The following is a 60,948-nucleotide window of genomic DNA, read 5'->3' on the forward strand; positions in this document are numbered from 1 at the left end:
AAATTTTGATTTTTAAAATGTTTTTTTATTTACAGACAAAAATACTGTTTGTGTTGGTGATGGACAATGGATGGCACTGATGATAGTTGTGTGTAGTGGGAGAATTAATTAGTAGACGGAGATGATACGATATTTGAAGCGAAGTTGGAGTAGAGTTCCCTCCGGCGATGAGTTCTTGGACTCCTTGGAGGTATCACGTAATGATGTTTGAATCTACAAATCACCTAGAAAAGCATTATGATTTTGATTCTTTTTAAAGAGTTTAGGTTCTCACATATTTTCAGTATGATACGTATTTTTTATCCTGTTCAGAATAAAATGGTAATCAATGATTGTTTTAAATTTTCTGTATGCTCACCAATTAGATGAGGCAGTACGAAGAAAAACACAATCGAGAAGACTTTTCTTGGTTTATGTATTCTCTCCATGTGAATTTATGCACATTTTTACGTTTTAACAATGTGTTCGTAATAACGACTATACAATGTTCTGAACAAAATTCTAGTAGGCACCCACCGGTTTTATTAGGTTTTTCCCCAAAATGTTCCCAAAACATTTTTATATGTCCAGTAATTATTACCCTTTTTTGCTTGTTAGATTTCCCTTTAAGAACAAGCTCCACCTTTTTCCTTATGTACTCTTTCCCTCATGATTTGAACAACTTCTCATTCTCCCTAATGGAACTTTGTAAGTTCACAGGCACAAATACGTTTTATTGTTAAATTTCCCAATTTGAAAAATTTCACATCCTTATACTGGAAACTTTATTCCATTCCAAAAAAATATCTAGTTTTGAATAGAGTTTCCTTTCTCTGCTGAATATTGCGTGGATAAAGTACTAGCTATCACTTATTAGTATCTCTTGTTTCTGTCTTCGATAACAATTAAGTCGAAATGGTATTTTTGCAGTTGCTCTGACAATTTTATTTCTTTTCCATTGATGCTTCTTACTATGATGCTTATCTTGACTTCCGTTGAGTTGAACATTATTCCAGCAGCTGACTTCTCCTTAACCAAATAAAACTGGAAAGGAGGGAAGGAAATTTGTTTTACGACTACGTCCCAACAGGAATGAAGCATCATCATCATCATGTGGTACAATCCTATTTGTCCGCGGTTTAAACCAGCATAGCATACAGTTTGTTATTTCTCAGCTGTTGTGGGTGTAATGACCAAAACATCAACGACTACGAGGCCCCTGGATTAAGTCTTTAAGCTGCATGTTTTCTAGCCTGTTGTTGCACGCTGTGCATCAGGAAGAACCTTACCACCTCAACTGGCTAACTCTTCTTTATTTAAGAAGCAGTTATGAATTTTCTTCTCTTTGTGTGAAGTAAACTGAACCCAGATCTTCAGACAAGATGGCGTTATCACTGCAGCAAAATGAAGCATTTTGCTGGGGATATTTTCTTCGGATTTTGAAATATTTTTGAACGTTTTAAAAATCGTATTTTTACGTGAAAATATTGTTTCCCCAATTTCTCACATTTCTCAGTGTCATTTTATAACTTGGAAATTCCAAGAGACAAGAGACAAGTGCAGTTCATCAAATTAGCTTAATTTATTCATAGATTAACGAAGCATTTGTTTCGTTCTCAATCTTTTCGATAGAATACGTTTCATTATTCAAAAATTTTGAAAAAATGCACAAATATTGAAACGGCCTTCAAATTTTACTGATCTATAAACAGACGACCGCCCCCCCCAAAAAAAAATAGATTAAATCACCATAATGAAACCATTATGGTGCCTTAATCCGTATGATGGAACCAGCTGAGACGTTTGTGATGATGATTTCATTCACAGAATTCAGGTAAAATAAACACTTAAATTGGTGTCCTGCATAAATTGTGTTTGTACTTTGTATCTATCTCTTGACTTGAGAACTTCTCCTCTCGCTTAGGAGCTACAAAAAGAAAATAGAGAAGCGAAGTCACAAATGGAAGAAGCTGTAAAAAATCTCCAGTTGGACGAAGTGGCAGTTTTTCTTTGGGTGAGTTACTTGATAACATTATAGTTCTTTCACTTAATCGAAAACAACTTTCATAGAAGCTATTTGAATTTCAAACCGCAAAACTTGCGAATTCAGATAGTTTCAGCAAGTCGTTAAGTTGCAGGAACTCCGTGAGACCTTGACCTAATTGGTCCAGTTAACGTGCACCGAGCCTTGATGTTTGAGACAATCCTGAAACAATTTGGGTTATCAAACATGAACTTGGATGAAATAACCGAAATATTTGGGTTTTGGTCGCCTTACTAACTTCCAAAGCCTTCACAAACAACATTACTCCTACCTCAAACGGTACTGCGATATATGTGCAGTGCCACTTTCAAAATAAGATGATATTTGTTGACGTGTGGCCTGTGCTTCACGCGGCAACAACAGTTGACGAGTTATACTTGTGAAATTCAAGGAGGAAAGAGGCGTAAACAAAAACAGAACAGAAAGAAAGAGGTTATATATTAAGGAATTAAATTAGAATTTTTAGTAGTTGTTTATTATTAATGGTGTAATTAATGCAAGCTTCGCTGGTCGAGTGGATAACGCTTTCTCTCTCTCTAGTCAATGAGTCATGGATTCGAATCCTGCTGTGGGCGCGCTTGTGAATATTTTTAAGTGAGAGATGAATTTGTGCCTGTAATAAGCAGAAACTACCGCTCTGCTTATTACAGGCATAAAGTGGATTGAAAAAGTCCGATGTTTGATCTGTAGAGCAGAGTTTCCGGATTGTCAACTTTTATCCCACAGATGATACTAATGTGTGACAGATCTACAACCTTTCGTAAATGGAATTCACATTAAAAAGATAGAAAGAAAGAAAGGATTAGTGCTAACATTGATGTAATGTGACTAATGTTACAGGTTTTAAACATTCTATCGTTGTAAAAATGTAACTAACTATCGTAAAATTTCAATCAAAAGTGGTTTGAGATGTTTTATAACACATACACACACACACACACACGCACGCACCACGACAGTTTGCCAAAATCTATGCATTAGTACAGTATGGCAGTGTACGGTATGCACTCTCTATTGCAGTGGCGCACTCAGGATTTAATCTTGGAGGGGGGGGGGCGAGCGCTCAGGATTTAACCTTGGGGGGATCCGAGTTCAGTAGACGATTGGCAAATACACACTACGCATCGCAGACGACCTATGACTGAGCATCTGCAGTGACCGTTAATTCATAAGTAGTATAGAAATAGAAGACACGACACAACATAAATTTAAAAAAAAAAAGAATTTAAAAATTTTCAAGTGTTTTTTCCTTTTCTTTGAGGGGTGCCCGGACCCCTTTGCCCCCCCCCCGCCTCTGGGTGCGGCACTTCTCTATAGTGTATATTACATGTGCTGTACAAGCAAATTCTGTACATTAGGTATTGCATTGGAGGTTTCACTTCTTGTTGATCATAAATAAAAATCCATCATAAAGTAAGAAAAAACTGGTTTGTGTATACGAAGTCCTCTCACAAACCAACCATGAATATTTGGTTCAATTCTTTATCCAAGTGTAAGCAAACACAGTTTGCGCCGGAAGTATTTTCAGGACTGGGGCAACTCGTGGTAAAGGTGGAGTAAGTTCTGATCACTTGCCTTAGTATCTCCCATAATGCAAAGCAACTTGGATAAAGGATTTCACTTAGATAAAGGATTAAACCAAATATATAATATGTAGCATAGCCAAGTGAAAAAACTTCCATCAACTATCTCTAATCCAGAGAATTTTAATAATAAGGTGTTGACACCTTTTGGCAACTGGTATATGGTGATATGACTTCTGCATTACTTCCACCTTAGTATCACCACCTCAGGGCCTGAGCCCACTGATGTACGCTTACGCAGAAGTGGTTGTTTTCCTGGTGGGATATGCGCTTTGCTCTCTTAGGTTTCTTCCGAAACCAGTTCCCGGTGAGGGGAGCTTGCATTTCTGCTGGTTTTCCCTGAGAGAGCATTTTGAGTCTCCGGGTAAGGTGTTTTCCGGCGTGGCCCGTGAGGGACCTTGTCGGTGGATGCTTTCCCTGGAATATGAGCGCTTCTGCTCGGTGGTGGGGTGAGCCTGTCACTGGGTGGAGCCAACGCTGAGTTGGATGATCTCTCAGTCACTTGTAGGGGGTTCGCCGTGATCACTCCCTACAGACCGCTTTACTTATGCATTGCGCAAAAGTGGTCACTTTCCTTGAGGATAAGTTCTCTGAGTGAGGCCACTGCTGAGATTATGGTTGCTCTGTCTGGTGGTGGTGGAGTGAGCCTGCCACTGGGTAGAGCCAACGCTGAAAAGTTCTTCTCAGTGACAGGGTGAGCCTATTACTGAGGGGAACAACGCTGAGTTTTTGATCCTGCGGGTTGCTCATTATTGGGTGTTCTGGGGGATCTCATGAGTTTTTGGAGATGCAACCCCGCACTTAAACAGGGAAACCGGTCTGGGTAGTGGCCCTTCCCTTAATTCATAGCATCATACATGTCCACAAGAAGATGTGCTTTGCATTATGGAAGATACTAAGGCAAGTGATCAGAACTTACTCCACCTTTATCACGAGTTGCCCCAGTCCTGAAAATACTTCAGGCACAAACGTTATTTCCTTATAAAGGATTGAACTAAATATATTATTGGTATAATAGCCAAGTGAAAAATCTTCCATCAACCATGAATATATTCGTTTATAGGCTGTCTCTAGATTTCCGAAGTTATTCTACTTCAAGGTAGATAGACTCGAATCCTTATCGAAATCCGAATAGATTTGCTTCTGATCGGATTTCAAGATTTCTTATATATCTCTCAATGAGATTTCGATAAAAAAAATTTCCGTAAGTGTGTCTCTCGAATTCGTTTAATGCAGTGACTCCTTAAATCTATCGCTTTTTGTTATTTTTATCCTTGGGAAAATGAAGATAAAAGTCTCATGTAGCCAGATATGGCGATATGATGGCGGCTGTACTTTTATGTTCCTTTTTAGTACAAAAACAAATACTGTTTCTCTATTAGTGTACGCGGCATGACTAAAATCACTTCATGCTGAGATCTTCACCTAAAACCAAGTCCTATTAGCATATCAAAATTCCAACCTCTTCTGGTATATCGCATGCAGTAAGTGGAATTTTTGAATTATTATTTCTTGACCAGTTAACAGAGTTCACGGTCAAAAGTAAAAAATCATCTAACAAGACAGACTGTTCCAAATTTTAAAATCCCATATCTTGGACTTTATTTTTAATAACTTTTTCCAAGTGTTTGTTCCAAAGGAGTGGTGTAAGTTCGAAATTCATATTTCCTACACAAGTTCCTGTAGACAGTGTGGCAACCCAATCATGCCTTTGTTTATAGGCGCCTCTTTGAATAATCTTGTTGCAAAAACTGATCGCAAAGTCCTCTGTTTTTTTCTTATCTTTACACAGTAGACATTTGCTCTCATTGCTATCTTTTTAATTATCACCTTTATTGCAGTTCGTGTGCTCTTATTCTTGAAAAGGTATGATTCAGATCTTCTGTCTCTTTCTTAATAATGTCCTACAAGATAAGCCATTTTCAACTTCCCCTTCCATGTACTTCGAAGAATGATAAAAGGAAAAAAAAAAAAGAGCATGTTTTCTTTGCTTACATAACCATTCAACGCTCTATTTTTGCTTCTAGTATTATACGTATCTTAAAAAATGCATTGCACACATTTTTAACATACGTATAATAAATTTACATCACTGCGTAGAAGCAAACCATGGTACATTGTCATTAATTTTGTATTTACGATAAATAAATAAATAAAGGAATGCACACAGCAGCCATTTTTCTTGATATATCTAATGCGTTCGCATGTTCATCATGACCTACTACTACTTAAAATGTTTAGGTACATCAGAGGAGTTAATGTCTGGTTCTGATCCTATCCGAATAATGGAAAACAATATACCAGCAACGGCACATTCAATAGCGCAACAAAAATAATAAAATACGGAGTCCCTCAAGGTTCGTTGCTAGGACCCATCCTATTTTTGATATATGTTAATGATCTGGGTAAATACAAACTTTTTGGAAAAATGATGTCGTTCGCTGACGATACGGCATTAATACATATCGAAACGACCCTTGAGGATCTAGAAAATCGGATTAACCGTGATATGCTGAAACTAAATATGTAGTTTACCAATAATGGACTTAAAATTAATACCGATAAAACGAGATATATGTACTTCACGTTACCAGATAATCTAGATCACAATATAATCATAAAATGGCATGAAACGAAAGCTAGTGATATCCAAACTAGTAACTGTAGCTTAGTCAAAAAACAAAATCAATCGAGTATTTGGGCCTCCACATCGATAACAATCTGAAATGGAATTCCCACATCACATTTTTAACAAATAAGTTGAGGTTCGTAATTAATAGAATGTAAATGCAGCATTCTTAAGGGGCTTATTGGTTGAATGTGCATAATCAGAACGTTGTAAGTTTTTCGGTATATAATGTAGACTATGGTTTACACTGTGGCCGAAACTTACTGGTAGTACCCAAGAAAAACAAAGAAATTTTTCATAAATCCTTCGAATACCTAGCAACAAGCAGCTACAATAAAATCAAAATGAAATCAAATCAGTAACCTCAGAATGTGCTTTCAGAAAAACATTGAGAGACTACCTAATGGGACTAAATAATGTTGACATTTATTTTAAACGTACGACAAGTATATGCAATGTTATATGCGCCTTCACAGATACGGTCACTGGATTTTGCATGACTCTATCGAACTAACTTAATTTTATAGTAACCAGCATGGCTATTTCAGAGCTTGTGTAGCTCAATGGATAGTTTGTTTGCATACCACGGCGCTTAACTGTACGAAGGAAGACTTGGTTTCGAATCTAGTCGTCGACTAGAAGAAATTTTTCTAAGCTTTTTTTTAGACCGGTTCCCGAGTTAGTCGATCTCTGGCACGGGCAAGCGGGTTTTTTCTCCCGGAAACTCGGCTTTTTCGTCCCGTAAGCTCAAGAAAATCGACCGTAGAACCCACATTATTTCAGACATTAAATATATTGTGTTAGGCTTAGGAACCACGAGATGGTGGCACTTGTTAAGCCATCTCTCATCACCGTGTGCCACTTAATTAGTGATAGCTATCTCTGATTGGCTGCCAGTGGAGATTGAACTGCCCACTTAGTCCCCAAAAGTTAGATAAAGCTAAACGGCCACGCCTACTCCCTATACAGAATAAAAAGGCGTTAACTGATTTTTTTTATTTACTTATTTTATTTATTTTATTATTATTATTATTTTTTTTTTTGTCGTACGTTTAAAATAAATGTCAACATTATTTAGTCCCATTAGGTAGACTCTCAATCTTGGTTACGGATATTAAAATTTTTTTTAAAAATCACTAACTTATTTTAAACATTTTGTAGATTATGAAAACTATCTGATAATGTATTTTACTCTATTTGTATATACAGTACAAGGAAAATATTTTTATTTCTCGATAACAAAATAATCAGTCCAAAATCAACGTTAAAACGAACAGAAAATATAATAGTAATACTTGAAATGTATATTTATAAATTTTCTGTATATATATGATGAGAAGAATTAACTTTGTCATTGTCAATACCTAGTTCAAAACGATCCCCAGGTAAGAATTAGCGGTCAAGATGTGCTCATTAGGGATGAGATGACCCATGAGAACATAATGCTACCAGAACAGCCCCTTCCTCCTATACCAAGATGCGGCAACCACTGTCCTGTTTTCAGTCAATCGTGTAATCTAGGTGCATCTCTTCATAAGGCTCGGCGACTCTCTTCTATTCATTAGCATCCAGCCACAGTGCCAATTGTAGGATGAGATGTTGATGACAATCTGTCAGTATAGGCACATGTAGGTTTCCTACTTTTGAAATCCATCCGCAACGGCCTTCGTCCTACAGTGTGCTCGGACATGCTTCTTTCTTCGTCCTGATTGTAGTCTGTTGTTAACTAAACTATCATCAGCCGTGGGTAGGCTCAAGCGCGTGCTTAGCGACATTGATCTCGACTGCCAGTGATGGTCTCTCTCTTTTCTAGCACGTTAAGTGGACGTCTGGCCGTTTTCGGATCATTCTCGCCACACTTTCACTTCGACGACCAACAGTGCTGGAAGTTGCTAAGATGCTGGCGAGTACCTTTCTCACGCTGACAAACAATTCTCTGTTCAAACGCCAATAAGTCCTTCCCTTTTCTCAGTTTATTGGCTTAGTACTTGCGAACTGATACACGTGTCCGTGCAGTCTGTACACATGCCTGTATCATTGTGTTACATAATCTTTTGTGATTTGGGATGCATTTATTCGCGGCGACAGGGGTGGCTTTGATTTTATATTTTGTTTTTTACCCGCATCGAAACCGCAGGCTGCGGATTCGATATATATATATATATATATATATATATATATATATATATATATATTTTTTTTTTTTTTCTTTCCAGTATACACCCTCTGTCCAAAAAGAAACCGAACTTTTCGAAAATATAAGAACTAGTGGCGCCAGCTGTTGTATCTTTTTGTTGTCGAAAGCAGCATCTTTCATTAGTGTTGTGTCAACTGTTTATGACATTAGGTTTTCGTTAGAAGCCGAGTTATAGTGCCAAGAGTGACAGAGTGTTTTGACGAACAATCGGAAAATGAGTTTCAAACAGAGAGCTGCGATTGGCTTTTGGGTAAACGTTTTACCGAAACGCATCAAAGGCTTCAAAAAGCATACCGTGATGAATGCTTATCCCGTACTCACGTTTACGAGTGGTTTAAATGATTTCAAAGTGGTCATGAGATGCTTGAGGACGACGAAAAGCCCAGCCGCCCAAAAACTGGACTGAGCGAAGTTAACATCCAAAGAGTGCGTGATTTCATCTAAGAAAACCCGAGATGGTCCTTGAGATTGATTGAAGATGAATTGGGGATTCCAAAATCAACTGTGCACAACATTTTGACCGAGAGTTTGTGCCATCGTAAATTGAATTCGCGATTTGTTCCTCATAAGTTGACCGATGACCAAAAAATGTTTCGAATTGAACACTGCAAGGACTTCATTAAAACCGCTCGTAAGGACTCAAACTTCCTTGAAATGATCGTTACTGGTGACGAAACCTGGTTTCGTCACCAGTAACGAAACAGAGTGCTGAGTGGAGACCACCAGAATAGGGGCATCTGAAAAAAAGCCGCTTGGAGAGAAGTCAAAATTAAAGACAATATTGATTTATTTCTACAGTTCCAGGGGCATTATCCACAAAGAATTCGTTCCGCCTGGCCAAACGGTCAATGGTGAGTTTTATCTCGAAGTTTTGAAGCGATTGATAGCGAGAATTCGTTACGTACGGCATGGATATCGTGACTGCCGACAGTGCGTCAAAACTCACTGTCACTTTTGGCACTATAACTCGGCTTCTAATGAAACAAATGTCATAAACAGTTGACACACAAGACTAATGAAGGTTGCCACATTCGACAACAACAAAAAAAAAAGATACAATAGGTGGCGGCACTAGGGTCTTGAATTTTCGGTTTCTTTTTGGACAGAGGGTTGTGTGTATATATATATATATATATACAGTATATATATATATATATATATATATATATATATATATATATATATATATATATATATATATATATATATATATATATATATTTAAAAGGGTATTTAATGACTAACAAACCGAGAATAAGTGAGAAAACTTTAATGATACAATTAGTTTCGGCTCATTATGGCCTTCATCAGGTATCTTTGTAGGTAGAAGAAACAATAATAAAAGACTGAAGATATTAAGAAAACTGAGAAGCACAGGTTAATTGTATTAGATAATTAAAAATAAAAAAACTTTGTATTAAAATTCCAGTTGTTCTATTTACGTGCCATTGTTTATTGCGTGGTAGTAGACTCTCAAGAACGCCAGTATTGAACAACAGCAGTATGGCTCTCAGGGATGTTATAGCTCAAATTACTGTTCAAATATTCAGGATTAAGGACGATCTCCCTGGATTCCACTATCTTTCTTTCAAATTCATCCTTGCAACTGAAAATGTTTCCAGATCTCTCACAGGAAACTGAGTGACCTTGAAAATTATCACGAGGATTGTTAGAGAAGAGAACATGGCTGGATAAGACACTAGCATTTGATCTTTTATAGGAGATGTCTCTTTTATGCCCCTCCATGCGAAGTTCAACCGATTTATTAGTTTGACCGTAATAAGGAACATTACAGTCACCATAGTTTATATACGCCAGGATATTTTAGATTATGATGCTTAGGTTTAGGATGGCTTATAAGAGATATGATTTTTGGAAAAGTGGTGAATAACTTCTTGATGTTTTACTTTTGAAGGACTTTTGCCAATTTTTGGGAGACCCAACTGATGTATGGGATTGAGATGTTACCTTTAAAATTGGTAGTTTCTGTATTGTGGTGCCTAGGAGGATCTATAAGAAATTTCTTAATTGTTCTTTTATGATATCCATTTTGTTCAAAAATATGTGAGAGGGGATTAATTTCTTTTTTGAAGCTCATCTGGATCGTTTAAAATAGAGCGAGCTCTGTGTCCTAAAGTGGAAATAGTACCGAGTTTCTGTGGTGGAAAATGATGAGAAAGACTGAAGTTATCTATTAGTATGAGATGATATGAATATATATATATATATATATATATATATATATATATATATAAACGAAATTAAATGACTCTATACCGAGAATAACAAGTTTAATGTTAAGATACAACTAGTTTCGTTGAATACATCAACTTCTTCAGGTATCACAGGCAAAGAATTAAATAAAAAAATAACAGAGACATGATAAAATACATTAACAGATCTAGTATAAAACACACAAGTACATTTACAAGAGAGGAAAAGAGTTGATAGAGAAGAGAAGGTGGCTAGAGAGGGCGCTGGCTCTGGTTCTGTTGTAAGAAATGTCTCTTTGTTGTTCCATGCGTAAAAGGATGGATACTACGGCCAGACAGCTAAATCCATCCTTTTACGCCTGGAAGAACACCAAAGAGACATTTGCTACAACAGAACCAGAGCCAGCGCTCTCTCTAGCCGTTGATAGAGAAGCGTTCTCTTCTCTATCAACTCGGATGAGGGCCGCCAACCCCTCGTAGACTGGCCACTAACTTCTAATATCCATGTGTGCTATGATGAACTTGAAAGAAAAATAATTGAATCTAGAGAAATATCGCTTGATTCATCTCATATTAACAATAGCCTTAGCTACGATATCTCTGACGCACACGTTGCCACTATCCAATACTGGCGCACTCACGCCAGCTCTCGCTCGCAGTCAACTTCAGTTGGAACTGAAGCACGCATTCCTCTCTTTTAAATGTAAATGTACTTGTGTGTTTTATACTAGATCTGTTAATGTACTTTATCATGTCTCTGTTATTTTTTATTTAATTCTTTGCCTGTGATACCTGAAGAAGTTGATGTATTCAACGAAACTAGTTGTATCTTAACATTAAACTTGTCATTCTCGGTATAGTAGAGTCATTTAATTTCCTTTTTTATATACAGTTCTACCGAACTTCGCAATATAACTTCGCAAATAAATATTTTGAATGAAATTTAGAAAGAAAAATATGTTTAAAATGACATTAGACAGTCATTATTATTATAAAATATTAAGAAATCAAATATTTCCTGCGTAACCGAGAACTGTACAAGTACGACATCTTCTTAGAACTCAATAAATAAATAAACGGAAAAAAAAGTTTCACATATGTGAGTGATTTTTGCACATCCGGTGTTCTGGTGGTGCACGGAACAGATAGACAGATAGTGGGATTTGTTTGGTAGCCGCTTCTTATCAGAAACACACACACACACACACACTGGAATTGGCACAATCAAAATAAAGTAATTAAAACTGGCTCCGCAGTCCTAGTTAATGTTTAATTGCTTTCTAAAAAACGTAAACGTGAAGCTAGTTAGAAAAGGAAACTAATATTTTTGTGTTTGGATTATTATAACAATCAAGTAAAAACTTTAAGAAGTGATAAATGCGATTTGTGAATAATAATAGCTTGTGATTTAGCTGATGGAGAAAGTATGATAAAAGGATGGAAGTAAAATCTCGGAAAAACAGATTTTTGACGTTAAATTAAAAAATAATTCGAAATGCCGCAGGCATTTCGAATTATTTTTTATCCATACAAAATGTAACTCTGGATTAACCGACCTGACCTATCCCTTCCCCATTGTCCTGTTTACACACATTTGACGAAACCCCCAAAGGATTTTATATCGCTAAATAGATTTTTCTCCTAAGCTTTCTGTCTTTTCAGGAACAAAGAAAGGAAAATGAAGAACTTAAGAGCGAGTTGAAAGCAACTACCGAAAGACTTAATGGGCTGTTGCGTGACCTTTCAGGATATGTAGAGGTAAGTTGAATGAAAATCTTTAAGCGAACATTCTTTTATTTTTATTTTAGTCTGTGGTGTTAGTAGAACTTTATTATTATGTATTTGTTTATTTTTTAATAGAATGGTTGTCTCTCATTACGATCTGTCATTAATTCCATTGGAGAGAGCATAAGCTATACTTTGTACTATTATTCTACTATAGCAAAATTACCTTCATTATATCTGGATTCATGGATACGCTGGTTGTTAAAAGATTTTAATATTTTTCATTAAAAAAAATAAATATCATATCATCAGCAGAACTAAGATAATGCAATCTAAACGGTAGCTGTACGAGATAGGAAGTATTCCTCTCTACTCCCCCACCATTCTCATCATCATCACACGACTTCAACCTCCATGTTACCGTCTTCTGATCGTGTTCAAGTGTCATTAAAAACTTAAGAAATATTCATAAAATTTTCCACTGGATAGTTAGATGACGTGTGGAAACAAAATTTTGCGTATGAGGGATTCTTGCCTGCCTCTTTATAGAGAGTAGTTGACGTCGCATGAGATTTCTATTTGTATTCCATAATGCTCTGCACATCCTCTACACAGGGTGAGCGTAATACTCCGCATTATGGCGACAGTCAACTCTAAGAACAATTTTGACTCCGCAGGCAAATAATTTATTCAAAGCACTTCCAAACTTATTAGAGTTCAGTAGAACACTCTCGGTGTTCCAACAACCTCATATGTAAGACGAAAAATTTATCATTGTTTTATCTGGATTACTCCTGGTTACTGAGTTGCTAAAACGTCATTGTGGACACTTTGTGACATCCTCTCATAATGATTTTCGATTTACTGACTGAAAATTAGTCATTAATGTTTCCTTTCATTAGTTACTCTGCATCTTCCAGTTAATTAATTTGCATCAAATTGTTTGTTTTGTTTTCTTTTATCTATTTATAGACAGAGAAACTCAATCATGGAAATGGCAGCTCAACACCACCATCTCCATCCATTAGCGATGCAAGATCGCAAAAACAGCTCAACCTTCAGACTGCTCAGCTTCGTATTTTACTGCATGCACACAAATGTCAGTTGGAAAATCCAACAGATTCGAAGGGACGTTGCTGTTCTGTACCTCTGTGTCGAAGAATGAGAAATGTAATCAAGCACATGAGTTCTTGCAATGCTAGAAAGTCTTGTCCAGTTCCCCACTGCGTTTCTTCTAAAGAAGTTATTGACCACTGGAAAAGATGCATAGTTGCTGACTGCCCAGTGTGTGTCATCAGAGACGATTCAACGCACCAATTAGAAGTCAGGTAGTTGGAAATAATTGAATGCTAAGACAAAATAGACCAATAATTTTAATGTAAAATACAAATGTAAATGGAAAAGTAAACGTCAAATAAAATAATTAAAAATAAAGGAATATTTTAGTTAAAATAATGTGTAATATTCCATCGGGTATGTGTGGTTCATTTCTTTACATGTACGTTTTGAAATGCATGTTTAGCTCCCTCAATGCAGTCAAGTCAGTTTAATAGCACTGAGGACAAACTCCGTTTATTGTACAAGGATTGAAGACACTGTTCAGCTTCTCTCTCTCTCTCTCTCTCTCTCTCTCTCTCTCTCTCCAATATCTGAAATAGTGGATTGGTCTGCAGCAGTCACATGCAAGAACTAAATGTGATGGATGGGTTATTTTAATTGAAGTTACAGTAGGAAACAGACTTTTTGAAAATGTAGTCATCAGATTCATTTGAATCCAGATTGCTCTTCTTCACTATTATTTTATATATACTGTGCGACCACAGATGTGAGATCCCACTACACTTCTGCTCATGGCAGAAGGCGAATCCATTCCGAATAGGGTAATGAATGCATTTCGTGGAATGAGTGTTTATTATTATACGTCAGAAAATTAGCTTTTCTTTCAGGAAAATTCTAGTTTTTGAAGTGGTAACTTTTTGCTTGTACAACAGTTGGAAATTTTTACGTATAAAGCACGTGACGTGATTTCGTGTGTTGGTAACGAATTTGTACATCCGCTTATTCCCTTTCCCCCTTCAACATGAATTGACTCTTCTTGGCACATTGCCAGCCGAAGGTCTCGTATCTGTGGTCGAACAGATATCTGCCATTACTCTGGTTGCGCGTGCATGCGCATGTTCAGCAAATACTGTTATATGCATAACTATTCTTTTTAGACGAGTTTTGAATTAGGAAAAACGACTTCGCCTACTCCCTATATATCGGAATAAAAAAGGCGTTAGCTGATTTTTTTATTTATTTTTTTTTATTTTAGTAAATTTACTTTAATAAAATTAAGAAATCCAGTGAAATTTCTTGGAACATCATAATTTTGCCTGAAATCGTAATATCAATCATATTAAAAATAATTGATATTAATAAAGCACTAGATTAATAAATACCAAGAGTATTGTTGGTAAATATGTCAATTCTCAATAGTCATTTTAAGTGACGAAAATAGTTGAAATTGTAAGAAATAAGGAATGCTCTGTTTAAGTTATTACAACATCTGAGGGGAAAAAATAGTTGTTCCAAAATTCACTATCAGGGACGTTGTAAGCACCAAATGCATGGAATTTACATATCACTCATCTCGGCAGGTGCCAGGAGGGTTTAAAAACATGGACACGGGATTTTCCCCTCATTCTGATTGTTAATACCGTCCACAGTAATGGCATTAACCTTGTCCCAAAGTGCTTTGATCGTGAAGATCTACCTAAACAATTGCAATGCTGTTGCTGCACTCCGCAAATTTCTTAGCCTGAACAAATGTCGAAGAGGTCCACTATCGCCATAGGCTCTACGACGAATGATTAGTCGCTTTGAAGAAACGGGAACATTCCTTGCTCGAGTGAAATTGGATGCTGTGTGACCTTGGGATGGCGAGACAAGGCTCACTTTCAGCTGAACAGGGCTGTGAATACCCACAATTGCGGTATAGGCTACTCGAAAACCGATTGAAATCTTACAAATTTGTTTGCATTCACCTAAAGTTACTGTCTGTGCGAGTTTACAGCTTCGGTTATCATTGGACCATTCTTCTTTGAGAACAAAGGAGAATAGTCCAATTCACCAGTCGGGTTCTGTAACCTGCTCAGTTAATGCTGAGGGGTATTGTTTTGCCACAACTTCAGGAGAGCCCGTGCACGGATTCGATAATTTTCATGCAGAACTGAGATTCCTCCACACATCAGTCGATCCGTACAGGAGGTTGTTCGAGAACATTTCACGGAAGCCAAAGTGCAAAGTGAAAAATCCCACTGCATGGCCAACTCGTTCACCTGATCTGACCCCCTGTAACTTCTGGCTCTGGGGATTTCTCAAAGACTGGATTTATCGGGATCATCCTGATAACTTGACAGTGCTGAAAGACACCACAACGTAGCATCAGTCTCAACCAAGCTGCGTTCTGCCGTTGAACAAACTGTGCAAAGGATGCAGTTTGTGGCATACCGGGAAGCACATTGAACAGTACAGCCCTTGAATGCAAAATGAAAGTGAATAAAAATGTTATTTATGCTTGCATCGCTTTTCTCCTTCTTACAGCCACAGAAAAATTAGTATATCTACATTTGGTACATCATATCTCTTGCATTTTGGAACTACTTTATTTTTCAGATATCACCTTCACATGACTCACAAGGTATTCCTGCAAAGTTTCGTAGGTAGCTCTCCACAAAGCCTTAAACAGGAATATTTTCATTTAACCTACACCTGATTAGCCTATGTTTTGCAGAAAATTTTCCTTGAACACAAAATATTTTGCATATTACAAAATAAGCTTGTTCTCTGTGTTAAGATGAATACCTGAAATATTATAGAGAGGATGTAATATAGATATTAATTCTGAAGGAGAAGTTTTGACCATAATTGGAGTAATATCACCCAGATCAGAGAAGGTAAGTGTCGATAGTTTCCAGGACCCAGAATTCGAGGGATTCTAATATCTGTCTGACGAAAGATCAAAGGAGCCATGTAGCAAGCTTTTATTTCTATAATACTAGCTAATGTGCCTTGGTCATATTAGCAGGAACTTGAGGAGAAGAAAAATGCCAGGAGCTTTGGGTGAGGTTTCGGATATATGCGAGCTGGGAAGCATGGTAAAGCAAGTTACTCCTAAATGCATTGGAGAGACCAGAAAGAGCTATTGCCTTAACAGGAGGTAAGGCTTCTGCACTTTGTCCTTTGAAAGTCGGATTGATGCTATGATTAATATTTGTATAACTTGCGTGAGCTTCAATGTAAACGAGTGCTACTTGAAGCTTTTGTTTCCAGTCAGTTGTGATGTTCTCAGTTCCTTTCTTGGACTGCATTGACCTACTTGAAGTAAAACCAAAGCTCTGGGCAGTGGCCTTCATTTCCCTAACAGTGATTTCCGATATTCGGTTAGATCAAGTGCTGACAATAGAAGAATGGTAACACTAACTAGACTATGGAGAGGAGTAAAACGCACGAAGGACATCCAGTGTGTTGAAAGAATTAGGTATTGGCGATTATTTTGTAATGATTTTGATTATAAATCAAATTATTATTTAACAGCAAATATTTCCAAAGATTTCGAACAGTATCTTTTGTGCATAAAAGTACTTGTCCCTGTAAAATTTCAATAGTGCAATATTAAATGTGTAATTTATCAACGTTTACTACGAACCTCAGAATTTTTTTCGTAAAGCCAGAGGGGAAGACCTACACTTTATGAACCTCTAGCAAGGTTTCCAGATTATCTAACCTTTAGTCCATCCAAAGTACTAATATTAATGTATTATAAGTTCAACATATTTCACAATATTTTGGAAATTCAAATCGTAACAGAAAAATAACTTATCCTCTTAAAGGCGACGCCTAGAGTGGAATAAGAAAGCCTATTGACAGCTGATAAGATATTAGAGATGGCTTTAAAATGCATGCTCCTCAAATTTTCAAAATGATTCAATGTGTCGGATGCAGAAATTGTGGGCGATATGGTATTTTGACTGTTATATAAAGGTTGTGGCCATTGGCTAAAAAGTGTAACGAAGATTCAGTTCTGTGGCAAGAGCTGTATCATCAAACAAATAGTCCCGGTTCCATTGTTAGAAGGATGATGCACTATTGGGCTGGATATTGGTGTGTGGGGAGAGTGTCTATAAACCTGAAAAGATAATGAGCACTTTGAAACATAATTAATGTATGGAATGTTACATATTTTTATATCGTGAAATTTATTTGGGGATGTTAAACTGATAAAATGTCCTAAAAGCATCCAGTGTGTTTGAGCCTTGGAGCCTAATCGCCAACATATAATCTAAATGGCGCTGTCAGATTAGTGGTTTCGGGAATAGTATTATACTGTACAATTCTATATTTCGTATCAGTCACTGAGAGATCGTCAGGGAAACAATATTGAAATTACACAATGTGTTAAATATTAGACTGAAAGCCTGAAGTCCTACGAGGGGCGTTCTCTATTTTTGTTGTTGGCTTGCCATAGCTGTTAGGTCGCCTGAGTTAAAAGGCTAAAGGTGGCATAAGATTTAAAGTTTACCTAATGTTGAGAAGTTTAACACGACCATATTTATTAAGATTATGTTGGATTTTTAAAACATTTTCTGCTAATTCTAAAAAAAGTCTTTGAAGTTTGTGTTAGTTTGTGCAGTGCACAGTTTGTACGGAATTATAGCTATTTTTTCTGAGGATCCCAGATGTAAGATCCATGAAGCATGGTAGTTTTTTCTATACTGTAGTGAGCTAGACCTGACTAACCATACTTATGGCGGCAGATGTATTTTTTATGTTCTTCTAGTCGAGGGATGGGCAAACCTTTTACATCATTGATCTCTTCATGGATTCCTCGATCTCTCATCGACCCCTATCATGTTAAATAAATTAATAAATGTATCAATAATAAATTTCTCAATTTAAAAATAATAATTCCTTCACCCTTTTATTTCATTACTGCTTCTCGATAAGAAAAATTTAAAGAAAATCATTTTATTGATTTACTTGGAATGGCTAATTAGAAGGATGCGTTTGATGAACAGTTGCATGTTTAATAGGTGTTACTCAAAATCGCTTTAGGTGTTTATTGATCCCTAGACTTTTATCGTCCTGTTGGATAGCCACATGGACCCCCCAGGAGTCGATATCGACCACTTTGCCGACCCCTATTCTAGGCGGATGTTTGCAGGTATCCCAGTTTGACCATGGTATGATAAGCTGCAAGAACAAGGAACCCTATAAACACCTGGAACAGAGCGAGAGGAGGCAGAGAATCCTTTGGAGAGGATGAGGGCAGTCCGCTTCTAATGAGGTTTGAATGAAGTGCTTTTATTGTACTTTTTTATAGTTCTGACAATTTTTTTCTGAGGTTAACAAGTGATTTTTTATTTTTGGCATTGTAATCATTAGACCAAAGGTCTGATGAATAAAGGAGATTTCAGTAGTAATTTAAGCTTGGGCAGAACTAAGCTGGAGGCGCTGCTGCCAAAAGTTTGATAACACCATATCGCCGAGGGAAAAACAGATGATGGGAAAGTGTGTTTGTATATACACCTGTGTGGATGGGTTTCTGTAAACTGAGAAAGAAAGTTATGGGGAAGACTTGTGAGTAGAGTATCTAGAAAAGGCATGCTATTATTATTTTCTTTTTCTACAGTGAAATAGATTCTGGCTGTTGAGATGGAAGAGGACAGAGTCTAACATGTCTGAGTCATGTGACCAAATAGAGAATATTTCATCAATGTACCTTAGAATAGAAGTTTGAGAACAGCAGTATTATATGGATCATTTCTCAAAATGATACATATAATAATTGGCTAGAGGGGAGAGAGCTTATTGCTCTATCCTCACTCCGTATGTAAATAGTATCTTCCTCAGTGAATTAGCCAGAATGGTTGGATGGTAAAATTGAAAAGATCAACAATGTCATGGAAGTGACATCAGATAGACACATAGCAACGGACTTATCACGAGAAGCTATGGATTGCGTCAGAAATCCAAATGGTCCTTGGTCTATGATTTAAGCTTTGCGAAGTTCTTCTGCAAACTGTCAAGCTTTAAACAACCTCAGTGAAGCTAATTTCCGAAATTCTGGTTATACGAGTATCAATAAAAAGCAATAAGAAGCTTTTTCTATTTATTTAAATAATTTATAATTAAATAAATCAAAATATTAATAATATCTGATTTATTGGGACCGACATCGAAATTGTAGACTTTATATTCACAATATTCGTTTACATTTTTATCAGAATTATGAAATTGCCATCAACCACAATGAATGTATTGTGTTTTTTCCCCATAATTATTAAAGAACAGTATGACAACGGCCATTTTAGATTTTTTTTTTTTTTTTTTTTTTTTTTTTTTTTTTTTTTTTTTTGCTGTTAAAGAATGGAATTTTTTTTTTCTCAAGTAAAATTGAGCCTTCTGGCTCAATAGAGATATTTCATTTCATCTGAATCTGAATGAAAATAGAATATAACAAGAAGTTTTATCCTAATGGTAAATGCAAATAATAAAATAAATATTTCTGGAGAATATTTATGCATTACGATCCGAAAGAAGAGAGATAAAATAGATTACAAAATCTGAAATTTCCCGTCTTATATCGCTCATAAGATAAGGGAGAGAAAGTACAGGCTAATATTGACATTTGGAGCTGATAAATTAGTTTATTGTGTTGTTGTAAATAGTGCACATGACAATAGAATGGGACTAAATGAGATATTATTTATAATTATTTATAATTTTAAGTCAAATAATAGAAAGACCAAATCCACGTAAGTAATGCTCATAAAATAAAATAAAACTTCATTATTTCGTTTTACTCCATTCCATAAAATAAAACTTCATTATAAAGGCAAATAGGTACAATTACACAAGTTTATAGACAAAAAGAAAAACCCACCTTTGCAACGAGTCGTCGGGTATTGTACTACGTACTAGGGTCACTTGCATTGGCTAACGCTAATGTCGCCGATACTTTATAGTTTTACTATATTCGGCAAGGAACTCTCTGATTCCAATCTTTGAGTTTCTTATTCGGTTTTAAAACTATGTGGGATTTAATATCCCCTTAATTTAAGTAATGTTTTCATTGCCGAAATGAAGCTTATTAGCTCTTTATACTTAAGTAAAAAAAAAAGAAGAAAAAAAATACTTTTAGTGGCGGTAGATGACGCTGTGCGTATATGATGGATTATGGTTGTGTGTGAATCCTTATGGAAGTGTCACGTAGCAATAATAATACGAACCAATTGAAGCATAAAATTTGACAATATGCGTATAAACATATTGGAAGAGGAACCATATCTGATATGTGCGTAATACATTATTTATTTTTAAATATTAATATTTCTAGAAAGAGGTTCAAATAAAGGCATCGGTCTAGACAGAGAATTGATTTCTATTAAGATAAGTTATAAGAATAAATAACTATTCATAACTATAAATAACTATAAATAAATAAATATAAATAACCAGAAATAGATATAAAAGCAAGGATTGAAGTTGCACGGCAGTCCTTCATGAAAATGAGAACACTATTCTGCAATAAAGACCTAAACATGGAAGTCAGATGCCGAATGCTGAAATGCTACGTGTGGTCTATTCTGCTCTATGGAGTTGAAACATGGACATTGAAGGCGACAACCAACAAGAAAATCGAAGCCTTTGAGATGTGACTATACAGAAGAATGCTAAAGATATCATGGACAGAAAAAATTACCAATGAAGATGTCTTAAAATCCATTGGCAAAGCTAAACATCTTGTACAAATAATCAAGAAACGAAAAACATCATATCTTAGCCACATCATGAGAAACAGCAAATACCAACTTCTACAAACTATTTTGGTAGGAAGAATTGATGGCAAAGGAACTAGAGGAAGAAAAAGAATATCGTGGTTTGACAACATCAAGACGTGGACAGGAAAGAGCAGTGCACAGCTGCCCAGATTAGCACAAGAGCGCAGTATGTTCGCCAAGATGGTCGCTGACCTTCGATAGAAGATAGCACAATAAGAAGAAGATAAGAATAAACAGTTTCTTAAATCGTTTACTCTTTACAGATATATATATATAAAAAAAAAAGAAAACTTTTGCAGGGGAAGTTATTCCCCACCCCCCCAAATATCCGATTGGAATTTCTGAGAGGATCATAAACCATAAGGATAAAAAAAATTCAACTTTGGTAGAAATCGGTTAAAATGAAAAGAAAAAACTCTCTTCTGGGGAGCAATTTTTGCTCTCCCCCCCCCCCCCCCATACACAATTCTCCGCGACAATTACTGCCCTTATTATTCCAGGTCTTTATCTCGCTGTCTTATTATGTTGTGATTCTTCAACTGAATGAGAAAAAGTTGTACCAAATTACACACATCCCTTAGCTTAATACAATTAAATATTCTGACATGTCATCTCTCTCTTTTTTTTTTTCTTTTATATTTTTAGCCCTCTAAATCGAATCTAAATTCCCTTATCCTATTTCCTGCATAATTTTATTTTATTACATCCGTTACCATGCTCAGTTTACAATTGATTAGCACAGCAAGCTAACTGCTTGTAACATAACTTACGAAAATGCTTTCCGTTTCAGTCGAGTTGCGTGTTTTTGAAAATTTAATTTATTAAACAAAAGGCGAAAAAGCTAAATGGCAAAAATATTTGGTATTCTATTCAGAATCTTGTATTAAGATCGCTATTTCAAAAAAGTAAAGAACACACATTATAGTGCACATAAAAATCAAGGGGGCGCCCGGGATTGAACCGGGGACCTCTCGATCTGCAGTCGAATGCTCTACCACTGAGCTACACCCCCCATGTAGTTTAAAGTTTCGTTATCTCTCTATAAAAATTTATGAAAATTTTATTATCATGAAAGTTTTATTATGAATGATTTTACACTAATGTAACCAAATTATAATATATTAAAAAAATTACGATATTGCTTTCGATAAATACATCACGACCTAATTCGAATCTTGTGAAGACACACATTTATGATAAGGAGTTTTAACCCAAAATAAGACTAATACAGAAGTGAACATACACTTAGTTGATAAATACATAAATCACTTCCTCATTATCCTCCTTTCGTCTGCGTACCACACGTCAATCATTTTTATGTGCAATACCAGATCGAGTCTTCGTACTGGTAGAAATATCAGCACACAACTTTTCATATGTAATATTATTTATTTGTTTCCAGACATTTGTTTTTATTATGCATGAGCTTGTATCCCATCAAAGTTTTTATTACTATGGGCAATTTATTGTAACTTCAAACAAAAACTCACTTCATCCAAAGTGCACTGTCTAGCCAAGAAATTTAGCATTTAGCATGGGGGGGGGATGAGGAAAGAAGAACCAAAAAAGAATAATAATTTATGCAATTCCGTTCAGATAAAAATAAAATAAACATATATTTTATTATTACAACTATAATATATTAATTACGTCATATTATTTAATGCATTTTTTCTATTTTGTATATGTTAAAAAACAAATGAATACATAAAATGAAATATTTTTATTAAATTTTGATAAATAAAATCACCATTATTAAAAAAAAATCGGGACAGCCTAGCAACTCTCGCACCAGTGTGCAGATACATGTGACAGTATATATATTCCAAAATTCATATAAAATTTATTTGTTTACATAATGATATATTAATAAATTTATAGCACCAATGAAGACATTTTCCCCCATTTATTGAAGAATAAAGCACAAAAATTCAAAGAACTTTGATACGTTGTATGTAAAGTAATTATGTTTATTGTGGTATACATATAAGAACAAGCAAACTGAAAAACGATTAATGTACCCTGTAATGTACCATGAAACTTGCGGTGAATGAAATCGCTGGGTACTTGAAAAATAAAAAAAATATATACTTCAGATTTTCAGGAAACTTAATATTTGATAGTAAACTAGAAAAGACAAACTATTTTGTCAATAGAACTGCTCCCTCTATCCAATTTACGCTAGAAATAAATTTTAAACTGAAGAGATTTATTATATTAAAAATTATTATTATTATGACTTTCCAGTGTATATATTTCTTGAAGGTAAGGATAACATAGTACTTGGTACAGGACTTGACTGAGCTGAGAAATTACATTATTTGGAAAAAGTGTAGAAAATAAAGAACTAATAACAGAGCATAGAATTATTCATCAAATAGCATAAAAGAAAATCATAAATAAAACGGATGAAGAAAATGAATTAAACGACCTATGAATTTAAAATTTGTAATTAATTTAAAAATATGAAAAATATGAATATTAAATTTTAAATTCATTTAAAAAATTAAACATCCACATTGCTAACATCGACGAAAGCCTGGCACAAATCAGACCTGACTAAGAAAAAGCTTTTGACAGAGATGAACAAGTATGTTTTTGAAGTTTTGAGATCAAATGGATATGACCAAGAGCGCGCCAAGGGTATTTGCCGCACCGGTGCAAACTTTTATCGGTCGCCCGTCTGACAACTAAAAGTAAGGGTTATTAATATTATATTAGTTAATGTCGTGTTAAAGTCAGTGTTGCCGCCCGGGTGCAGTGCACCCTTAGCTAACCTTAGGGCCTGAAGATATGGCTCTTACTACCAGTAGCGAACCCAGGATTTAATCTGGGGGGGGGGGGGAGGAGGGGCTCGGGTTGTGTAGACGATTTGAGAATACACACTACGCCTCGCATACGACCTATAACTGAGCATCTGCGATGAACGGTAATTCATAAGAGTAGTATAGACATAGAAGACACGATACAACATTAATTAAAAAAAGAAATTTAATTAGGAAAAGATTTTTGGAAAATTTTCCAGTGATTTTTTCCTTTTTTCTTTGGAGGGGGAGCCAGGTATCCCTTCCCCCCCTCTGGGTGCGCCACTGCTTACTTCACGCAGACAGTCAAGTTACTATCCAGCGAAAATAAATAAACAACTCACCGCACACTTTCTTACTCTCTAGGGATAAAACAAGGCTGTCCCAGCTTAGCAATATTCTACACACGGGCTTAGAATTCTTCGTGGAAATCATACAGCCTAGTTGCCATGCAAAGTCAAGTTCTGGAACTACATTGGTTTAGGTTAAATGAGGTGCAAAAATACCCAAGCAACATCCCAGCCTACCAGTGCCGTAACGAGGGCATGGCAAAAGAGGCGCCCGCCACGGGCGCAACTAGGTTTGGGGCGCAAAACGTAAAAAATAAAAATAAATAAATATATATAAAAGTCCGTTATTGTATATTGTATTTTTAAATTTCGGCAATACGTCGCTTTAGATAAATTCTGCAACACACTGCAACTCATTTTGACGGGGTTAATAGTAAGTATTCACGCATTGTAGTTAGTAAAATTTAACTTGGTACATTTAAATGTTTCACCATTTTTGTCAGTTTTGGGTTAGGGGGCGCAAATTAGACACTTGCCACTGCCGCTTCATACCCTCGTTACTGTACTGCAGCCTACTATACTGAACTGGACAGAATTACACAACTGCCTCTGAATCTTTTCTACCACTTCCTCATCTCCAAGGAATGCAGGCGACCAGACCTGAGCACAGTAATCTAGATGTGGAAATGTAAAAAAGTACTAGGGCGCCAGGGCCACGCCCTAGTACTTTTTTAAAACTATCAAAAGTTTTCAATTCATTATAATAAATTACAAGAATTATAATGCATTTCCAGCGTTGGTCAAAAAATAGCAGCTTGCTGCTCTTGTCATTTTCGTTTCAGAAAACAAGGCAATTTCTCTACCATATGGCCTTCGCAATAATTTTTCTTTTTATTATTATTATTTCTCAGATAAATTACATACATTATAGGAACACAATTATGCATAACAAATACTTTCTCGTACATAAAGTTTTTTTTTTAAAATAATAATAATAACAATAACTGTTTACAACGTATATTATTATAATATTCATAATGATGATTATTACAGATGTTTCTTTGCAATTTTACACTCTATATGTACAATATCAATGGATATAATCACTCTATATTGCATACTTTTGTTACAGTTATTACATACATTACATACATTTGATTAGATATTATACATCTTGGATGAGAACTAATTTCTCTGCTTTCATCCTCGAAGCTTATATGTAAGCTTATCTGAGGATGACACTAGTTGGTTATTATTTATTGGTTTTTTTTTTTTTTTTTGCTGTGTTGGGAAGCTACGAAATCTATGAATGAGAAATTCGCGGGCGCGCGCGCACGCACACGCACGCGCGCGCGCGCACACACACACACACACACACACACACACACACACACACACACACACACACACACACATACACACACACACAATAATTTGGAATGTATTGATGCGTCGCTGAACTGGAAGCCAGAACGAATATATTGTGTTTCATTCAGTTTGCATGGTATTTTGGGTGCGTAGTTTGCAAGGTTTCTGTGTTCAAAAGGTAATTTGTTTATCATGTCTGGGTTATAGAAGTTTCGCGTGGCCTTTCCGTAGTGATTATTGTATTTATTATATGTGATATAATTAGTAGTCTGAGGTCTTGTTATACGGCATGTATTTCTGACTGTCCTGTAGTTGGCATCGAAATAATGTTTTAGCAAAGCTGCATAGTGACATAAATGTTTTGCTGTCAGTATTTTGTATTCTGACATTGTAATGTATATAAAGTCATTATTTTCTCTTTGTTCCTAAAAGATCAGTTTTATCATTTTGTACTGTAGAGACATTAATCTATTTAGTTTGAAGGGGGCACAGAAAGCATACGTTGTTATAGCGTATCTTAGTATATTTTGGCATAGTGCTTTGTATATTAGTGTTTTTAAGCTTATGGGAACTATGTCTTTTAACCTGCAGAGTTTGCCACTTATTGTTCGGAGTTTGTTGTGTAGATAGTTTATGGTTAATAATAATAATAATAATAATAATAATAATAATAATAATAATAATAATAATAATAATAATAATAATAATAATAATAATAATGCCGCACTTCGTGCTCTGGATTTTTGTTTCCTTGGCACTATTTCTTTTAGGACTACACCCTTGGCAATATGTCTTCTGAACTTCAACTCTCTATCCACCAATACCCCCCCCCCCCCAAGTCTCTAGCCTCATCAATCTCCTGGAGTACATTTTCATCAGTGTGGTACACAACTTGCAATCGTTTAATCCCAAAATGCATAACTTTACACTCTTCCACATTAAACTAATATCTATTATACGTGTATTTCGCCTGTACTGCCAGCTTATTTATGAGTAAATCATTCTGCACGTTCTCTACATCAGCTTGATGTAGAGAGCATGAAGCATGCAGCGTGAATATCTCCCTTCAAGTCATTTCCTATATAATTTATGTACAAATTAAACAATAATGATCCAAGCACAGAGCTTTGTGGCACACCACTACTCACCTGCTTCTCCATACGCTACTTTTTGGTATCTGTCCATACGCCATTCTCGTATCCAGATCACCACTCTAATACTCATCCCCATTTGTTCTAATTTGCGTAGCAGTATTCCATGAGGTATCGTGTCAAAGCCTTAGCAAAAATCCAGTAGTTTCACTGTGTAACCATTTCACTGATCCAACTGAGCTGTCTCTATTATAAATAGTTAATAAATTACTAAGGCAAGACCGACCTGTAACAAGACCATGTTGCCCCCGCCTGCTTTGATTGCCATGTGCAGTGGCAATAGCAAATGATAAATAATGGGTGCATCCAGTCACAGTGATACGAGCTAACTTTTCATTCTTGTTTTAGTTTTGGTTTCTTTTTTAGATGTTATCTGATAATTTATAGCGTGATCCTAATTCGTTTATTTAAAAGGGATGTGACGATACAAAAAAGTGCTTCCGGTCAGTCAACTTGAGTCAATCAGTTAGTTGCTATAAACAGAAGATGTTATTAGCAAGTGTAACACGTGCTTTAATTGCCATCTGCTGTGGCAACAGCAAATGACTGGGTCCAAATATCACAGGATCTTAGCTAACTTTTTTTTAATCTAACATTTGATAACATTCTTGTTTTACAGTTTTAGTTTCTTTTTAAGATAGCATCTGATAAAAAGCTGATTTCCTCCCCTTTCTACATATACTTTTGGTAAGCGACAGTTTCAGTTTTCTACTATAAATCTCAAACCATCTTACATTTAGCCTATTTGCTGAAGCGAACAGTTGGTTTTTCGATAGCAAGATATTTTTGATATTTTTGATATTTTGATATTTTTACTAACAACTTTGTCGGAAATTGCAAACTTCTTTTTGGTTTAATATTAGGTGAATCAAAGTTCAAGAGGAAAATATATCGTGCTGTATATGTAAGTTCCTATATGTTGCTTTGTGCTGTTATTATTAGAGTGTAGCCAGTCATGAAATGACAACGAAAATACCATTTAAAATTAAAATGAAAAAGAACTATAACTGAATTAGTTAGAAACTGTATTTTTGGCAATGTCTTTTTTTTCTTTCTTTCTTTTTTTTTTTTTTAAACTAAGAGTATAATAACTAACCTGTCATACGAATTTCTTTAAACTCGTATAATAAGTTAGTATTAGTACCATGATTAGGCTTAGGATAATATAAATGGAAAATGAAGTAACTCTCAGCGCACAAAACTCGTAAGGACTAACATATAGTTTGAGGATAATTTGCATAGTGATTTTTTGTTTGTATTGCTAAGAAAATAGCATATCATTGCACATGGAACTGTGGTTTTGATCAGGGGCGACTCGTGCATAGGCAGTACGGAACTGCAGCATCCCCAATTTTTCTCGATATATAAATATATTTATTAATTCATTTATATTTGCTTGTAATATTTAATTTGATCATCAACAATCCTATACAATTCTCTTATTTTGTATAAAAAATAATAAAAATCCATCTTGTAGCACTTAGGAGGGCGAAGGACTCTAGCAGCACAGTGTCATATGCACGTCATAGTGAGATGCGAGCTATTAGCGTAATACGGCACTGTCCGTCGCGCAGTTCCACTGTTGTTTATATGCAGTTTGCGCCAGTAATAGAGTGTTTGTAGTGCTTATCGTGTTTACACCGTCTCTTTAAATATTTGGACATTAAATTAAAGACATAACATTTGTTATAGTTTTTATTTTAGAACATTATTGGGGTTATGGAAATGGATTTTATTTTTAAGTAATTTTGAATTACAAAAAACTGTATAATTTTATCGACAATAAACAATATTTTTTCATGTGTACATTTTTTTAAAATTTTTACCATAATTTTGATATTTTATCCAAACACGTGTACACTGTACTTACAGTGTGTATGTATATTTCGAAAGTTGCAGCACCCCCACGATTTCAAGCCACAAGCCCCACTGAGTAGTAGTATTTTCATGCCTAGTCACATATACTCCATTGTGCATATCATAATAATACTTTTGTCTTAGTCCACATCTATCACAGTATTCTTTATAATTTTATAATTATTTATCAAAAAATAAATTTTGCACTGTATCATATAGTACATTCTGTAACACCCTATACTAATTAATAAAATTAATTATTAAAAATAAAAAATATGATTATTATACTGTATTTAAAGCAATTCTTCAGAATACTGTTTATATTTTGTTGTAGCAAAATGATGGACGAAGAGGGTGCTAAACATGTGAACGATGGTGATTATATAGAGTATATCAATGACACAGCACCAGTGATTGAATCCCAGTGTGAAGGTGGATTTCTGCACCAAACATTTCAGGTAAGTTAATTATTCGGAAGGACGGTTATCATGTTCATAAGAAGTAGTAACACAATTATATTTCTGTCATACTTGATTCTCGACCTTTTGAATTATTAGTGTAGTCGTTGTGGTGCAGAATAAGTGAAGTACAGTGGCCATAAAATAACTTTCCCTCTTTGGAGGCATCTGTAGCTAAAACCAATAAACGGAATGAGACCAAATTTTATATTGAGACTTTTGGAGGCATGGGGAGATGATTTCCACGAAAAAAAAAAAAATTAGTATCAAAGTCTCTGACAGGGGAAATTTTGGCGCTGGCGGAGGAGAAAAAAAACGGATAATTACATTAAAGGCAGATAAAATGGAATAATAACATTTCGACAGTGTAAGCGACAGCGGCGTCATTCATTCCAGCTTGATATGTGGCGTGTTACAATAATAATAATATTTATTATTAAACTAAAATAACAACTTGTGAGAGACACAGAAATTAATGCAATGATTGAACTCGCAGGAAATAATGTTTTATTCATCAGAATCAGGGTCCCCTGGACCAATACACGATTTTCAATGTGCTGACCTTTAACGTCTGTTGAACTGCTGACCAGTAACGTCTGTTACTGTCTCTTCTTGCACTGCTTCCGTCCTCTGCCAGGTCTTAATCATAGCTCTTAGTCCTACAGCTGACATAGGACCTGTACGCAGGTTATGAAGCCTTCTGAATTCCCGAAGGGCCGCTACGGCATTGCACTGTTTAAGGTAAAACAACTTAACAAGTAAAGCACGCTGAGGCAAGGTAGGACGCATATTGAGCACAATTCATTAGTCCATTGGAATAACTGCCTGAACATTCCCAATCCCTTTTTAAGTTAAATTGGTGGCGCTGCTGTCACGTACGCACAGTAAAATTTGCATAATGCTTTTTACATCGTTTACTGCAAATATTTGACTGCTTTCGGCTCCGCCAGCGCCAAAATTTCCCCTATCCGCGACTTTTGCTACTAAATCTTTTTTTCGCTGAAATCATCTCCCCATGCCTTCAAAAGTCTCAATATAAAATTTGGTCTCATTCCGTTTATTGGTTTTAGCTATAGATGCCTCCAAAGAGGGAAAGTTATTTTATGGCCGCCCTGTACTTGGAAAATCAAAATGCTTCAGAAATTTTTGGAACCCATAGAACAATAATTATTTCAGCTATTTGGGCATAGTTTTTAGTCAGATTGACAATTTAAATTTGGGAATAGACTACAGAATAAGCAAAGTGGTTTGGTGTGGAGCCAGTTGAATAAATGTATAATTTATATGGAATAAGAAAGAAATTATCCACATTATCTAACTAGCAGTATACAAGACAGTGTTCAAGCCAGTTTAAAATTATAGATCTGAGAGCTAGGTTAGAAACAAAGCACTTGATCGATGAGTAGGGACCACAGATATGAGAGGTGTAAGAAAATTTAGAGAAGTGATCACGTGACGTCAATAGCAGAATACTTTGAAAATGAAGATATTAGAAAGGAACTTGACATTGTTAGCATTCAGGAATGTGTCAGCAGAGCTAATCTAAGGTGATATGGCCACTTTAACAGCATGGGGGAGAATAGGTTAGCAATACAGGTGTTTGATGGCGGGAAAGTGACCTAGAAGAGGACCGAAGTCTTGGTGGATTGATTTAGTCAGTGGTGCACAGAAGCATGAGATGTTACGTACGACAATATCAAACTAACGGGGAGGAAAATTAATAATAACAAGAGATTATTAAAAAGGTAAACCTAATCATGTAGTGCTCTCATAGTAGGCTAAACACACCTTGAAGGTACATATCAAGAAATTGATGGTGTGATGATGACAAATCAGAATGCATTCTAATCACCTACCACTCTCCATTCCATGCAAAAAACCTGATCCTCAACCCCCTTGGTCACACGCTCCTTATAAAGCTTTCATGGATGGCCTCTTGTTCTCTCCCTATTTTCATCCATTCTATGCAAAACCTCTTCAACATCAGTCGGTAATAACCTCTTAATAGCTTATATGACGCAAGCAAATCCACTCTCCTCCTTCTATCCACCAATTTCTGCAAATTGCATTTTCTCCATCTGTTTTCATATTCAACATTCGAGAGACCAAAAACCACTTTACTCAATCGTCTCTTGACCTTTTCTAATGCATCTTTGTGAAAACCATGTGACCAAATCTCTGCAAAGTAATCTATATGTGGCGTGATTAAAGGCCTTATACAAGGGAACCATAATATCCTTACTTCTAAAGTCAGCGCCCTCTGCATCATTGTGCTGTCCCCACAATTTTAGCAATATCTCCAGAAATGTTAGGTACTTGTCTGCAATCACTCCCAGATCTTTCATCTCCTGTACCTCTTCCAAGATATTTCCACCGATTGTGTACTCTATATCCCATCTCTGTTTCCCAAATTTCAAACCGTACACTTGGCAACATTGAATTGAAATACCTACTCATTCACCCATTCAGCCAGTGTATTCAAGTCCTCTTGCAAAGCTACAGCATCCGCTCTAGTCCTGATAATCCTCCCTAACTTTGCGTCATCTGCAAACAACTGCATATCACCATTCAAACCTCTCCAAATATAATTTACATACAAAATAAACAGGCATGGACCCAGAACAGATCATTCGTGTGCACCACTAGTAACTTTCTTCTTCTGGGATATCGCTCCTCCATAGGTAACTCGTTGATACCTATCAGACAGCCAATCTCCAATCAAATGAATCAATGTACTGTTCGGTACCATCTGTTCCAATTTAATTACCAGTTTGTCATGTGGCAATTTATCAAATACATCTGCAAAATCTAAATATACCACTGTGAATGCATCGCCCTTATCCAATACAACTGTCACTTTATTATAATAGGTAAGCAGATTGCTAAAGCACGACCTTCCTTTAACAAACCCATGCAGATCCAAAGAGTATATTCTGTTGTCAACCAAATTTTGAATCTTGGTCCTAACTAACCTCTTTAACACTTTACCTAACCTCTCTGCACAAAACAATAGAAAATATTGTTAGGTAGTATTAATAAAGAAGCCCTTTGGTCAGAAAGACCTGGGTTCGATTCTCGTCCAAGACTTGAGGAACCTTTATCTGGTCTCTTTTGACTAAAGTTGAGTTAGCCAGTCTCATACAGAGGTGTGTGTGTGTGTGTCTGGGGGACGAAAAACTCGGCTTTGTCGTCCCACAGAATAGGCACCCTGTCAACACACGCATCTACAGACATAGGACACATCGGGAGGCATAGGGCTAACCACCTTGTCCTCGAAGCGGTCGCGGTTTCGAATCGTAATAGGCCTTGCCTAATACGAACGTAATAGACCACTAAGCCTAATATACATGAAAAGAGAAGTATTAAGAAAATGGTGGCGATATTTAACCATAACTCCAAAAAGAGACTGGTCTAGAATTCAAAGTCCTAGTTTTATCAACTTCCTCATGAATGAACAATTATTATTTAGATAAACAAAAGTTTAAAGGTCTGTGGAGGCTTATTGTTTCACAATCGAGAAATTGAAAAAATATTTTCTTTCCAATTGCAATTAGTTGAAAACCTGCATATTTTTGTGATCGGAAGATTTGAAATATTCAATTCAAGACATTCATTGTCAACGTAGTATGATGAAAGTCTGCAAGTCAAAGATGGTTTTTAAACCTAAGGTATCAAGAAATCACTATTGTGTCAAAAAGTTTAATTAATGGCAATAAATGAAACAATAGAAAATATTGTTTGGTAGTATTTTGTTCGGAAGTATTAAGAAAAAGGCCTGTGTAGCTCAGTGGAAGTGGCGCTTGGCCGCTCGAAGTTAGACTTAGGTTCTAGTTTAGTCACTGACTGGAGGAGCTTTTTCTAAGCCTATCTTCGACCGGTTCCAAAGTTAGTCGATCTCTGGCACAGCCAACTGGTTTTTCTCCTGGAAACTCGGGTTTTTTAGTCCTGTAAACTCAAGAAAATCGACCGTAGTACCCACATTATTTCCGACAGTAACATATCTTGTTAAGGTTAGTTACCAAGAGATGGCAGCACTTGTTTGGCAGCCTCTTCATCGGTGGCTGCTATAATTAGTGATACACATGGGCCAGTTATCTCTGATTGTCTACCGATGGAGATTGAACTGCCCACTCATTCTCCAAAAGCTAGATAGGGTATAAAGTCCTCGCCTACTCCCTATAAGGGAATAAAAGGCATTAGCTGATTTATTTCTTTATTTTTTATTTTTAGTATTAAGAAAATTATGGCGAGATTTATTGAGTGTTTGGAAAATTAAGGGAAATCCATTGAAAAATAATATTAAATGATCCTCTGTAGCTCAGTCGGTATCGACAATGCCTTTTTGTTGGAGAGACTGTGTCGTTTTTCTTTCTTTCTTAGATTACTGATGGGTAAGTATCAAGCAAGCGATAATTTCAAGTTTAAGATTTGTTATATCAAGAAAGATAAAATCTCACATGTATGAAAGAATACTTCGTTCCACAAGGTTGACCCAGCTGAAAAGAATTATTATTATTATTATTATTGTTGTTCCGAGCAACTCCAAGGAGTCGACAGACTCATCGAGGGAGGCCCTAACATCATGTCAAAAACAACTATTCGAGATTCACACAGTATCTATCATACCTTGCCTTGAACTCATTCACGGTCGTAGCACCCACAACAGACTCTGGAAGTTTATTGCACTCATTCACCACTCTCCAAGTAAAAAACCTAGCTCTAACACCCTTGTCAACCACACTCTTGCCCAGCTTCCATGCATGGCCCCTAGTCCTCCCAGCACTAGTCATATTTTCAAAAATATCTTCTGGATCAATCTTGTAAAAACCCTTCAGTAATTTCAATATCTCAATCATATCACCCCTCCTTCGCCTATCGTCCAATTTCTGCAACCCACAAATCTTCAACCTATTCTCATAAGGTTCATTCCACAGACCTGCTATCATTTTGGTCACTCGTCTCTGGACCCTCTCCACTTCCTCCCCATCACGAAGAAACCCTGGTGCCCATAACTGGGCACAGTAGTCCAGATGGGGTCTTATCAAGACTCGATACAGAGGAACAACAACTTGTTTGTCTCTGCATGTTAAAGTATTTTTCAGAAGCCAAGTGATTTGGTGAGCTGTTTTAGTCACTTTTGCAATGTGCCCCCTAAACTTCAATTCCCTATCCACCAACACTCCCAAATCCCTGGCCTCATCAATCTCCTGGAGTACGGTTCCACCAATGCGATATACTGCTCTATTCTTTTCACCCCAAAGTGCATAACCTTACACTTTGCCACATTAAATTGACATCCATCTTTCTTAGCCCAGTCCTCCAAACTATCCAAATCATCTTGCAAAATTTTGACATCCTGTGCACTCACAATTGCTCTACCCAACTTTGCATCATCAGCAAACAAGTGAACACTTCCTCTCAAATCCTTTCCTATATCATTGATGAACAAATTGAAAAGCAGTGGTCCAAGAACAGAGCCCTGCGGCACTCCGCTAGTCACAAGCCGTCTTTTAGACTCCACTCCTTTTAGAATGTCATGCTCTTTGATCAGTTATTCTCCACACACCAAGATATGGACAATCTCAGTGAGGCATGCTTCCACCCTCCGAAAATCTCCCCATGCATTAATAAAAGCAACATGAATATCACATCACCACTAAGATATCTTTTTTGTTCTTTTTTGTCTGCAGGACATGAATGATGATGATGCTAATTTTTTTGCCGAAGACCAGCCTGGCATAAGTGACACTGAAACCAGTTTAAGGGTGAGATGCTCCTTTTGTTCACAGAAGATTTCGAAGAGTGAAATTACCGTAAGTGCAAGAAACGAATTCTAAAGATTCATGCTAGGTTTTATTGCTCGTTCTTGTACTTCATTTTGTGGAATACTGTAGTTATTTAGTTCTATTCCTTAATATTTCTTACTAACTTGTTCAATTCTTTTCCATTTGATTTCTAATTTATCAGTATATTACAACAGTTTTCCGAAGCTCATAAAACTAAGAGCTGTAAGTAACCATGTGATTATAGTTTAAATAAATACAGAAATTTACTTGAAATTGAGCAATGTTCTCAATGAACTAATATTTGTATCTTCTATAATAACATATATTTATTACAAGTACAAATCTAAAATAAAGTAATTTAGACCTGTCGAATTTCATTGATATGTCTTAGGTAGATATGTAAACATGACTGGCAAATGTATGCATATAGCGCTTGTGGTAATGTCGGTGAAGCTAGATTAGCAGACGACAAGCCTTATAGATCACCCCCCCCACACACACACACTAAGAGGAACTTTTACGAGGTACTTTTCTTAAGTTAGTGGGTCTTCGGAGCAGGTTTTCACTCTTTTGGAAACTCTGGCTTTTAATTCTTCGACTCGGGGAACTCTACTGTAGAATTCAGACGATCTCACACAATAAAAGTTGTTACGATTGAGCCTATTTTGTCTGTACTAGAAGAAGGTAGAATATAACTGATTTAAAAAAAAAAAAAAAATAGGGCTCGAGGGTGTCGTCTACATCCGTTCGGGTATAACAACATGGAGATTTTATATATTTTCTTTACGGTTATAAATGCACAGTTTTGTCTTATGATGAATAAGCATTACACCTGTGCATTACCCTTTCCAAGATTCATCCCCGCATTTACAGTAGACCCATTTTCTAATTTGCAAAAATCAGTAAGTTTATTTATGAATGATTGTCAAATATATTTGAGTTACTTCTAGTCAAGAGTCAGACTACTAAAATTACGTTTCCTTTTTTAGAACCACGAAGACTTGTGTGGTTGGAACGAATTGCCATGTGACAAATGCGGTACCAAAATTCAGCATGAGAATATCGAGTGTCACGTAAACCATGGATGCCCAAAGATTCGGATGCATTGCTCCTTCTGTAATAAAACGTTTGGAAAACGAGAAATTGCGGTAAGAGAGATTTTGTTTGTTATATTTACACACACACACACACACACACACACACACACACACACACACACACACACACACACACACACACACACACACACACACACACACACACACACACACATATATATATATACATACATTATTAAAAAAATCTAAACTCGCCTTTTTTATTCCCCTGACGAAGTACAAAAGGTTATTTACCCCTTTCTCACTTTTGAATACGATACAGATTAACCTTCACCCTTACACATCATACATATTTGACTCAAGACTATCGATGATTTTAATAGGCATCAGGGGAGTATGGTAAACAACTACCGCCATCTCGCAGACACTAACCCTAACATCAGATATTATTGTATAAAATAGTGCGTGTTCTACCGCAGGTTTCCTTGAGTTACGGAATTAAAATCTGCATTTTCCACAAGGGGAACAAACCTACTTTCCCATGCCAGAGATCGACCTAAGAAGTGAGTCGAAGAAAGGCTTAGAAAGTTCCAAGTAGGAGACTTAGAATAGAACTTATAACAATGTTTCTTCAGAACGCCTAGTGCTATAGGTGTGTCATTTCCACAAAGCTACTCATGCTTTTTTGCTTATTTATTTATTTATTTTAAAATGAATTTTGGCATCTGGTAAAAAATGTGGGTTTATAACAATACTACACTCTTCTACCAAAACTTGTGGGTCACGTGAAAAAAAAAAAAAAAAAACTCTTGGCAGAAGAAATTGCTCCAATGCATCCTTTGTATGAGTTGTGAAAAATCATGCATTTAAATCGCCTTGTGGCACAGAGTAAGGTTTGCACCATAAAATTTTCATATTGTGGACAAAATATTTACTTCTCCATGCACTTCGACTAGTAGACCTCATCCATACTGAAACCATCTCCGCATAAGTGCACTGCCGAAGTACAGCACAACCAACACAACCCAACAGGACCAATTTCCATTGGTGTACAAAATAAGCAGCATCAGCGGAGAAAAACTAGCAGCTATCATTCCGTATTTATTTCAGGGCCTTTATTTTCGTGTTTTGGTCTAAGTGTCACCTGTGGATTTGGTTTCTTTAGATTGTTGCTAACTGAAATCATTCCCCATCAAAATGGTTTTAAATATTTTCGTAAGCTCCGCATACAGTATTAAAACAAATCAGTGAAGGTTAATTTCCGTTATAGGCGAAAAATTTGCATATTGTTTCGGTGCATTCATTTATCCTAAAATTGTAAATATGTTGGAAACTTTTCATATGACTAGCATGCATTTAGTGCTAGTCATATGAAAAGTTTTTCATATGACTAGCATTAAATAACATGCCGTAAGTTAAAACATGATTTTTGACATGAGTTATAGGAATTAGGGTTAGGTATACCTGAGAGTCCAAAGCATATTCAATAGAACAATTGTCCTGAAAATTTGTAAATATTAATAAATGCATACTTGGAATGTACACATATCGTTCGGCAACTTTTATTTAACACCATGTTGGCCTTCGATTAGTCGAATTAGAGCACATATGCGGATTGGTATATATTCCGCTTGGTGCTCGATTGCATCTGCGTCTACAACATATCATCGTTTTCACCGGACAGTCCTTTAACTAGCTCATATTTCACAGAAGAGAGCTCAGGGATCTGCTTGTCTAACATGTTCCATACATTCACAATTGAGTTCAGATCAAGGCTTTATGTTGGCCAGACAACATGGTGGAAGTCGCCGTCATGCTCACATGACAGCGACTTCTTAAAAAGTCTTGGTCGATAGTCAGTAGCATTGTCTTCAATGAAACAACCATCACCTAACGGATAAAATGTCAACATTACAGAAAAGACTTGATCAGGAACAATGATTATAGGTTCCTTGGAGAACAACCGACCTTTTACCAATATCAGGACCCTTTCCATACTAATAGAACATTCCCCACACCAGGAAGGACACCACGTCCAGAACTTTGACTTGCGTTTAAAAGGTAACCTAGTTTGATTGCCTCATGGGGCTTCTGCCAACCTCTCTGCCTATAGTCGGTGCAGAACAAAGTGTACAGTTACGGGTCTGACCTAACGAGTTTTCCAGTGTCCAGTCACAGTAATTCTGGCACCATTTTAGACGATCTTTCTAATTCTTCACAGAAATGAGCGTTTTTTGTATAGGCATGCGACTAATAATACTGATCCCCTTCAATTCTATATGCATAGTTCAGTGAGGTATGGATTGAGAACAGCTTGCATAAAATGCTTCAGTCAATTTGTGCACACAGGAAGTTCTGTTTCTCTATAAACCGGACCACAGTTTCAGCTATTAAATAAGCAGGTGGGTTATTTTTTTCACTGATTAAATGGCCAGGAGATATCATCTTTTGAGAAACCAGTCGACTCTGTAGTTTTCAAAATCGTAGCTTCAGCCGGAAGGGCGCTCACAACAAGCCCTTTATTCCAAAAAATGCATTGTTTTTCTCATTGCGACTAACTGGTTTCTGAAAGGATCTCTTTTGAGATATCTCCCGGGTATTTAATCAGTGGGAAAAAACCCACTTGATTATCTAATAGGCGTAACTCTGGTCCTAAAAGAGTGTCAAGAACGGGACAAGAAATGAAGATGATGAAGAAGATGAGATGAGAAATCAACACTGTTAACGATTACTAACCATCATCATTCTTATATAGTCGCGTAGAACAAGTGTTGACGCTCGTAACGAAGTATTCTGCATAAATGCTGCATAATTGTATATCTGCAGAAAGTTGCTAATGCAATGGCCCATATGTACATCCAGTCATGTGACAGCACAAACAAGTCATGCATGGTAAGAAATATATATTATGTAACAAATATTGCAAATCATTTGGTAGTGAGGGTTCAAAAGTTAAGTTAGCCAAGAATTTTGTTTTATTCTTGGAAATATAGCCTTGACCAAAGCAACTTCTGCTATAGTCCAGTGCCTGCTTTGTGAGATAAAAAAAAAAACTTGCATTTCTAGAAGGGAAAACCCTCTTCCACCTCCTTTTTGAGAATTGGAAGAGGGTTTTAAACAGGCTTGTTTACCTCCAGTTGAACATCCCTTATAAAGGTTCTTCCTGTCCTACACTGGACTCGAACCTTGGCCTTTCCATTCAATGGGCATTGACGATATCGACGGAAGGAAATATTGCAGTGTTTCCGGATGGTGCATATTTTTCTAATTTTCAATACAGTTTTCTTTATTATGGAAGTCGTCATCATTATCGTCATTCTCATCCGTTCAGGACAGGTTGGGTGTTCCATGGATTCATTTTCAGCATTGGGTTCTGTTCTCTGCTATCCTTGCCATCTGTTGGAAAGAGGTCAAGCCTTAGAAGGTGAAAGCAAGAGAGAAAGGCAGATAATTCATTTCAAGCAGAGAGCCTGTAGAGTGAAGGGCATTTTCTAATGGAGGAATCATGTTCGGTCATAGGGACGCTCTTTGTTCTTCCATTGGTAACTGAGTAAGGGTCATACAGAGTGGGAAGAAAGGAAGAAGGAGTACAGTGTAATGGATGTACTTGTGTATCTGAAACCATTGAGCATTCAATTGCAATATAGCAATAATAAATAAATTGTTGCTAAGTTATGAGAAAGAACATTAAAATCGGATTCCCTAAGATGGAGGAACAAACAACATTATGTACAGAAAGATAAGAATGTAGCGACACCAATATGAAGCCAAGAACTTACCATGATTGTATACAGTAATAACGGAGGTGGAATGAGCATGATGCTTTTCTTAAGAGGTTTTATCAGCAAAGCAACATCTGAATGTTGTGATTTACAAGAACATCGTGGACACCAAAGTCAATCCACTCCCCATACAAACAATAAGTTATTTATCGTATAATAACGTTCCACGTTCTAGTTTCAAACAGCTGTATCTCCACATCCATTGGCAATTGTACGCATGTTCATATGAACATTTTTATTCAGAATAATCGAAGCTACCACCTACCAAAATATTTACTATTCCTCCTGAAACACCCTGTATATGTATAAAAAGCAAAACTAAAATACTACTTGTATATTTCTAAATTCGACATCACCAAATCACAAAGTTAAGTGATGCATCGAAATCAGAGCAGTGTGTAGAACAACTTAAAAATATCGTAAGCCTAAATTTTTAAGTCTTACTATAGGACAATGTAAGTTGAAAACTATCTGTGTTTTTCTTTCCTGTGTGTGTGTGTGTGTGTGTGTGTGTGTGTGTGTGTGTGTGTGTGTGTGTGTGTGTGTGTGTGTGTGTGTGTGTGTGTGTGTGTGTGTGTGTGTGTGTGTGTGTGTGTGTGTGTGTGTGTGTGTGTGTTGTGCTTTTATTTCTGACAAATTATAAAATGGTGAATTATTCTTAATGCGATACTTCTTTCGAAAAAAGAATTCCATTTTAGAATTCTGATAATTATTTTGTAATAAACAACGATGTGTGCATTTATTCTTTCTTCCTTTCCACAGGACCATGAACGTATATGTGCATTATCAGTCAGCAAATGTCCACGATGTAATACCCAAATGAAACGTAATTGTTGTGAGGATCACAAAAAATACTATTGTTCGTCAGAGAGGGTTATCACCAGTTCTACATACGGAATTCAACAAAATGGGACTGAAGTAAGTTTTAGAAGATACCGAAGAAATTAAATATTTTATGTTTTATATAAATCCTTCAAGTCTCACTGGATATCATCAATTACCTGTGCAGTTCCTTAATAAAGTTTAAAAAATGATGGCATTTTTGAGGCTCATGGGCTCACTTTAGTGAGTATGGGCATGGCAAACCCGAGGTGCCTGATGCTGGACCATGCCTTACTTCATGTGATATACATCTGTTATATTATCTGTAGACTGGTCCTCTTCCCATCTTCCTTTGCTTCTTTCTTCTCTTCTTGCTCCTTACCCCCAATGCTATTAGAGTATTCGAGGGCTAGGGTGAATCTTTCCTATCTTGTTATGTCATTTCGCCTATTGCAGTCACTGAATGGGGCAAACTAGCCCCAATAGGTGCCGCTCCCAAGCCCGGGTAAATCGCGAGGGTTGACGTCAGGAAGGGCATTCATAAAACTTCACTGCCAGCTCTAGATATGATTAAATGAGTCGAAACGAAAATGATACAAGGGCCTCGTCCACTTCTCGCAGCCCTACAGCTGCGAGAAGTGGATGAGGGCTACCGCATCAAGAGCGGTTGCGGTTAAAGTGAGCCCAGCAAGTGGAGAGAATGTTGCGAGTGGGAACGTTGAATGTTGGAAGCATGACTGGAAGGTGAAAAGGTGAAGAGAGTTGGCAGAATGAAGAAGAGGAAGTTGGACTTCCTCCTCCTCATTTTATGCATGCAGGACATTTTACGCGTGCAGGAGACAAGGTGGAAGGGGGGAAAGGCGAAGGAACTAGGAGACAGGTATAAATTGTTCTACTCTGGAGCGAATAAAGAGGGAAGAAATGATATCGGAATTGTGGTGTGTGGCAGAATGAAGGGCAAAGTGCTGGAAATGGGTAGGAGGAACGACAGGATCATGAGAATGAAACTGGGTCTTGGAGAAGAAGAACTGGTCATCTTATGTGTATACGCCCCACGAGTTGGCTGTACAGCAGAAGAGAAAGATGAATTCTGGAACGAGCTAGATAAAGAAATGAGGAACTGGAAGAAAACGAGATGTGATTGTCGGAGGAGACTTGAACGGACACGTAGGGAGACAGAACAGGGACTGTGAAAAGGTACTTGGTGGCCATGGGGTGAAATGATGAACCGGGAAGGAGAGAGGATTTTGGACTTTGCAGTAGCTTTTGATCTGGCAATTGTGAATTCCTTTTTCTGTAAGAGGGAAGAGCATCTGATAACATTTAGAAGTGGCAACAATAGTTCACAGATTGACTACATTTTCACTAGAAGAAAACATCTTAAGGCAGTAACAAATTGTAAAGTAATTCCAACAGATCAAGTGGCGCAGCAACACTGGCTGCTGTGTGCAGACTTTAAAATAAAGTCGAAGATAAGAACCTTTGGAAGCCATGGAAGGAAAAAAATTAAGCGGTTTCGCTTAAAAGAAGAGTGTGAGGAACCGTTTTAGGGAGAAAGTGTTAGAGAGGATTTCGGATGGATTAGAAAGTGTACAAGACTGGTGGAGACATAATTCAAAATTAATTCTAAGCTGTGCAATTGAGGTGTTTAGTGAAACATCCGGAAAGATTAGAGAGCAGAAGGAGGGTTGGTGATGGAATAATGATGTACAAGAAGCAGTGACGGCTAAGAGGAAGACAAAGCAGAAGTGGGATGAGTCAAGAGTGGATGAGGACAGAGAGAAAAAGCGAGAAGCCAAGAGAGTTGTTCTACAGGTGAAGGCCATGGCATATCAAGATCTTTATGATCAATTAGAAACAAAGGCACAGAGAAAGATTTATCATTTGGAAAAATGTAGAAATAAGACATCAAAGGACATCGTACATGTGAGGTAGATCAAAGACTCTGGAGGAAAGGTATTAAGGAGGGATGTGGATATAAGAAACAGATGGAGAATATACTTTGAAGGGCTTTTGAATGAAGAAGATGCAAGGACTCACAGAGAAGATAGGGTGCAGAACATTAGTAGAGTGGAAGTGAAGGAAGCCATAAAAAGCATGAAGAATGGAAAATCACTGGGCCCTGACAGGATCCCAATGGGGGCATGGAAGGCACTGGGGGAAGAAAGAATTGACCTGCTGTGTGGACCTGTTAATAAAGCTTGTCAACAGGAAAATATACCCGAGGAATGGAGGGAAAGTACTCTTGCCCCATATACAAGAGTAAAGGGGATGCACAAGACTGTAAGAATTGCAGAGGAATAAAGTTGATGTCCCACACAATGAAAATCCTAGAGAGGGTTCTTAATGGAAGAATGAGGGAGGAAGTGGAAATCGCAAAAGACAATTTGGCTTCATGCCTGGTCGATCGACGACAGATGCTATCTTTGGGGTACGACAGATAATGGAAAAGTTTCGATAGAAGCAACGGGAGCTACATCTGGTATTTATTGATCTGGAGAAAGCATAGGATAGAATGCCAAGGCAAGAAGTCTGGAGGTGTCTGAGAGAGAAGAAGGTACCGTAGAAATATATCAGGTTGCTGCAGGAGATGTACAGAAATGTGAAGACAAGAGTTTAAACCTGCCTGTGAGAGACAGAATCTTTTCCAGTGTCAGTTGGCTTGCATCAAGGGTCAGCATTAAGTCCGTTCCTGTTTAATATTGTGATGGAGGTGTTGACTGAGCAAGTGAGAGAAGACGCGCCTTGGACTATGTTGTATGCAGATGACATCGTGCTGTGTGCAGAATCAAGAGAAGAAGTGGCAGCCAAACTGGATAGTTGGAGGAAAGTACTGAGAGAGGTATGAAACTGAGCAAAAGTAAGACCGAGTATATGTGTTACAAAGTGGATGGCAGCCAGGAGACAGCTCTTGAGCTGGAAGGAAATGTCATCAGGAAGGTCAGTGACTGTAGATACTTAGGTTCAACAATGAAAGAGGATGGTGACGCTGAAGGAAGTGGGATGCAGGATACAAGCAGGATGGAGGAACTGGAGAGAGATGGCTGGAGTGCGATGTGATAAGAGGGTGCCGATCAAACTAAAAGGTAAAATCTACAGGACAGTAGTGAGACCAGCTATGACGTATGCTTTGGAAACTGTGGCCCTGAGGAAAAATAACATCAGCAGGATGGAGGTAGCGGGGATGAGAATGCTTAGGTGGATGTGCGGTGTGACCAGAAAGGATCGTCTGAGAAATGACTATGTGAGGGGAACGGTGAAAGTTACGAACTTGGGAACAAAGATACAGAAGGCAAGGTTGAGATGGTTTGGTCATGTGATGAGGAGGGAGGAAGAGTATGTGGGAAGAAAAGTCATGCAGATGGATCTGCAGCGGAAGAGGAAGCGGGGAAGACCAAAGACGAGATGGTGGAGAAGGACTTGAGGATGAAGAACTTGGATGTTACAAGTTCTTCATCCTCAGCCCAAGATAAGAAGTTGTGGAGGAGACACCACAAACAACGACCGTACTTAAGTGGGAAAAGCTGCAGAAGAAGAAGAAGAAGATGGCATTTTTGAGGTAACAGGAAACGAATTTGTGTAGAACTCTAGGACAATCATGTCATAAATCAGAAGTTTACTGGGAAAACTTCTGACATTACATATACTATAGCAGTAATTATACATTTTCTTAGTAAAAAAAATAAAAAACATTATAGGCAATGACTGCAGATTGCCACACCTCAGGTATAGCAAAGCCCTCTACCATTTGTTTAACATGACCTTTCCTTTTCCTTTATCATTATTATTATTATTATTCATTATATATTTGTTTTTATTTATTTTATTCTTTTTTTTTGCCTAAACTCCTGTTTCAAGTAAGGGATCTATGGTTCTTTACTAATTTGTTAAACCGTTTAAGTTTCACCTGATCCCAAATGCAGTGAAGAATTTAATAAATTAATTAAATATATTATATTTAATAAAAGAAATAACTCAATGAAAACGGAAAGACTAATATATTTATTTCTTATCACTGAGTTAGAAGCGAACTAACTGAAACAAACAAACAAAAAAGAAAAAATGAAAGAGTTGGTTTGATTCTTATGATGATGTAAGGAATCACTACATAGACGTTTCGAACTGAAGGTGAGTTAGTTGATCTAGTGTCGAGCTTTTTTCACCAGAAATTCGGGTTTTTCCTTGTGTAAAACAGGCATATCGCCTAGGACACACACACACACACACACACACACACACACACACACACACACACACACACACACACACACACACATTTTTCAAAAGTACATTTCATGTACTTTTGAAAAATCCTCTAATACAATTCTCAGGTACAGGAATTTAATAATGCAGTTGATATAAAAACAAAAGTTTATGAGTGAACAGTATCCTGCGCATTTACAAACCGTGTTCCCTTGTCTGTCAGAAAACATCTAGATTTCTTACAACAAATTACAGAATCGATATGTTTTTTTTGTGTTTCGAATTTTTCTTAGCATATATTTACAAACAAAAAATAGTATCATTGGGCAGTAGATGGCGCTGTATGTAGAAGAAGAATTAAGTAGTGTACACAGTGTATTGCGTAGAGTGCCATCTCGCGAAGAGTCTGACTGCTTGGATGTATCACGTAATAATAATAATAATAATAATATACGTCAAGAACCATTCTCTAAATAGATTTCTACTCAGTATTAATGTGACTTTTCTCAGAGGAATTAATACAGAGATTAATAATAGAGAGAGAGACCTTTTTTTTTTGGATAATTCTGCCAGCAAAGGTTGGGCGATTGGTAGAGCCTCTGCTACTGATGGCTCATGCAAAAAAAGTTAACCACGTTTGAGCGCGGTTAATAGTTGGAAGAGGATCAATCGATCGATGCTGTTGGCACACTCTCTCCCTTGATAAGTCTTTGGACTCCCTGGAGGTGTCACATAATAATATTCACTATAATTTTCAAAGGAATAATTTATTGCATCAAATATTATTTTAACGAACTGTTTCTATCTTCATTTAAACCTGAACATAATTCCTTTTTTCTTCTTTTAGGACCAAGAATGTAATGATTCTAATGAATTTTCATGTGAAAAATGCGGCGCTAAAATACGTCACAATTTGGAGTACCACGTGAACTATGCATGTCCAATGCTGTTCCAACACTGTTCTTTCTGTATGAGGCCTCTCAGAAAAAGATTTATTCCGGTAAGTTTTTTTTACTGGATTCATTTACAATGAGAAGGTTTTTAGAATAAGAATGTTTCTACTTTTTGATCCTAGATTATAGTTCAGGTTGCAACAAATAGAAATAATCCTGGGGTGACCTCACGAATTATGAATATGAGGAACTAACAATCCTTCCTCATAGCATATTTGTCCATGCTTCTATTTTCTATATTCCACATTGTTTGCATTCCAAACACTCAGAGAGAAAGACCATGTGGGCTTATACTTTTCATTTTAGGATTATTCTTAAAATAAGGTTTATTTGTGTATTTGCATGACAATTATTTTTATAGAAAAAGGACAGCTGAATATAATTGATAAATATATTTTATCCAAATGAAACACAGTGCTGTGTAACTAAAGACAGATCATTATAGGTTGGATCGTCTAGATCAGGTGTGTCGCCAAACTTCTTTGACCGTCGACCCTTTCAAGAGTTTCTTACTTTTTATCGACCCCCTCTATTTTACTATTACGTAATTATAATAGGACAAGCAAAAAAGACGCCCATGTAATTTTTAGATTGGCACACTCTCTCCCTTATATATAACTTATTTTATAGTTACAGTGTTTATTTTATGTATAATATAGTATATATTATTATATTGGCTTAACGTCAAAAGGATACGTTTTTGTTTTTGACGTCCTTCTTAACATTACATATTTGATAGGAGGGATAAATAATATATAAAATATAAAATTTAATTTAGATAATAAAATAACAATAATACAATCTTCCTTATATATATGAAAATAAGACTTTAATAAAAGAGCCAATGAGCTGCACTTCGGCGATGTAACATTATTTAATGAAGGGGGATATTAAATCCCAGATTCGGTATGAAACTCTTTGAGTTTCATGCCGAATCTGGGATTTAATGATGGTACAATGATGCTTATCTGGGATTTAATGGTACAAAGCATCATTGTACCATTATGCTTTGTACCATTATGCTTTGTAACCATGATGCTTGTTTTTTCTATCGACCCCTGAGCCCGAATCGACCCCTAACAATGTTTTATCGACCCCTGGGGGTCGATATCGACCACTTTGGCGACCGCTGGTCTAGATAGAGCTAATTTCAGTCATATGCTGAGTTAAGCACTCTTTATTATTACAGGCAAATAAGGTTTATCCCTTGGAAACTCTTATTTTTAATCTAGAAACTTACAATAGTTAACTGTAGGATTCGCAATATTTTACAACTGCTGTACTCTCTTCATTCCGAAGTTGTACTGATCGTCGGTAGAAATGAACAGAAATGGTGATAATCATGAAGGATGAACACCAACTACCTACCGATTTCCAAAACTTTGGGCTAAACGAGTTCTGCATGCTTCCTTTTATTATATTCATATATATTTTACACTTACGAGTACACCCAAACTGTACTATGCAGACTTCGAAACCAGATTTGAGGGAATAGGGCAGTTAATCTTTTCCTGTAGTTTCTTATATCTGTATATTGCGCATATTCTTCTGAGTTTGTCTGTTTTGCTGCATAAAAACCCCGAGATTCCGGGAGGAAATAGCCCTGCCACCCTCGTATGAGATGAGACCAGGGAACTTATTTCAGATGAAAAATCCTTATAAAGTTTCTCCTTCGCGTCTTAGATATGATTCGAACCCAAGACTTTCCAAAAAACAGTCTTGTTAAAACTGACTGAGCTAACAAAAGGTCCAATATATATACTGTATATATATCTGTCTGATAGTAGGTATCTATATAAGGGAAGAAGTTATATATATAACTTCTTCCCTTTTCTATATATATATATATATATATATAGAAAAGAGAAGAAGTTAGCAGTTGCTTTACCCCTAGGGTATCTTGCATTTGTTGTATGATGTTCTTAACTCCGATCTCAAAGCTTAACTCAGTTAATTTTCATTACTCGTTTTAGAGTTTGAGAAAGAAATTAAAAACATTAAGTGAAAATGTACACATAAACCAAATATTTTTGATGCACAAAGTACTAAGATGACTGCATACGCTTTATAATAAACTTTATTAATTTTATGTCATTGCACCCAAGACAAGTTGTAGTTATTACACATGCTGGTCACTCAATGAGAAACCCTTATGCAGATGTATGTAAACGTTACTTACAGGGCGTATATGCAAAATATTTGATCACATGCATCATCACGTGATCTAGGCAACTATTTAAAAATTCTGATACCAGTAATCGTCAATAGTGTTGATCACAATGGGAAAAACAAAAGATCCTTTGGAGTTCAATAAACGACTTATTGTTGGTGCCCGTCTAGCTGGAGCCACGATTATGAAAACAGCAGAGCTGACTGGTTTCTCAAAAGGAGAGATATCACAGGTTTTTAATCAGTGAAAAAATAACTCACTTTGCTTCCCCTGTGTGGTAATTGACCGAAGCATTTAATGAAGTCTGTTGCTGATCCATATCTCCCTGAACTGTGCACAGGGAACTGAAAGATTGGTATTGGCAATCGCATGCCTATACGGAAACCACTGATTTCTGCGAAGTGGTGTGTGGAGCACCGTGACTGGACACTGGAAGACTGGAAAGAAGTCATGAGGTACGACGAATCACTTTATGCCTTGTACTGTACCGATGATAGACAGAGAGTTTAGAGGGAGCCCGTTGAAGCAAGGAATCCAGCTCACCTTGTAAACATAACTCAATGTTTTGAAGGCGATGTTTTGAATGTGTGAGGTATGTTCTGTTGGTATGGAACGTGTCCTCGAAAGAATATCTGAACACTGTTTCCGATCTATCCTGAATCTTGATAATTTACGCAGCAGGTGATGGTGTTTCATGGACGATAATGCTACTGTCCATCGCACAAGAACTGAGCAGCAGTAGTTCAGCGGCGAGGCACCACAAAGCCCGAACGAGACACGTTAGAAAGACACTTCCGACAACAAAGTTCTCTTCCGTCAAATCTGAGCCAGTTGAAGAACTGTGGGACAAACGACTGGTATGCTGTGGACGTAGATTTAATCCAATAACTTGTGAAATCTATGCCAAACTGCACATGTGCTGTAATTCGGGTTAAAGAAGGTCCGACATAGTATTCAATAAAATTTCTAAATTAGTGTCCGCATGTGTACCATGGCTCACTTAAGAGAAATCATCCGGTAATTTAGCTCTAGCGACCAAAGATGCAAGTTTTTCAAACTACTTCAGACCGACCTCCGATAATTCTAATCCATATTCTTCGCTATGTGATTTCATGGAATTCAAAGATATTAATTATACCAATCTATGCGTTTTGTTACTTGCTTTCTATAATTAGTGAATTTTCGTCTCTCTCTCTCTCTCTCTCTCTCTCTCTTGGCCTACATCGCAACCTTTCTACTATACTTATGCAAGACTTGTATATTCTTCCTCTAATACCCAAAATACAATTTTAAGGTAACAGCGGAAGACTGGAAAAATGTTATGTGGTACGGTGAGTCACTGTACACTTTCTTCTGTACCGATTGTAGAGAACAAGGTATGCGGCGAATGTGTAATAAGGATATTATAAATATTACAAGACGAATTTGTATTATGGACTTATTCATTTTTCTTTCATAGACAAATATTTAAAAACTTTCCAAAGTGAACAGAGAACTTATGAGAATATAATATTTGATATAGGGGGTCGCCTTGGTATTATCACTGTCTAAAATACACGAATTCTTATGTTTAGGCGCCTCTTATGTTCGTCTTTAATTTATTAATGTTCGATAAAGGTTTCACGGACCTGACAGCTGTTTCACAACTGTTGGTTCTTCATATCTCCTTCATAACCAGACTCTTCCTTCAACTATTAGGATTCATGTAATTGACGCTGAAAGAATAATGAATTTTTAATGTTCTTTCATTCCATTTCAAGATATGATGTGCTGTGACATACCCATACATCGTAATTGGTGCGTGTATCAGATGACGTTAAACGAATTGGAAATATTATAAATTGAAGTGATTTCTAACGAAATATTAGGCATTTTTAGACAGGCTTTTTTTATATAAATATCATTCTACATAAATATATTGAAAAAAAAAAATTAAAAAATTCCTCTAGTCTTAGTGGTGTGTAAGTGTGTGGTTAGCCTGACCAGAGCAATTGCCACCGCTGCTTCATATCATATCTGTTCAATGAAGTTCTTTGATTTAAACGTATATTTTTCGACTAGCATTATATCCAAAGTGAAATATTCGACACCAAATACGTTAAGAGAAAATAAATGAACCGTAATGTACCGAACTATAATGCCTTTGACGATTTTTATAATACATTTACGAACAGAGGTAACATTGTTACCTTTCATAAATGTATTAAATTAACCACAATGTATTATAACCACAATCACATCCCAGTGTTGGTTTAGACGATAAAATATCATGTATTAATTATTAATATTATGTATTAGGTAAAATATTATGCTTAGCACCCGAGAGATTTTATTTTGATCTGACGGAAGATTAAATAGATTTTATGTTATATTCTGTTATTGAGTTATGGTATTAAGTTATTAAGGATTATGTTATTAAAAAATAACAAACACACACACACACACACACAGAGGGAAGTGCATACGCTAAAGATAAAATGGATTATATAAGTTCTGAGTATGTAGTATTGAATTTCATCAAGTATTTCATCACACACTCCTACACATCAAAATCAATAAAAATTCTTATATTTTGTGTAATTAGTTCTTGACATCAATAATGAGACGTTCATTACTCTGTATATTTTTTCTCCGTTCAGCGTCATAGGCGTATATGTGGTTTAGTTGCGGTCAAGTGTCAAAGGTGTAGCATGAAAATGTGCCGAAAGTATATGGAGGAGCATATCAATTATGATTGTCCCGAACAAGGTGTTTAAAGCAGCGAAAAAACAAGTAAGTTTCGAAATGAAACTGGTTAGGAGATATTGTAAAAAAAGACTTTTTGTATTCTATGGAATATAACGTTTGAAGTATATAATACCTGATTTCTCACTAACTGTCAAAGTCTGGTAGAGGGCATGCGCCACATATAATCTCTTTAATAATCTCTTTCTTCGCATGCGCCACAGCGAAGTAAGAGATTATATAAGTTTCGAATAAGTACTGTTGTATTTCATCAACTTATTATTATTATCGTTATTGTTTGATACATAATTGATACACAGTCAAAACAAGATATCATATAAATAAAAATTTGACTGGTGATTCAGAACAATTCAGATTCTACCCAAGAATCTAAGAATAGTCCGTCAGGTAGCGTCGTAAAATATGGATTGTTCCAAGTAATGCTGTTTTTTGTAGGTCATATGGGATCACTTCATTGATTTTTAATTGCCGTAAATAGTTGGATAGCTTCTTTGAAGTTGCACCAAGTGCACCGATAACTATTGGGATGACTTTAGTGTGTTTAAACCACAGTCGGCCAACTTTGATTGCCAGATCTCGATATTTAGTAATTTTTTCCAGTTCTTTGTTGTTATCACTGGGTACTGCAATATCGATAATCCAAAATTGTCGATGTTCGATAATTGTGATGTCAGGTCTATTGTGTTCCAAAAGCCGATCAGTTTGTATTCTAAACTTCCAGAGAATTTTTGCTGTTTCCTTTTCCAAAATTGTCTCTATTTTATTCTGCCACCAGTTATCACAAGTAGGAAAGCCTTATTTGTTTGCATACATGCCAATGAATTATTTTGGCCGCTTGATCATGGCGGTATTTATAGTCAGTTTGAGCTATTTTGCTGCAGGCACTGATTAGATGTCCTACAGTCTCATGTTTCTGATCGCATAATCTGCATTTCCTGTTGTTATTATTGATGTTGAAAATTTTTGCTTTGATTGCATTAGTTCGTAATGTCTGTTCTTGAGCTGTTAAAATAAATCCTTCTGTTTCTTTTTTAATGTATCCGTGTTGAAGCCATTGCCATGTCTTGTTCACGTCAATTTTGTCCTCAGTATCTCGAAGAAATTGGCCATGCAAGGGTTTATTTTTCCAGAGCACATATCGGATATTTTGTTGTTCCTTTTTATAACCGGATATGTGTCCTGTTGCTTTTAGAAGGCCCTCTTGTGTAATTGCTTGAAGCATTTGCTCAGAGCTATTGTCGATATAATTTCTTAAACCAATTTCTTCTTCTTCCACACTCTGTCTCACTTGCAGCAGACCCCCGTCCACCTGTTCTCCTCGGTAGGTACAACCGGTCAGAATCACTTCGTGGATGTAATGCATGATGCATAGTCATTAGTTTTCTAGTTTTGCGGTCTAGTTTGTTCAGGTCTTCTTTTGTCCAATCTATTATGCTAGCTGTGTATCGGATCACTGGTATAGCCCAACAATTCATTACTCTAATTGTGTTTAATCCATTTAGTTTTGTTTTCAGAATATTTCTAACTCTTTTAATGTATTCTGATGCTGCCTGTTGTTTAACTTTCGAGTGGAGAATATCATTGGCTTCTAATATTCCTAGGTATTTATAGTGTTCGTCAGCTGAAATTGCTTTTATATATTTTTCTTGATCAAAATTAAAATTGCTAGTATCATTAATTTTTCCTCGTTTAATAGATAAAATTGCACATTTATCTAAACCAAATTCCATTTTGATGTCCTGACTGAAAATACGAACTGTGTTCAATAAAGAATCTATTTGATGGGCCGATTTTCCATATAGCTTCAATTCATCATATACAACAGATGGGAAATTTTAATGTTACATTTAGGAATTTCATATCCAAGTTTTGTTTTCTTTAGAATCACAGACAAAGGTATCAAAGAAACGTTGAAGAGTAATGGTGACAAGGAATCACCTTGGAAAATTCCACGTTTAATGCTGACATCTCCGAATCGTTCATTATTCGCTATTAATGTTGTTTTCCATGATTTCATAGCAGTAGCCAGAAACGAACATATGTTTTTGCTAATTCCAAATAATTTTAGTGATTATAGGATCTAGGAGTGTGGGAGGGAATCGAATGCTTTCTTGTAGTCTACCCATGCTATGTTTAAAATAGTTTTTCGTCTTTTTGAGTTTCTGAGAATCATTTTATTAATAAAGATCTAGTCTTTTGTTCCTCTAGATTTTTGCCTTTTTTTTCAATCGGATAAATCTGATTATCTGATAGTAGTGGTATATGGAATTTGCTATGATTGCAGTGAACAGCTTAAGCATAGTTGGTAGGCATGTTATTGGACGATAGTTACTTGAGTCTGTACCCTTATCCTTATCTTTCATGAAGAGAAAAGTGCGCCCAGATATCATCCAGTCTTCCACTGAGCCTGACTGCAACAAATAATTAAATTGTTCTGCCATTCGATCATGTAGACTGGTTAGATGTTTTAACCCAAATCCATGTAGTTCGTCTTTGCCAGGTGCACTCCAGTTTTTTAATTTTACAGCTTGAGCACCGACCATTCCTTTAGTGACAATAATATTTTGCATTTGTTTTTGTTTCATTTCTGATTCTATTTCCTTAATCCATGAAGCATCTTTATTGTGTTCAATAGGATTATCCCAGATTGACTTCCAAAAGTTGAGTGTTTCTTCTTTTCCGAGTGAATGATGGTTTGCATTTGTTTTTCTCTGGAGAGACTGGAAGAACTGACGTTGGTTCTGTCGAAATTGAATATTTTGTACATGTTAGTTTATTCTTGCTTCATATCTTTTCATTTTTTGTGTAGGCGCTGTAATTCTTTGTTTTAGCTCTTCGGTAACTTCAGCAATTGTTTTGTTGGCCAAATTATATGTGTTAATCAGTTTGTTTTTGAAGTTATTCTTTTTCAACCGTCCTTCTTTAAAACTCTTTAAGTTGCTTAGATCAGCTCGAAGCCTGTTGACTTTTCGTTCTAACCGGATTTTCCATGGTGCAGATTGTTTCATCCTCGGCTTTTGCTCTTTCGGTTTGCAACCAAGCTTCACTGAAATGATATAGGCTGTGCTGTATAGGAGATGATTTGTTTCCTTTATGTTGTTGATTGTGATGGTTTTAATCACAGCATTTGCATCTAAGAAGAGCTGTTTTAGCTTAGATTGTTGTAAAGCTTTTAATTGTGGTAGTCTTATACGGTCATTTATGGAGTTCATATGTTCCAATATCTCTGACTTCATTTTACACTGTCCTTCTGTCAAAACATTCTGATGTATGTCGTCAGCTTAATGTTTACTGAGTTGAATTCCAAAGTTTGATATAGCTACCGCCTGATGATTTTCTGTTATTGGAGTTGTTGGTTTATTACGTAACTCTTGTAACTCAAGTTCAGTAAATATTTTGTTACGGAAAATGAAATTCTTTTGGTACATAAGTCTTTGTTCTATTATTGAAGATTCTGGGAATTTTTGTTTCCAAATTAAATGCATACGCTTTCTGAAACCTCTTTTTTGTTGATCTGTAAAAACATTTCATAATTTCTCTGTTTTCTTCTACAGTCCATTTTTTACGTTTGGTTTCTTCCAGTCGCTTTTCTGCTTCCTGCCCTGATTGCCCAGCAAGAAGAGCTGGGTCCTGTAGCCCACTTGTCACATGATGATCAGAATCCCCAACATCTGACGTAGTCCTTGATGACCCGGGCGTCGACTGATCCGGTTCTTTCTTTTCACCATTAAGATGGGGGGATTGAATTCTGTTAGTCTGGCTCCTCAGTTGTGACCTGTCTGATACGGGTGGCCCTGCTGACAGCTATGCAACCGCCAGAATAGCTCTCAACATCACTGAAGCACAATTATTATTATTATTATTATTATTATTATTATTATTATTATTATTATTATTATTATTATTATTATTATTATTATTATTATTATTATTATTATTATTATTATATAAATCCAATATAATATAAATCCAATGTAACACGCGAGGAATGGAAGTGCGTACTCTGTAGGAAGAATAAAGAAACGCACCTAAAGCAGCCACCTACTAGGCAGCCGATTAAACCGGAGGCAAAATCAGATGACGAACTGAACAGACAAAAAAATGCAGGTGAGTCCTGTAATTTCAACTCTTTAAATATACTAATAGGAAACGGTCTAGAGACCATAAAAGCCAGCTTAGTAGACCTTGTGCAAGAACTCTTTAATAAACAGAACGAACAAATAACAAAAAAATCTAGCGAATATGAAAATTTGGTAACTGCTAAAACATAATAATTTAGCAGTTATAGAAGTGTTGCAAACGGTAAAAGACATTAAAATGAGCATTAAGGCACTAAATGACAGGCAACACGATTTGATGAAAGAGACATCCGAACTCCGCCAAGAACTTCATTCTCTAAAACTACAATACGAACGTTTAAATCAGCAACAACATAAAGAAGATCTTGTCATAAACGGTCTTCCTGAAACTGCACCTACAGAAAACCTCAGAGACGTGGTTTTAAAATTAGGCCATGTAATTGATATCCCCCTACAGCTTAACGCTATTCAGACCGTAAATCGGATTCCTAGGAAGAGCAAAAACCAAGGCTTGTCACGACCTGCACCAGTCATAATTCTTCTTAAGAGCAAGTCCACAAGAGACAATCTCATAAAAGCCAGCAGGCAGAAAAAACCAGTTGCCAAGGATTTGAACGCACAGCAAGACAATACACCAATCTTCCTATCCGAATATTTAACACCATTCAACCAGAATCTGTTGTACCAAACAAGAAAAGTAAAAATGGAAAAAAATTACCAATTTTTGTGGACCAGAGATGCCAAGATATTCATAAGGAAGTCACAAACTTCAAAGCTGATATAAATTAAAAGCACAGAAGACATAGAAAGGCTGCCACTGTGAAAAAAAGCCTCCTAAATAGTTCAAAAAGAAGCCCACAATAAAAAAGAATGTGAACCATCAAGACAGATGCAATAACACAGGATATCGGCAATTTCACTTTGATCAGACCTTTCAGATCATTCATTTGACCTCAAAAACTTCTGCCTACTTCCAACACAGCGACCAAATCAATAACAAATATATATATATATATATATATATATATATATATATATATATATATATATAACCAGTACCATCCTCAGAGATAAGCTAATTACAAAGCTTCAAGGGTGCAGTTGAGTTACATCCCAGTAGTAGTATTTATCAAACATTATTTACTTAACATTCTGTAATGAATACTAGTGGTAAATAGAAAATGTGATAGTATAACTTCAGTTATATATTTAAATTTAAAATTATATATTTAATTTACATATTTAAAATTAAAAAAATTATTATTATGTAAACTGCAAGATAAGTAATATTGTTTAGCTTGTGAGTTATTAAGTGTAAAGTATTACTATGATTATTACTAATGGTAATAATACACGCTTTTGACTCTTGTGTCAATGAGAAATTCTGCAAACGATAATGATATTACGAGTAATTATAATTTTTACTGAACCATTTTGCAAGAAAAAGTTGCATTGTTGCCTAAATTTTAGTATATTCATGTAATTATTTAAGAGATAATAAACTATTATTATTAAAAGAAAAAAATATTATTATTATTCGAACTATATAATTGTAAATTATTGTTATTTAGAAGATAGCAAAAAAGCTATATTATCATTATTATTGAAATTTCATTATATGCAGCACTTCGTGCTAAACCTTGTAAAATAATATACTGAATGTTACTCAAGATGATAATTGTATATATGCAAATATTTGAGAGATCAATAAAAAAAAAAATAATAATATTATTATTATTATTATTATTATTATTATTATTATTATTATTATTATTATTATTATTATTATTATTATTATTATTATTATATTGTTTAGCTTGTGAGGAATTAAGTGTAAAGTATTACTATGATTATTATTAATGGTAATAATACACGCTTTTGACTCTTGTGTCAATGAGAAATTCTGCAAACGATAATGATATTACGAGTAATTATAATTTTTACTGAACCATTTCTGAACCATTTACTGAACCATTTTACTGAACCTGGAAGATTTCACAGATCTAATAAACGCTGCATTGGATAAAAACAGAATAACATTAGTGGTATTCATTGACCTAACAAAAGCATTTGACACACTAACACATAAAACCTTGTTAACGAAACTTACCCATATCGGAATTGGTGGTCGTCTACTCCGGTGGTTTAAAGCATACACGAAAAACAGAAAGCACATCACACGTATAGGATCAGCACACAGCAAAGCGGTACATGTAACCTGTGGAGTACCGCAAGGAGCTGTCCTATCTCCCATTCTATTTAACATATACACACACGACATAAGCCAACTCCCCCTAAAAAGTAAAATCTTCCAGTATGCAGACGACACGGCCATAGTATCCATTCACAAAACTGCAAAAATCGCTTACAAAAATATGCAACACGACATCAATCAAATCACTAACTGGTTAACCGAAAACGGCATATATATAAACCCTGGAAAAACAAAGCTAATGATATTCAAAAACCCCCAAACCCTGCCCATAGAAACTAAATATCTCACTATCAAACATTCATCCTCCTATACACAAAGTGCAGAACCTAAAATCACAACCATCACACAGGTGAAAACAATACGCTACCTTGGACTTCACTTCGATGCAGATCAAAGTTGGAATAGCCATACAAACTACCTACATACCAAGCTTAGGATAATAGCAAGCAAACTATACAGATTAAAAGACATTGCCCCAACCCACATAAAAATACTAATCTATAAAGCATTATGTGAAAACATTTTAAGATATGCAATCACATCATACGCATTCTGCGCAGACTACAGACTTATCAGGCTACAATGGTTGCAAGATAAAATGATAAAACTGATAAACACAAAATATTTAAGGTGAAACACTTACGCCACTACACAGTCATGTTAAAACACTACTACAGCCCAACATATAGAGTAACCAGAACAACATATCAAATAACAAGACCACAGTCAACAAACTACATAACATATAAGTACAACAATCACCACGGCAAAGCCACCCGAAACTTCTATGTACCTGACATGATAAACAAACTGCCGTTCGACAACAGAAACCTAGGAACATACAAAAAGCTGAAACAGGCACTATATAAATATTATAGCGAGAATGAAAATTAGAGCAATTCCTGTTTCTCTCTCCCCCACCACACATACACACACACACAAACCACGACAACCCCCTCTCAAAAAACTACCACTACAAGAACACAAAGAAACAAACACACCATCTCTAAATCCAACCCTATTTACACAAAAAAAAAAAAAAAGTTAAACTGTAATAATAGTCGAAGTCTTTCAAGCACGTACCAACAAACAGTAAAAGGTTGTGTTCCTATAGTGGTCACCTGGCTTGTGATCACTATAGGAACACAACCATGAAACTACCACCCTCTGTCATCTATTATCTTCCTCAGATAAGCTCTGCTAAGCTTCGAGGAAGAAAATTACTAACTTGCAAGTATCTGTTATACACACTTGTAATGCGTTATAAATATTATATACATATAATTACTACAGCAACTATGTATGCAATTTATCTGAGACATAAAAAAAAAAAATTATTATTATTATTATTATTATTTGTTTATTTATTTATTTATTTTATTATCATTCCTAGGTAATATATGAAAACAGAATGTAACAAAATATTTATGTGCTTCCATAGCGTAATTGGAATAACAGTGGAACATTGCTCCCTTCGATTGGAAAACACCTGGGTTCTACCCTCGTCGCGACGAGGGGAAATCCTTATATGAACTCTTTCAACTAAAGGTGAGTTAGCCGATTTCATACGGAGTTGCATCCCGATTACAGACAAATCCTCAGAACATACACAATTTACAGGCAAAAATACTGTTGTTGGTGATGATGGGCAGTAGATGGCGTTGATGGTAGTAGTAGTGGACAGGGTGAGATGTATTTAGCAAAGTAGAGTGGAGTACCCTCCCATGATGAGTCCTTGGACTCTTTGGAGGTGTCACGTAATAATAATAACATTAATATTACAAAAATGTTTGTAAATAATGAATTTACTTTGTGCTGTATGATTGTACGAAATAGCAGGAAATATAATATTTTAATTGTAAATGTAAATGCAGTGTATAATCATACTTTCTCAAATTTGGAAGAAAAAATTGTAAACGGCAACTTATATTATTAATTAACTTATGCAACTGTGAATTATATATGGTAAATTATTATTAATAATAGCAATACATGAATGATTATACTCATTGGACGTTATGCAAATTAAAGGATATTATTTAAACTTTATACTGAACTGCAAGTAGTAAAGTGTAGTAGTGTCTAAAAAATGTATTTATTCTACTTACTGTAACAGAAAATAACTCAGCAATGAAACTTTTTATCTAGGTATTAAAAAAGTGTAAGTACTCTGAAGACCAATAAGATTATTATTGATATTGTTATTAAAAATTGTTACTGTTATTCTTTTGCATGTATCAATTATACTTATTGTCAAAATCAAAAATGTTTGTATTGCAGTGTTAATTTTGTTTATATGTTTTTGTGTACATGTAATTTCTTTGAAGGAGAATAAAAATTTATTATTATTATTATTATTGTGAACATGATATTCGACACTGGGGATATTCCCAAACAACTAAAAACCACGACAATTACACCTATCTACGAACACGGAAAAAAGAAATGACGTTCACAACTACAGACCTATAGATAAAATGCCTGTCATCTCTAAACGTCTTGAAAACGTAATACATACAAGATTACAAAACTACTTAGAGAAATATAACAGATTTCACAAAATCAATACAGTTTACAGAAAACAAAGAGCGCAACCATGTTATTATAGGACATTCCAAACGAACTATTTAAAGATCTTGATAAAATCAAATTTGCTATTCTCCTAGTTCTCGATCTTACCAAAGCTTTTGCCTTACTTGAGCATGAAATACTGCTAACCCAAGTATACTCAGTCGGGATAAGAGAACCATTGTATACCTGGTTTAGAAATTATCTCACAGACAGAACGAAAGTAACAAAAAACAGGCATATATCACAGCTCGTGAATTCAAATAATACAGCCCAGAGTCCCTCAAGGAGCTATATGATCATCCACACTGTTCAACATGTATGTTGAACAGTGTGGATGATAATCATTTATGGTATAACTGTTTAGACAAACAATCACTTATTAAATTTAGAAAAACTTCACTAAAGAATTGTTTCAACGGTGATTTGGGCATCCAATACCCACCAGGAAATAACCGAACCCCTAATGGCAAAAAACAAAATCCTGAGTATAAAGAATCTAAGACACCATGTAATATTACTAAAACACTATTTCCCCAACACGTACAGCAATAACAGAGAAACGAATCGCATAACAAGATGAAACGCAACCAGGCGTTATAACAAGTGGTATGGAGCTGCCGTGAGGGAGCATCTCAAATTACTCAAAAACTTGCCATATAAGGTAAAGCATCTGAACAGTTACAGAACATTAAAAGCCGAACTATGGAAATTCTGTCAGCACACTTAGGACTGCAGCATACGTTCCAACGTATGTTGCAGTCCTACGTTACGCTAACACAAATATAAAAAAAAGTATAGTTAATTGTTAATTCCACTGGCTTCAGAAAAATCGAACACTAGCTTCGAACTCAGTGGATTACTTCACCTCATCATCCTTTACTGCTACTATTATCACCGAACTCATTTTCATGAATACATCATTTCTTTTCCTTACATCACATTACCTTATTAGGCATGTAATCTATGTCCATTTATGTACACATGGACGACGTAAATAATATGCATGTATTAACATTAAAAAGTTTGATTGATAAAATTATTATTATTATCATCATCATCATCATCATCATCATCATCATCAAACTCCATGGAGTCAAAACGTCCATCATATTATTTATCAAAAATGAATGTACTAAAGTAATTTGTATACCGAGTTTTCGTAGTAAGTAAAAAATGGAATAATGTCCTTAATTGTAAATATGTAAATACGGTGTATAATAATAATGAATTATGACACAGTACTTTGAAATGCGTTAATAATAAATATCAGAATCAGTTTGTCACGTAGATATCGCAGTTACTTACAGAAAAAAAGGTGACGAAACAAATATCGATAAGTTTTATCTCGACCTACAACAAGTTTTATCTCGACCAACAACCATAGTCGAGATAAGTTTTATCTCAACTTGTTGTCATGGTACATGACAAGCCGTGTGAGATT

General features: G+C 35.9%; 1 protein-coding gene and 1 non-coding gene across 3 annotated transcripts; one reads left to right on the forward strand and one right to left on the reverse strand.

Annotated features, from left to right (window-relative positions):
- Positions 1-22,135: 22,135 nt before the first annotated feature.
- On the reverse strand, positions 22,136-22,207 carry TRNAC-GCA (transfer RNA cysteine (anticodon GCA)). Its single transcript has one exon. It is a non-coding gene; the product is annotated as a tRNA-Cys (tRNA).
- A 5,336-nt stretch (positions 22,208-27,543) lies between these two features.
- On the forward strand, positions 27,544-58,622 carry LOC150106125 (TNF receptor-associated factor 4-like). 2 transcript variants are annotated; one of them, XM_090393869.1, is made up of 8 exons: positions 27,544-27,712; positions 29,000-29,123; positions 34,814-34,936; positions 35,899-36,057; positions 40,512-40,667; positions 45,622-45,774; positions 50,537-50,669; positions 58,330-58,622. In XM_090393869.1, exons 2-7 carry the CDS (start codon positions 29,004-29,006, stop codon positions 50,651-50,653), a joined length of 828 nt encoding a protein of 275 aa, XP_090249995.1. In that variant the 5' UTR covers positions 27,544-27,712; positions 29,000-29,003; the 3' UTR covers positions 50,654-50,669; positions 58,330-58,622. The 2 variants fall into 2 exon arrangements, with proteins under 2 accessions (XP_090249995.1, XP_090249996.1); XM_090393870.1 differs by lacking the exon at positions 34,814-34,936.
- Positions 58,623-60,948: the final 2,326 nt, after the last annotated feature.

The sequence above is a fragment of the Typopeltis vanoorti genome, chromosome 6 (genome assembly GCF_054136105.1).
Source record: "Typopeltis vanoorti isolate ZY-2024b chromosome 6, IOZ_Tvanoo_1.0, whole genome shotgun sequence".
NCBI classification, from domain to species: domain Eukaryota; kingdom Metazoa; phylum Arthropoda; class Arachnida; order Uropygi; family Thelyphonidae; genus Typopeltis; species Typopeltis vanoorti.

Bases quoted from the DNA above. Each gene is read 5' to 3' on its own strand.
- LOC150106125 (XM_090393869.1), top strand. From the start codon at position 29,004: ATGATGGACGAAGAGGGTGCTAAACATGTGAACGATGGTGATTATATA. The intron at 36,058-40,511 runs GTAAGAGAGATT...TCCTTTCCACAG, and splicing joins TTGGAAAACGAGAAATTGCG to GACCATGAACGTATATGTGC. The intron at 40,668-45,621 runs GTAAGTTTTAGA...TTCTTCTTTTAG, and splicing joins TTCAACAAAATGGGACTGAA to GACCAAGAATGTAATGATTC.